Source organism: Aplidium turbinatum, chromosome 8 (assembly GCF_918807975.1).
Source record: "Aplidium turbinatum chromosome 8, kaAplTurb1.1, whole genome shotgun sequence".
Lineage (NCBI taxonomy): Eukaryota > Metazoa > Chordata > Ascidiacea > Aplousobranchia > Polyclinidae > Aplidium > Aplidium turbinatum.
Window position 1 is genome coordinate 15,072,476 of NC_137479.1, and position 71,854 is coordinate 15,144,329.

The 71,854-nt window shown below is 37.0% G+C and overlaps 5 protein-coding genes and 1 pseudogene across 5 annotated transcripts; 4 read left to right on the forward strand and 2 right to left on the reverse strand.

Moving 5' to 3' along the window:
- Positions 1–12,642: 12,642 nt before the first annotated feature.
- On the forward strand, positions 12,643–13,837 carry LOC145775745 (tRNA N(3)-cytidine methyltransferase METTL2-like). Its single transcript, XM_082587106.1, has one exon. The coding sequence runs from the start codon at positions 12,650–12,652 to the stop codon at positions 13,655–13,657; it is 1,008 nt and encodes a 335-aa protein (XP_082443232.1). The 5' UTR covers positions 12,643–12,649; the 3' UTR covers positions 13,658–13,837.
- An 11,555-nt stretch (positions 13,838–25,392) lies between these two features.
- On the forward strand, positions 25,393–33,834 carry LOC145775099 (fructose-1,6-bisphosphatase 1-like). Its single transcript, XM_082586298.1, has 7 exons — positions 25,393–25,599; positions 25,922–26,084; positions 26,459–26,551; positions 26,803–26,943; positions 28,560–28,697; positions 29,293–29,412; positions 30,965–33,834. The coding sequence occupies exons 1-7, from the start codon at positions 25,433–25,435 to the stop codon at positions 31,169–31,171; spliced, it is 1,029 nt and encodes a 342-aa protein (XP_082442424.1). The 5' UTR covers positions 25,393–25,432; the 3' UTR covers positions 31,172–33,834.
- Positions 33,835–36,667: 2,833 nt separating this feature from the next.
- Positions 36,668–38,947, forward strand: LOC145775167 (uncharacterized; annotated as a pseudogene).
- Positions 38,948–38,951: 4 nt separating this feature from the next.
- LOC145775166 (shieldin complex subunit 2-like) lies at positions 38,952–40,797 on the forward strand. The gene has a single exon (XM_082586402.1). It carries the CDS (start codon positions 39,022–39,024, stop codon positions 40,408–40,410), a length of 1,389 nt encoding a protein of 462 aa, XP_082442528.1. The 5' UTR covers positions 38,952–39,021; the 3' UTR covers positions 40,411–40,797.
- Positions 40,798–41,122: 325 nt separating this feature from the next.
- LOC145775415 (ADP-ribosylation factor-related protein 1-like) lies at positions 41,123–45,342 on the reverse strand. Its single transcript, XM_082586707.1, has 5 exons — positions 45,133–45,342; positions 44,302–44,389; positions 43,533–43,697; positions 43,183–43,354; positions 41,123–41,986 (listed from the first exon to the last, which is right to left on the reverse strand). Exons 1-5 carry the CDS (start codon positions 45,223–45,225, stop codon positions 41,899–41,901), a joined length of 606 nt encoding a protein of 201 aa, XP_082442833.1. The 5' UTR covers positions 45,226–45,342; the 3' UTR covers positions 41,123–41,898.
- An 11,081-nt stretch (positions 45,343–56,423) lies between these two features.
- Positions 56,424–60,408, reverse strand: LOC145775666 (elongin-B-like). Its single transcript, XM_082586999.1, has 4 exons — positions 60,303–60,408; positions 59,418–59,567; positions 57,736–57,835; positions 56,424–57,204 (listed from the first exon to the last, which is right to left on the reverse strand). Exons 1-4 carry the CDS (start codon positions 60,303–60,305, stop codon positions 57,104–57,106), a joined length of 354 nt encoding a protein of 117 aa, XP_082443125.1. The 5' UTR covers positions 60,306–60,408; the 3' UTR covers positions 56,424–57,103.
- Positions 60,409–71,854: the final 11,446 nt, after the last annotated feature.

Genomic DNA, 71,854 nt, shown 5'->3' on the forward strand with positions numbered 1-71,854 from the left:
TACAATGTGACTTTTGCCCACGTCTTTTCCATCATAGACTGGGCCTCCAAAGCCACATACGACATCACCATCCAAAACCAAATTCAATTTGAAGACAAAACCAATGCTCGGACACGAGCTGGAGCCGACGACGACGACGACGACGCATAAGCTTTGAACCGTTAACGCAATCCCGTCCTCGAGACTGCCTTGCGGAGTAAAGTTTTCGCTTGCCGGTGTTAAAGTGCTGTTGTCTGCAAATTATATCATTTATTCGGTGCCGTTAAATGAAAAACTTTTCTTGAAAAATGAAAGAGCATATTTCAAGAATTAAAGTAGAGTCGCTTAATCTTGTGGTTATGCTTGATCTTAGCTGCTTAGAGGTCCAATCAATTCTGTCTGCTTAATTTTTGGCTATTTGAAATGAAAAAAATGACATAAATACTGCAACCAGGGCCGTTGACAGGATTTCTCGGGCCCGGTACCAATTTACTTTCGGGCCTCCTTCATCGACAATGTTATGAATATAAAGGTTGTGTACAAACTTTTATTGATGTCGTTTAAGCATGGTCATTTAACAAATCTTGCGCAATCATAAATTTCTTGAATCGCAAAACTTACTATCTCTATCTAGCGGTTGCTTTTTCGAATTTTTATTTGTCACATGGCGCTAGAATATTACTTCCCGATTCCATTGATGTTTCACTGGTCATTCTAGGCTCACAAAAAGAGAATTTACAGCAAAGTTAGTGCAGACAGTCAGAAAGTTTTCAATTTGATTTGGGAAAGGTGTTTGGTCCGAGGTCAAACATTTACTGATTGCTGCAATCTGAAAAGCGGTTTTAGTCTAATTATTAATGCAGAAATAGGGATAGCAATCTTCTTACCTGAGCCATTTCAGTTTTTGAGTTTCAACAAATATTAGCCTGTTTATTTTGAAATTCGTGTTTCGGGTAATATTCGTGCTTAGGGAAATCACTATAGCCTACTAAACTAAATTCTTATTTTACTGTTTGGTGGCTGAAGTGGCTAATTTACCACCAGAAAACTAAAGTGGGCCCGGTACCCAAGATGGGGCCGGTACTTTTACGTCTGACTGCTGAAATGGCTGTTTTATCCTCTGATGGCAATTCCTTTAGATCTGATTATATTAAGATCTTGATAATGTTTGAAGTCGCGGGGAATTTTTTAAATCCGGGCACCTTAAATATTCCAGGCCCGGGTCTAAAAGTACCACCTAGACCCCCCCGTCAACAAAAGCCAAGGCCTGACTGCAACAAAAGCCAAGGCCTATGAGAAGGGAGTAGCCTACGGTATACCCCTGAGGGCTCAGGCCTGTAATTGTTGGGGGGCCCGAAATTGTGATTTTATAGTTTACGCGCAAAAATGTTTGGTTGAAACCATCCTAAGCGAATACATTCAAGCATAAAAGTTGTGATTCTTTAGTCCTTGGGGGCCCGTAATGTAGCAAAATTAAGGGCCCGGAAAGGTAATTTAGTGCATTGCGTGCAAATTAAGGGCCCAAAGTGGTGACTTAATGCTTTAGGTGCAACAATGTTTTGCTAAAAGCACCCTAAAATAAACCATAAAAGTAGGTTATTTTCCTGTCCGGGAGGGGGCATAGTGTAGCAAAAGCAGGGTTGAGGAAAACCTGGACTCTTTTTAAAAAGCCCAACCAACTAGGTTTTTTTTTAAAAGCCCGGATGTTTTTGGGCTTTTTTATGCTTTTGTGGCGCCCGAGAGCTCTGACGTAACGCACGTCACATACTGACGTCATATGGAATTCTAGCACCTTCGTTTCGAATCAACAAATACCGCATACGTTCGGAATGCAATCCTGTAATCAATCTTTGTACCATGCCTGAATCATTGTTTCATCGATAAGTGGATCCACCGTTATATAATGTTAAATAATCGCATGTAGAATTGGCAATGCCTGTAGATTGCGTCTTTCCAATTAAGCTAGAGTGCTTCTTAAGTAACGGCAACCATGATCTTTACTATTCAACTAGACCTTTACTATTCAACTAGACCTTTACTGTTCAACTAGACTGTACTTCACTATTCAACTTTACTAGACTTTACTCTACTATACTATTCGAGACGATTCAAGAAGGTTCGCTTTTATTTTCTGGTTGCAACCAAGTTGGCTATTTGATTTCTGCAAGTTGAAGTTCTATTCTTTGAAAGTTCGGTGTTCTTAGTTCGCTATGTTTAAATCTCTGTTCTCCTGAAAATAGTGGATCGATTAATAAACGACTGAGCCTTGGAGAATTCAATCTCGTAGTCAAGCATTAGTTGTCAAGCCAGTTAGTAAATAGACAGTGAAGACCATCGTGTCCTGGTCATTCCTTGCCAGCTACAATCTTGTTCTGCCCAGGAATGTCGCCGTCAGCACGGACGGCAGCATATGAGCGCGCGTATTAACCGACGCGTCCGCTACATATTTATGGTGACCCCGACGTGATCTTCCCGACGTGATCTTTGTTAAACTGTGAATTAATTTAACTGTGAACTGACTGACTGTGAATTGATCATTGGTTGCACTGGATTATTCTGGAGTACATCACGGATTACAACAAGCCTGCCTTTTATCGGACGCTCCTTCAACGACGATGCCGTGGAACTCAAGTTAAGTGACACTAATTAATGATGGTTGAATATGCTTTTTACATTATCGTAGTAGCCATAAGCTTTTTAATCTCCCTCGCCGTTGTCGTCCTTGGTCGTTGCCTCACTCGTGGCTCGCGATCGGGGCGTCTTGACAGCAGCGATGACAATGTGTTTCGCCCCCGTCTGGACTGTGGTGCCTGTAGGTATTTTAGGCTTTGTTACACGTTCGCTGTTTAGTTCTCCGTCCTGGGTACGACGTAAAACTGCATCCCTCCATCCCATCTTTCATCAGCTAGGTGCCGTTCTTGCATACAGTTACGGTATCGCATTAATTACAGCAGTCTCCGTCCTGGGTACGACGTAAAACTGCATCCATCTATCCATCCATCCCGTCTTTCCGTAGTTAGCGTAGCCACCGTTTTTGCATACAGTTATCAAATCATTACAGTAGCTCTTAACCACCTCTTAGTCCTGGGTAAGACTTGAAACTGCATACATTTCCTCAGTTAATCACTCTCTCGTTTAGTAGTTCCCTGCTCTGTAGTTGTCTTTGGGAGCTGCGCTTCTCCCATCTAAGCGTGCGACGCAGCACATTTCCTGTATATGCTACTTGTTATAATCCTTGTCTGTTCACCGTTGTTTTGTTCACGTAGCGCCTCGTTGTTCACCCTTGTAGTCACTGTTGTTAGGTACTTGCTTGTTAAGGTGATATCATAAATGTAAGCCGACATGTTGCTTGCGGCTAGCTTGCCCTCGCTTTCTGCTCTATAGGCATTGTCCTGCTCTTGTTGCCCAGCTGTCATAGATATAAGCCGACATGTTGCTTGCAACTAGCTTGCCCGTCGCTTTCTGCCTCATTGGCCTTGTTTCGTCACAGCTACTCGCATTCATCTGTCCACTGCTTCCTGCCCTGTTGGACCGGTTCTCCGCGCAGTCGCTTCACATAGCTATCATGCTTTCAATGTAGCTATCGTTTGGTCCCTGTACCTGCAGCACTGCATACACACGTTAAATGCTTCCACAGTGCTCACCTGCTGCAATCGTTGTGTTTAGATCGTACCCTTGTTGTAAGTTAGTTGTAGTTGTAACCTTGTTGTAGTCGTAACCTTGTAGTTGTAAATGTAACCTTGTTGTAGTCGTAACCTCATTGTCTATAATTGTAACCTTGTCGTAATTGTAGGCGTCGTAACAGTAACCTGTATGTAATTGTAATTCATGATTGTTATCGCCCTCACTAACCGCATTTTTGTTGCACAGAATAGTCTTGTCACTGGCCGGATGTCCACCGCACGAGACCTCTGCTTCAACCAATCAAGAGCCGACCAGCCGCTCCCTGGAATCAGAGGAACTGTTAGCGCTCGCGCCGTGCGGAGGGGATCCGACCCCGTTCTTGTTTTCAGTGTACACAGTGTTATCGCTTTAATTTAGACGTCACCTTGTTATATACACACTATGGCTTGTACTTGCACGTTTCTTCCGCCTCACATGTTTTGCTTCACGCACCTTCATCAGAAGCCAAACGGTTCACCCCGTTTGCCTTCTTGCGGGGGTGTATGTGGCGCCCGAGAGCTCTGACGTAACGCACGTCACATACTGACGTCATATGGAATTCTAGCACCTTCGTTTCGAATCAACAAATACCGCATACGTTCGGAATGCAATCCTGTAATCAATCTTTGTACCATGCCTGAATCATTGTTTCATCGATAAGTGGATCCACCGTTATATAATGTTAAATAATCGCATGTAGAATTGGCAATGCCTGTAGATTGCGTCTTTCCAATTAAGCTAGAGTGCTTCTTAAGTAACGGCAACCATGATCTTTACTATTCAACTAGACCTTTACTATTCAACTAGACCTTTACTGTTCAACTAGACTGTACTTCACTATTCAACTTTACTAGACTTTACTCTACTATACTATTCGAGACGATTCAAGAAGGTTCGCTTTTATTTTCTGGTTGCAACCAAGTTAGCTATTTGATTTCTGCAAGTTGAAGTTCTATTCTTTGAAAGTTCGGTGTTCTTAGTTCGCTATGTTTAAATCTCTGTTCTCCTGAAAATAGTGGATCGATTAATAAACGACTGAGCCTTGGAGAATTCAATCTCGTAGTCAAGCATTAGTTGTCAAGCCAGTTAGTAAATAGACAGTGAAGACCATCGTGTCCTGGTCATTCCTTGCCAGCTACAATCTTGTTCTGCCCAGGAATGTCGCCGTCAGCACGGACGGCAGCATATGAGCGCGCGTATTAACCGACGCGTCCGCTACACTTTTTAAAAACTGTTTGAAAAGGTAGTTTCACGCTTATTTCACTTCAAAGTGAATTTTGGAGTTGGAGCAGGAGTCAATACTTTCGGAGCAGGAGCGAAACCGGAGTAAAAAAAAGGACTTCGTTCACCTCTGCTAGGCCTGTGGTGAATGCAAAAGTTAATTAGGAAAGATTATTAGTGAGATGATTCGATATGATATGTTTAGTCAGATATGTTTGAGTCTTGGTAGAGAGCTTGACTTGTTGTATCAGATACACATAACACTCAGTAACGTGTTGTAACGGGTTGAAAATTTTTTATTAAGCACACAAAAAAAAACAAGAAAAACTACTAATCCAATAAAATAGGCTAAAGTCGAAGCAGCTGTTGAAAATTTCGTTTGGAGGTGTCTGGCAACACTGTTGTGGTGCAAGCGCAAAGCTTGCAAACGTGGCTTACTGGCTACTAACTGCAGTCTGCCACTTGCCAGCCTGATTCCAATGGAATCATTCATTCCATTTGAATAAGCTTAACTGAAGATGATTTAGCTGCTATCTGATCGAAATCGATTTTTAGTTGTTTATGATTGAACTGGTAACCTAACTAACCACTCGGCAGCAGTGGCCGAGTGGTTAGCGCGTTGGGCTCGCAGTCGAGAGCCTGCATGTTCGACTCCAGCCACCCGCACTCGCTGTTGTTTCTCTGGGCAAGAAACTTTACGACAATTGCCTCTATCCAGTGATCGATTTCGAGTAATGGGTAGTACAAAATTTAAGTCATAAGTAGAGTAGATAACTGGATACAGACATTGCAGTCGGCTGCAGCGTGGGTCAGGTCAGGCGCGAATCTAAGAGTTTTTTTCGGGGTGGGCCAGAAAATTTGAAAATCAATTAAAAAGAAAGAAAAAGCTAAACAGATATAAACAATGATACTACGACATGTACGATATACTAGAAAATAGACATTAAAACAACCATTTTCATCAATTGTGATGCCGAGGGACTAATATCAGCTGTTTAGAAGCATATCAAACCATTTGATGCGAAAACATACAATTTTTCACAAAATTTCGGGGGGGCCCGGGCCCCCCCCCCATAAATCCGCACCTAGGTCAGGTGTACGTCGGAAGGCGTACACCGATGCATAGCGCTCAAGTTTGCTTTCCCTCAATGCAGGATAAATATATGAAAAACAAACAACTGACTCGTGTGAAAATAAATTTGTTTGTATTACTGCCAGCCTGGTAGTGTTCAACTTTTGATATTAGTTGTTTATTGGCCGCTACGAAAAAGATGTACTATAAATCAAAACACAATGTACAGTAAAACTGTTGAAAGGATTACAATAAAAAAACGAAAGAAAATGATGATAGCATCACAGCAGCGGGAGGCTGCGAATTGATCGTTCAAGGTCTTCAAGTGACCAAGTCAAGCAGCCACCCTTAACTTGAGCATCAATGATCATTATAATTGGATAATTGAGACAAAGAAACAATAATAAATAAATATGTAACTGTGAAGCTGTCCAAGATGCTAAGAAATCAAAAAAACAAAGCAGTTTAGGTAGGCCAACCTAGCCTATGTTACAATTGCAAGTCTGATTAGTAGGTTACCAGTAATTTAGCATTTGCCTAATATGAGTCAATAATTTTCTTTGGAGCTACTATAGAATCGGCCGCCTTGGTCAGTGACGTCACAACAAAGTGTGACATCATGCAAAAAACAGCAACTACTTTTGGGAAGGGTGCAAAAACACAGAATAAAAGTGAAAGCGGAATGGATAGGCTATTGATTTTTCAATATTTGTGGTGCACAGTGCCTCCACCAAACGTACCGTAGCTTCCTCATTTTTGCTTAGATTTTAACAATTTTACCATCGTTGGAAAGCACGATGCTTCATCTACCCGAATGAATTAATTGCCAGTCCAAAACACCAAACCAACACAAATTAAAAGACGATTTAAACGTAACCGCTTGACGAAGCTTTTTTCCAATGCATTCTTAAAGGCGATTCGATCATTGTTCATTATAAGCCGCCTCCCGTTTGCTGTGATCGGAGAATAGTGCCTCCACCAAATATGCTGTAGCTTTCTCGTTTCTGCTCGGATTTTAACAATTTTACTATCGTTGGATAGCATGATGCCTCATCTACCCGAATGGATTAATTGCCAATCTAAAGTATGCATTATATTTATGTAGCACTAACTTAAACTTTACTATTTTGTACCAATTCTCAGCAATTCAATTTTTACAATAAAAATACCAAATCAACACAAATTAAAAGAGTATGTCTTGCTTTATTTACCTAACAACTTTCACGTAAATATGTTATCTGCAAGACAAGCAATCGTTGTTCAAACGTAACCGGCTAACCGCTCGACAAAGCTTTTTACCAAAACAATGCAAATACAAAGCGATCAATTTCGAGTGTTCATTATATGCCGCCCACAGTTTGATGTGATCAGTGAATACTGCCTCCACCAAATGTTCTGTAACTTTCTCATTTCTGCTCGGATTTGAGCAATTTTATCATCGTTGGAAAGCACGATACTGTATCTACCCGAATCAATTGGTTGCAGGTTCAAAGTATGCATTATATTGATCTAGCGCTAACTTAAACTTTACTAATTTGTACCAATTCTCAGCAATTCAATTTTTACAATAAAAATACCAAACCAATACAAATTAAAAGAGTATGTCTTGGTTTGTTTACCTAAAAACTTTCACGTTTATATGTTATCTACAAAACGAGAAATCGTTGTTCAAACGTAACCGCTCGACGAAGCTTTTTTCCAATGCATTCTTAAAGGCAATTCAATCATTGTTTAATGTTCATTATAAGCCGCCCCCCAGTTTGCTGTGATCAGTGAATAGTGCCTCCACCAAATATGCTGTAGCTTTCTCATTTCTGCTCGGATTTTAACAATTTTACTATCGTTGGAAAGCATGATGCCTCATCTACCCGAATGGATTAATTGCCAGTCTAAAGCATGCATTATATTTATGTAGCACTAACTTAAACTTTACTATTTTGTACCAATTCTCAGCAATTCAATTTTTAAAATAAAAATACCAAAAAGAGTAAGTCTTGGTTTATTCATCTGTTAACTTTCACATTTATATCTAATCCACAAAACGAGCAATCGTTGTTCAAACGTAACCGCTCGACGAAGCTTTTTACCAAAACAATGCAAACACAAAGCGATCAATTTCGAGTGTTCATTATAAGTCGCCCCTGTTTGCTGTGATCGATGAATAGTGCCTCCACCAAATGTGCTGTAGCTTTCGCATTTCTGCTCAGATTGTAATAATTTTACTATCGTTGGATCTCATGATGCTTCATCTAACGGAATGTATTAATTGCCAGTCCAAAGTATGCATTATATTGATCTAGCGCTAACTTAAACTTTACTATTTTGTACCAATTCTCAGCAATTCAATTTTTAAAATAAAAATACCAAATCAACACAAATTAAAAGAGTATGTCTTGGTTTATTTACCTAACAACTTTCACGTTTATATGTTATCTACAAGACGAGAAATTGTTGTTCAAACGTAACCGCTTGATGAAGCTTTTTTCCAATGCATTTTTAAAGGCGATTCGATCATTGTTAATTATAAGTCTCCACCAGTTTGCTGTGATCAGTGAATAGTGCCTCCACCAAATATGCTGCAGCTTTCTCATTTCTGCTCGGATTTTAACAATTTTACTATCGTTGGATAGCATGATGCCTCATCTACCCGAATGGATTAATTGCCAGTCTAAAGTATGCATTATATTTATGTAGCGCTAACTTAAACTTTACTACAGTAGAATTCGCCTATAGTGACTTTGGCTATAGTGACACTTCGCCTATAGTGACACCTGTTGCAAAGTCTCGTTTTCAAACCATATGTTTTGCATAGAAATGACTTCGCCTATAGTGACTTCGTGTATAAGAACACTTTGCTTACAGTGACACCACATTTCTGCCCCTTGGGCTCAAAAATTTCCGTATAAGGACACTTTACGGTGTATTTCCAGTTTAAGTTGGAATCATATTTTGTCGTTATCAGCATTTGCCAGTTCCCAGCCAGCAAATCCATCTTTTTACATTGATTTAACGTATGCAGAGGTTGAACCATAAAGGATTGATTTGCTGACTGGGTTTGAATTAAACCAACATGGGATGCGCATGTGCAGATACTGCACAAGTGACGTTATCAACGACGTCATCATTCGTCTATAGCAGGGGTCTTTTTTGAGCCGCGGGCCAATTTGATAAAATAAAATATATTGGCGGGCCGTAACTGCGGGACAGCTTTTCTGAAACGCGAATATCTTACCCTTAAATTGCACGGCGTTTTACACTCCTATTCATGCTTATATAATATGTTCATTGATATGATAAAAGGAATTTATTACTTTGAAACCGATTCTTAAAAGAACAAATGTGTGTAACAATTTAATGTGAATGTTGATGTTGTTTGCATTTTTTTGCCAAATTGCCAAAGTCAGTTTTGATATTGGAACAAGAAATTTGTAAAACATCATTAACATGTTCATTAGATAAACGTGATCAAAGTTTGTTTTTTGCAAAGTTCATCTTGGAAAATAATTGTTCACAAAGATAAGTGTTCCCAAACATGGATGCAATTTTTTCGCATTCTCTCGTAATTTCGGAAATAGGCTAGGGTTGCAGATACATGTTCTTTGTAAAACACTTTTGGAGAAGTAACGTGAAACTTCGATTTTAGCATGCGAAAAACAACTTAATTATTTATCGTCGCGAGCCGAATTGCGTGCTTTTGCTTGGAACTGCTCGCGCAACAAAGCGCCTGGCGGGCCGGACCTGGTCCGCAGGCCGTAGGTTGCCGATCCCTGGTCTATAGTGACACTTCGCTTATAGTGACACTTTTTCCGCGATCCCTTCAGGTGTCACTATAGGCGAATTCTACTGTATTTTGTTCCAATTCTCAGCAATTTATTTTTTACAATAAAAATACCAAATCAACACAAAGTAAAAGAGTATATATGTCTTGCTTTGTTTACCTAACAACTTTCACGTTTATATGTTATCTACAAAACGAGCAATCGTTGTTCAAACGTAACCGGCTAACCGCTTGACAAAGCTTTTTACCAAAACAATGCAAACACAAAGTGATCAATTTCGAGTGTTCATTATAAGCCGCCCCCCGTTTGCTGTGATCAGTGAATACTGCCTCCACCAAATGTGCTGTAGTTTTCTCATTTCTGCTCGGATTTGAGCAATTTTACCATCGTTGGAAAGCACGATACTGCATCTACCCGAATCAATTGGTTGCAGGTTCAAAGTATGCATTATATTGATCTAACGCTAACTCAAACTTTACTATTTTGTACCAATTCTCAGCAATTCAGTTTTTACAATAAAAATGCCAAACAAACACAAATTAAAAGAGTATATATGTCTTGGTTTATTTATATTTTTTGTAGGCTACATTTTTGTAAAAGTTGTAAAGGAGGATTTGCGAATTTCAACTGATATATTAGGGAACGTTCAAATATTACGTAACGCCTTTTTTCCGAATTTTTGACCCCCCTCCCCCATGTAACGCCAACATAACGCTTTTTTCAATCCCCCCCTCCCCCATGTAACGCTTTTCACTACAAATTCAGCACAAAAAACTACTATTCCGTACTCCAAAGCGTTACGTAACGTTTTGCTTGAACCCCCTCCCCCCCGATGTGACGCTATAACGTAACGCTTTGCATAAACCCCCCCTCTCCCTCGAAGGCGTTACGTTATATTTAAACGTTCCCTTATTCCAAATTTTTGTCCCAGAGTATTTTATAGAGCGTTGTAGTTTAGTGGTTGTGTATCGTTAGTAATCTAGGTTGGATGCAACCTAGTTCGTACCCTGAACAGTTTGTACCCTCAGTTTGTACCCTGAAAAGATCGAGAGAAAAAATTAAAAAAAGCCGAAGTCGCTGATTGCAGTTTCCGCAAATATGACTGATTTTATTAATTGCTAGATTTTATTTTGTTTAATTGATTTTATTAATTCCCCAAATATGACTGATTTTATTAATTGTTAGAAGGCAGTGGCTATTTGACTCGGTACACGACAACTGGGCGAGACTAGGTGGGCGACGAGACAAGTGGGCGACGGACCAAGTGGGCGACGGACCAAGTGGGCGACGAGCCAAGTGGGCGGCGGACCAAGTGGGCGACGAGCCAAGTGGGCGACGAGCCAAGTGGGCGACGAGCCAAGTGGGCGACGGTAGCAAAAGTTTAGCCGTTCGGAAAAAATATGACTTTTAATTTTTACTTTAAAAATACAATGATTAATTTGTGGAAGGGAGGCAATGAGAGTTCTCACGCTGAGTTTCACGAAGCATTGGAAGCAACATTTTCATTATTTTTTGTAGTCTTGTAATAGCGCTTGCTGTTTGATGTTAATTTGCATTGTGACATCATCTTGACACATTATTTTGCAATTTGCGGCGTCAGGGTTTATCGTGAAGCTTAAGAGAAACCTCTCAGAAAAGAGACAAACAAATGGCCAAAGAGTGGTTTAAGTCAGTTATGAACGCTCCCCAACCGTTATCGAAGCTTGTCGGTATAAAATATGACTTTTAATGTTTACTTCAAAATACAATGGTTGATTTGTGGAAGGGAGGCAATGAGAGTTCTTACGCTGAGTTTCACGAAGCATTGGAAGCAACATTTTCATTATTTTTTTGTAGTCTAGTAATAGCGCTTGCTGTTTGATGTTAATTTGAATTGTGACATCATCTTGACACATATTAAGTTTTCCGACCCGTGCCCACTGCCCAGAGCATTGAGACGCAAGAAGCCACACGACCTCATTCGGTGGAAGTTAATCAGTTATGCAGGGTATTGCAGCTACATGGCGCTTTGACTCTCCAAGCGCACGTCGTTGCACTCGTTGGTCTGATGAAAGCCTTTGCTGAAATTTTAAAAAGCCTTACAAATCGTAGCCATAGCTCTTAAATGGCGAAGAATTCAGACCGGACACGTTTGTCCGCCGTCAGCAAAAATGAATTTCGAGGCCTAGGTTATTTCTTTTTTGTTTGGTGTTTTTTGTGATTAGTGTTAAGAATGATTTTTCCATTACAGCAACTAATCCATAAACTTTCTTGGACTGGTTTGTTTAATAACTTTGTTGGTAACAAACTTTTTGTAGCTAATATATATCGGTATCGGCCTAAAAATTTCATAAATATCGGTATCGGCCTGAAAAAGTAATATCGGTCGAGCTCTAATTTTAGGATTAGGGTTAACTAACTAACCGTAACCTAACTCTAACCCAAATGTCCTGTCGACCAAATGTCTTGTTTACCAAATGTCTTCGACCAAATGTCTGTCGATCAAATGTCTTGTCGACCAGATGTCTGTCGGCCAATTGTCTGTCGACCAAACGTCTTGTCGACCAATCGACCGGCCACCGATCAAACTCATACCCTTGGGGATACCAGGCCGAGAAACATTGTACGCCCCACTGTCTCAGTTGAATAAAACTATTGAATTTAGAAGTTATATAGGATTTTTTTTCTTCTCTTGTCTTTTGCTTTGAAAGAGAAAAAAAATACGTTATGACCGGTCAAAAAGTGTTCAGATTAAAAGACCAGAGCCGGTCAAATAGCCACTGCCTTGTTAGAATGTTAAAGATCAAGGCTATACTTGCAACATTTATCTGATTGTTACAACTCTTGTTAGAGAAGTTAAAAATCCTGATAAATAGCTAAACTTTTTAGCGTTCATTCTCTTACTTTGGGTTATTTTTTGTATGCAGTGCAGATTTATATTATAAAAATATTGGCAATGAATAGAGAAAATGATCAAAGGCCTATGTTTGGCAATCGTTTGCTGACAGATCAAGGTGAAGTATTTAAACACAATGCATGGGACAATGTGGAGTGGACAGAAGAACAAGAAAGTGAAGCAAAAGCAATTACTGCACAGCAAGCAAAGAAAAGCTTATCTGAGAATGAACAAAGTATATTTTTAAATCAGGCTTCATCATTTTGGAACAAGTTTTATGACAAGCATGACAATAAATTTTTTAAAGATCGCCATTGGCTTTTTACAGAATTTCCAGAATTGTTGCACACTCCTCCAATTGAAGATAGTGTTGCTGAGCTTTCAACGACAATGAATATGTCTAGTATAAAGTCAACAGATGCTGATGCAATGACTAACAACAATTCAACTGCTAACTCATCACTGTTTCCAGGCAGTCACGCTAAAGTTCGTGTCTTAGAAGTTGGCTGTGGAGTAGGAAACACAATATTTCCTGTTTTGCAAGTTAATACTGACAAGCAATTTTATATGTATGGTTGTGACTATTCAAAATCGGCAGTAGACATAATTAAATCTCACAAAAATTATGATGCAGAACGGTGTCATGTTTTTGTGCATGACATTTCTGTTGATAAGGAAGAAATGCCTTTCCAAGAAGAGTCTGTAGACATTATAGTGATGATTTTTGTTATGTCGGCATTAGAGTTCAGTAAAATGCAAAATGCAGTTACTCGAATTGTTAAATATTTAAAGCCTGGTGGCACGATTTTGTTTAGAGATTATGGACGTTATGACATGGCACAGCTGCGTTTCAAAGAAGGGAGGTGTTTGGCTGAAAATTTTTATGCACGTGGAGATGGGACATTAGTTTATTTTTTTACTCAATCTGAAGTGAGAAATCTTTTCACTTCTGCTGGTTTAGTGGAGATGCAAAATTTGGTTGATCGGCGACTACAAGTTAATAGAGCTCGTCAAATTAAAATGTATAGGGTATGGGTTCAAGCTAAGTTCAAAAAACCTGTAGAATGACCACACTTTCGATATTCGATACTGTTTGCCGAAAAAACTTTTTAAACCACTTTACTGAGTATTTATTATAATTGCTCATGATCATGATCGATTTTTTTTTGCTCTTTTGTCTGTTTCAGTGCAGCAGTAATATTAAACATTGTCAGTGATTGTCATTTAATTTTACAGCAAAATAAAAGAACGCTTTAAAAAATGGAACAATAATTTGTTTTAGTTTGGTAGTCTTTGAAGATGGTGCAGGGCAAGGTGTTACTTTGCATTTGTCACATTGATATTCGATTTATTTTCTGTGATCATGTTTCATGCATGTAATAGCTTACATCTTTTGTAGTTTGAATTTGATTTTTAAGGTGGGTTTAGTTTCAAAAAATGTCCGATCAGCGAAACTCAACCTTGCAACACCCGGCCGCAGACATCTTTTATTGCACACTAACACACTTTCAAAAACAACGCAAAACAAAAATACAGTACAACAGAAAGGAATAAAAACAAGTAAGAATGGCCAATGACAATTTTCTCAGGTAACTTATTCCATTCATTAACGATCCGATTTTGAAAAAAATTTCCTCGCTTTGTTGTTTTAAAGGTACTGATTTTTAATTTAAATTTGTGACCTCGAGTGTTGTAGACACCTTCATTAGGGTGTGGCTGTTGCCTACCAAAATTAAATACTTTACTAAATCAGCTCTTCTTTTGGCATACTCTGTGGATACGTGGTACAAACTCACCTGCAAAAGTTCAGCTGATTTCGACAACATTTAGGTGTAGCGCCTGGGATTTAAAGATTGCACAAGCACGTGGCACCGAAAATAGTCAAAAATCGCTTATTTTTTATACATTTTTCAATAACACAAGCATATTTTCAACTATAAAATGTATTATTAGACCATGTCAAGGAAAGTATTGTTATTACTATAATTTTCACTTTAGATGCACTTATGCAGTCTTCGAAATTAGCATATTTTTACTTCGGCAAAAACGTTGAAGAGGCCAAACGGCAAAAGTTGAAATTGCCTCGGCAATTGCTGTGAACATTTATTATGAAAATATTGTACCAAAACATGTAAAACGAAAAAGCAAAAAAATATACTTGAGTAGTCTATCACGACCGGGGGGGGGGAGTAAGTGAATTTTGGGTTGATTCAACGGTTCGAGTCAGCACAAATCGATTTAATTTTCCCAGCGAGTTATATTGCGTAACAACAATGCCCAAAAAAAAGACATCTAGCAACGTTAAATTATCATAAAATAACGTTAATTGCTCTACCAGGTACCGGTAACAAATTAATAGCTCTCTGCGAGAATATTGCTTCGATCTGGGTTTTTTTTTTTCGCTCACTTATTGGTCATTGACCGATTTTTTAGCAAAATGTCCGAAAAAAATATAGTCAATTCGGTCAAAATGTCCGAAAAAATATATAGTCAATTGACTATATATGACCAAAAATGACTAAAAATGACCGAAATAAATAAAATTGACCGAATTTTTTCAAGTCATTTCGGACAAATGACCGAAAAGTCTCAGCGAAAAAAAAACCCAGGCTTCGATTATTTACATATTATAAGCTAACATAATTTCGGCACAATTGGGACACTGCGAGCAACACAAAGTCTGTTTGATAAAGAACTAGTTAGAATCGGTACCATCAGATGCTGTATCAGCTGGACGAGATAACGGAAAGCGAGGCGCAATAAGGAGTAGGTGCTTACAATAATTTGACGTCTACTGGCGTTAAATCAATGCAAATAGGGTGATATTTCTATAAAAGATTCAATTCTCCCAGCTGGGCATCTAAGCACCGGCTAAGTAGAAAGTAACCCAAATAAAACATCCAGCAATCGTAAGATTGAATCAACATCCTAGTCTGGTGTGGTCTAAGAAAATTATTTTTTTTGTAATCTTGTGGTCCTTAGAAGCGCTCGTGTGGCTTCGGCATTTTTGTTACCTTGACAATTGCCGACTGCCGATGCTAATTTCGAAGACTGCTTATGTAACCACACAGCTCATTTTTCTTGTTACAAAGGCTATCAACATTTGCATATAAGATCTTGATTTTGTTGTTTAATGATTTTTGTTTACCTTCACAACTTTCATTCCTCTTATCTTCCATGACAATTTCTTTTCTTCGGTAGTGCATGCATCTCTGTTTATCTGTCTTGCATCAGTTTCTTTCACATCAATCTGTCGTTGGGTGTACGGTCTGCTCTGAATTGAAAGTTTTTTGACATCTTGATTGAGTATGCATTTCTTAACAGCTTTTGTCTGTCCTCAAGTTAATCCAAAGAAACAAGCAACGGTCTACTGGAAGTATTGGAGTCAAGCTTTTTGGTTCCCAATCTTCGATTGTTTGACATTGGTATTTTACAGCCTAAAACTGCTCTGATTGCCTCAGACAACTTTTCCCCTCTTCATCATGTCGCTGAGTTTCTGTTTCAAAAGCTTCTTCTTCCATCCCAAAGACAATAACATTACGCTGACGTTTTTGCTGTTCTTTAGCTTCAAAAACATCACATTTGATTTTAGTTACCTCTTCTTTTAAGGTCGATACATGCTTATCAACATTGTCAACAGTCCTTTTATCAGCAGCATCAGTTAATGACCTCAGCCAAGTTCAGCTATAAATTTACAGGCCAGAAAACGAAATCCAAGATGGCAGAAAAACAGGCTCAACTTCCACTGTGCGGTAAGGGAGCGTTCAAATATTATGTAACGCTGTTTTTTCGAATTTTTGACCCCCCTCCCCCATGTGATGCCAACGTAACGTTTTTGTCAACCCCCCCTCCCCCACGTGACGCTTTTCCATTACAAAGCCCGTTTTGCCAGTTTATATCAAAATTATGACGTGGAAACACGTGCTGATAAAATATCTTGGTTTGTATGCACCTAAAGCTTACGTTTGAGACATAAAATTTTAGCTATATTCTTTTTTTGGAATTAAAACGTTATGTACCCACTGAAAACGTTTAGTAGCCCACCGTCCAAAATGTTTCGATCCAGACCTTTCATTGTTTGGTTATGTATTGAAAGAAACATCACAAAAGCGCAAAAGAAACTGCAAGGAAAGCTGAGCAGTGAGCATCTTCGAATGGGGTCATCCAGGGATCATCAATGCTTCAAAAATGTTTCTATATATTGGAGCAGTACTCTCGCTTGTGTGGTTCGAACTTGATGCATAATTGTCTTCTTCAGACTTGCACATATGAATGTCTTCTATCTGTTGAGAGAACCCAGTTCAACTCAATAGAACCACCCTGCCACAGCTAACACATTCTCTACTCTCTATATGTCTCTACTTAGTAATTAAAACGGATATAGTTCAGGCTTTAAGTGATGATAAGTGATACTTTTATTTGCAATTTACTTAAAATAATACTTTCTAAACCGGTCAAAATTTGCAGTCATAAAAAGGGCCAAATAAGGCCAGATTTTCTGGCCAGATAAGGCCAGGTAGATAAGGCCAGATTTTCTGGCCAACCAGATAATCCAGAAAAAAATGGAGATTTTTTCTGGGTGGACAAGAATGCCCCGCCAAACACACATGGCCATAAAACCATAACAAAATTAAAAGAGCACTTCATCATCACCAGAGATTATGACACTATCACGTTACACACAGGACACAATGAAAGATCCAGCTTTGGATTAACAATGCGAGTCTCACTTTTTACCTTAAGAATTTATAATAAGATAACCTATCAAATAGCAAGTATAATGTGTACTGCAATATAAGCGTTGCACAAAGTATCAGCATCATTTACTAAATAACACAAGTTTACCATTTACATAAATGTTATTTTGCCGGAGCTGAGGAGTGACTGAAAAGTGTTGCGCCTAACCAACAAAACAAGTAGTTGGGCACACCAAATCAACTACTTGTAATCTGCTAAGTACTATGGTCAGTTAGCAATTCGTTCCTGAAAACTTTTAATTCCATTGTTTCAGACTTTTTAAAATAACCACCTGAGAGCTTAGTGGAATAGAAAAAGATAAAGATAATGTTTGGTTGTTTAGTGATTTGTCTAGAATAGAAAAAATGGTATAATATACTGGGGTCAGAAGAAGAAGAAGAAGAAGTTCTTTTATTTTGCATCATCAGCACATGCGAAAAAACAAAACAATACAAGATTACAATGTGAGCTAGGTTGTTTGCTGATGACGATGGGAGTGACAGAAGGACCGAACTGGTCATCGAGTCTGCCACACCCGAGTGGTGTCATGGCTTATTTAAAATGGAACGGTGTCGAAGTTGAACGCAAATATTGATTGATTGATATATTGATTGATTTGATTGATAGATATATATTATATACAACATAAAAAAACAATACACATACGAAATTTAGCAGTGCGATATACAAAAAAAACAAAAAAAAAACAGAACTACTAGAAATGATGCAAAAATACAAAATGGCATATACAATATACATACAACACAGCATACTGGTAAGACAAAAGCAAATATACAGTAATTAGCGAGATACGGTGAGAATAAGTAGAAGCAGTTTGATGGTACTATAGGCTATCAGTTACTTATACTCAGACATTAAGTGCAGTTTTAATTTTTTAGAAAACATACTAATTGTTTGAAATTTTCTTAGCTGTTCCGGTAATTTGTTCCAAGTGTTTGTTCCAAGAAATTTAATTGGTCAGATTTATCCATTTCAAAGGAATTTTGCAATCTGAAAGCAACCAAGATATGGTTAAAACTTGACAGTTCAGTTTCAACTTCCTTTTCTGCAGTCAGATGGTGAATATTTAATAATAGTGTGTATTACTTCCACATGCCAATCTGTAACAAATCAACCCGATAAGTGCTAATACTAACATTTTTATGCACATCATTTTAAAGGTGATTATTTTGAAATATCTGGAAACAAAACAGAGGACTGGAAGCATAAAAATAAAATTCTTAAATGGTAACGATGATACTATACACTTAAACAGTGATAAAAAAAGACGGTAGCATTGCAACTCGAAAATTTAAGAAATTTTTTTTTAATTTATTTTTTTTTTGTAAAAATTGATCAAAAGTACCTTAATTTGCTTGTTAGGACTTATATTTAGTAAAATCAGTATTGGAAACATTATCACAAACAAGCTTTATATTTAATCACTGGGAACTAGTAACATATTTCAGAAATCACAAAACAAAATTTCGAAAATTTGACAATAAAATTTTTGCTACTTGGAAGAAAAAAATTTTTTTTCAGCATTGCACTTAAACTACAAGTAGGCAGTTAATGCACAAACAATGAATGCCAAATTAATATTTAGCCACCCTTTTACTTAATACAGCAGAATATTTGACATTATCATTCTTAGCCTTTGTATAGTTGTTTAAAAATATATTACTGAGCACGCTCACACATTGCAGCAATACATCACGAAGCAGTTTGCTGCAATGGATACATTTTTCACCAACATCAAAGACATCAGTACAATCCCAAAATTTTTTGTTGATTTCAAGAAACACTCTTTTTTGTTTGTTTAATTTCAAAAACTTGCCTTCATATTCAGTTGAAATGCACAAGTTAAAAATAGCATAAGCACCTTGAAAAACATGTAGCAATACACTGGATGGAAAAGTTAAACCACCTCTGTCAAGCTGCTCAAAATATTTACGTACCTCATCATCAAATTCACAATTTAACTGCCTCTCATGAACCAGCTGCTTACGGCAATAAAAACAGTCTATTTTTCGACATACTTTCTTTGCAGCACATACTTCATCACATGGAAAGAGTTCAATGAAAGCCCTCTCTGTTTCACAAACTTCTTGGTCAAAATGTGGAACATCAGCAAATTCGGATAAATATTCCTTTACAGAAACTGCTTCTGCTTCACCTCCGGGGTATATCTGTAACAAGCTTTTAATCTTGAGTTTTTTCTCATTTTCCATTACTTCTTGAATAGAAACCAGACGGTTTCCACCAGACATTTGCCGATACTGTCCAAATCTACTTTCAAGATTGTCGGTTTGAAATTTGCCAGTTAAAATATAATCAAACTTGTGAACTCTCAAGAGATGCTTTACCAGATTAACTATAGCCTGGAAAGTATGGCGAAAAGCAACATACGTATCTGAAGACAAAAAACCTTCATCTGATTTTTTGTTTTTCTCTGACCAAAGGTCCAACCAGTTAGCCAACAAAAGTAAATAGCCCAAACGTGCATCATCAGGTGTTTGCATTGGAAATGCATCCGCTTCTCAAGTATTTCTTCCCCAGTATGGGTGATAGACATTTACAAGACATCCACCACTTACAAACAATGGATATAAACACAGCTGTGCCTTTCAAGTTTGTAAGATCTTCTTTGTGAAGTGGACCCACTGGACCATATACATTGAGCGCAGCAACATTCGTTTGAGCAAAAATTTTAAGGGCTAGCTTTACATTTTGTCTTTCTAAGGAATGTGGATGCAATGCCTTCCAGCATAGCATTGGAGCTCGCTTCAAAGTATTCTGTTTCTCTAGCAAGTACAGGTGCTCTAAATCTGCAAACGATGCATGCAATAATGTCTCAGTTGGTTTACCTGAGGGCAACATCTCTGGAAAGGAGAAGATTTGCAGTAGATGAACTGAGTCAAATAACAGATGTATCCTGCGAGTCAAGTCAAATGGATTACAAATGTATGTCGGTAAATTTGCTGGTTTGTTAACATTTGCGAGCAAACAAAACAGCCTTTTATTTATTCTGTTTTCATCTGTATGTAATGATGCTGATGATTTGAAATCCTGCATTTGCGACACTGTGTAAAACTGATTTCAAGTGCTGAAGCAGTTTCTCTACAGCCATTTTCTTTGCTGGTACCAAACAAACAACATCCTTGTTATTAGAAAATATTGAGGAAATCATAAAGCAATGTATTGTAGTTGCTATCATCATCAGCTCCTGTTAGAATAGAATTTTTATATGTTAAACTGGGTTTTACATGGATTTCGTCCAGCAGTAAATTGACAACTAATTCCTTTTCTGCCAAGTATCTAACTTTGTTACTTAAGTAAGTAGTCATCGATTCAGAGTCACTATTTAGGTTACTGGAAAGCTGTCTTAACATGTGAATACTTGGCAATATAAGAAGACTATCGTGAACATACTTGTACGCAGCCGTTGACTTTAACTTTAAAGCATATGCACCCACAATTGTGCTAGATGAATAGCAGCATTGTGTAGGAGTTTCTATAGACAATCAAAGCTGTTCAGCTAAAAATGCTCTCATGTCCCTATTGCTCTCACACTGTATTTGATTAATAATCTTCTTGGCAAATTCTACCAATGTTTTATCTTTAACCAAGGAGTCACGTTCTGCAGCATTACTATTGTTTATACGACAAATAAGGTTCTCTAATTGGCTCCAGTTTTGTAAAGTTGAATCTTCGAGATTCAACCATGACAAATCTTTACAAGAGATTTTTACCCTATCCACCCAAACATCAATTTTTGGTGAATTGTAAACACAAACACAAGATTCAATTGTTGGACACAAACTAGAATGTTCAGACGGAACAGATATTTGGTAGATCATCACATAACCTGGCTCTTGTGAATGCCAAATTGACGGAAAGATACACTGTTCAAGGACATTGTTACAAAAGTTATCAAAGGAGTGTATTTTATCTTGCTTCAACCACTCTTCCTGTAAGCTATTTTGTTAATCCTCATATGTTTTGCGTCGTTTTGATGGGCTTGGCCTGCTTTTCTCTTCGGTGTTATAAGATAGATATGAAGGGAGGTTAGGGAAAATGCATGGCACTGCATCATTTTAAGCTTAAAATGCTTACGTGGCATTCTTATGTCAGGCTCCTCATTCATTTCTTTTAACACATCCTCTTTAATGACATCACCGTCTTGAAAGTGCTTTAAACACACCACTGAATTTTTGGTAACAACAAGACCCTCTCTTGGAATTTTTTGCGTCCATTTTTCTCAAGTTTTTCTCCTTTGGAAAGCTAGAGGATTTTACAGTCCCTTCAGTGACTACACTGCTGTTGTAATTGGATTTACAGCCTGGAACACAACACTTATTCACCATTATTAAATATTGCTCTGATTAACTGAAATATAGATGATAATTATATAGCTATATATGACATACGTATTGCAATTAAAATATTGATTTGTTTCGATAGGCTATACAAAAGACAAACAATCCAACTTGCTCACTACTTAAAGGAAAATTCAAAAGAAAAATTGATGCTCTTAGCAAAACCCAAAATAGGAGTGAAGTGAAATTGCTAACTACATCTATTCCCTGCAATTGAGCTCAACTGAGCTATTCCCTTCTCATGGAGGCTTTACCACTAGTCTCAAATCGGTTGGATTTCATGGGCTAGGGGGGGACTTTTCAGTTGATCTTCATAGCCTAGCCATATAACTATAGCCTACTATGGTCACAAATACTAAAAAACGTTTTTGTTGGGAATTGATTAATACTGAAACAACAAGCAACCATAGCATGTTTAAAACTTAAGTCAAACTTCAGGATTTTGGCGAAGTTAAAATACCAGCCTAGCAATTCTTACTGCCTCTACCCTTGTATCGTAGTTCAAAATAAATTTATTTTAAACAAAAACTAGGCTACTGCGAACACAATTTGATAAGCTTCCCACCTTTCATACAATTAACTCCGTGTTTCTGAACGTGCATACTAAACTACCGTATCTTTGTTTCAAAACACGCACTGCGGTGTTTATCAAGTTGGTAAATTCCGTACTTTGGTACGCGCCATCGTTCAAATCTGAGCCTGTTGTTGTGACGTCACAGCGCGTTCAGTTTTTCGTTTTCTGGCTTGTAAAGTTAGAGAGGGCTTTGCCTCAGCTCTTTCAAATCACTTTTAAGTGTTTCAATCTTCTGGCCCTGTTAAATATGGACATTTCTTAGTTGCATTATAATTGACATGATTTTTTTAGATCCTCTTTGGCATCCTGGACAAATCCATTGGATGGCACCACACTTAGCTTCATTGTCATTTTTTGAGAGAACCAATAGAGTTTCTTTTGGCATTTTTACACAATGGGAATGATGCCATTAATCACAAAGATCACATTGGACGCCACTTTTTTCCACTGTTTTAAAGCACAATGGACATTTTTCATTTTCTTTCTTGGAATTTGTTGCCATTTGCGGTCACAGCACTCAATATGCTTATTAAGTACGACTCTTGATGTAGTTTCTTGAAAAAAAATGCGTTGAATAGTGCGACGTCCACCATGGAAAAAAACAATTTTTCATACCTCTTTGTGTGCTTTCTCACAAACCAGCATGTTGCCACAAGCTGATCTAGATGATCAACTCATCCCATGCCTTGATTGTAAGAAATCACGCAAATTGGTTTTACGATGGGATTTTTATTTATCGTATCTTCTCAAGTATAGATCAACATTTTGCCAGTGATTCACCTCAATAAGTGGGTCTGCTACTATTCAGCGAGTCCTATTCAGCGAGTGCCCTATTCGGCGAGAGCCCTTTTCGGCGAGTTCCCTATTCAGCGATTTTTTGAATTTTTTTTTTTAAATTATTGAGTACCGTAGCCTAATTATCATTGCTGCTTTTACATTGTTTTAACGTTGCTAAACGTTGAAATAAGACCTCAATCTCTAACCCCAACCCTTACCTCTAACCCTAAAACGGCAATGATAATTAGGCTACGGTACCCAATAATTTTTAAAAAAATTCAAAAAATCGCCAAATAGGGAACTCGCCGAAACGAGCCATTCTGTCAATAAGCAGGGGTCAACCAAAACATGGGACAATTTTTGTCTCCATTTCGATTCCTTTGCATGATTTCTTGTCACTCACTTTCGGTTGGGGTTGACAATTGCCTAAATAATCAAACAAAATTATGATTTGTTTGATCAAACAAAATTAAAATTATGATTTGCTCACGCAAAATAGTGCTACGCAAATTTACACTGTTGCCTGCAGAAACAAGTCAGCAAAGCAACGCTTTTTTGCATTAATTGAATGCCTGCAGACGTAAAAGACAAAACGTATACATTGGCATAATGTGAAAAATAGGCTATGATTCACAAAAACATTGGCATAATGTGAAAAATAGGCTATGATTCACAAAATAAACGTTTGATATCTTTCAAACAGCTGAAAGGCGCCGCCTTAAAAGATCAAAGCCATTGAATTCAAACGAAACTACACCAACAACATGGGAGATGAGTAGTTTTTCTGACGATTTTGTCAGGGCAACAAAATCCATAAAGTTACTAGTTATATATATACGTGAGAATTAAATTGAAAACTGATATAAGACTAAGATGTTTAAATGGTTGTGGTCGCAAACATAAGTATGTTTGCGACCACAACCGTTTTCAACATTTACTGTATTTAGGCTACAGCATTTGGTTTTCGTGCTGAAAATGACACACAATTTGAAAATGATTAAAAAGCTATAACAATATCAAATGTGTTTTGTGTATTAAAATGAGTGAACATTGGAAAGCAATACATTCGTAGGGGTGAGTTAAAAATCTCAAAAATTCAGTTACTTCCACACACTTTATTTTCTAAATTTTATTGTAGCCTAAGACTACCTTTGGTGCGATAATAGTCAGAAGCAAACTAACTGTGTATGTTGTTTTACGTCACTTTCTCACTATGAAGTAAAGTAAAGCAATATAAGCAAAGAAAACACCTATTCTCACTAACAGCTAACTAGGTGTGTCAATTAATGTGCTCCGAATGTTTTAGGTATACATGTTGTTAAATTTGTTATTTTTGTTAAAATACACAAAAAACACCAATCAACCATTGTCTAATGTCTGAAGGAAATAATTGTTCTGAAGTTGCAACAGAAAAAAATAATTCCTAATCAAACTAGACGTATTTTGCGTCAGTTGAAGCAGTTAATCTTGTGTTAATGTTAATAATTATAAAAAATTATCAATTGTATGAGTTCATTTTTGTATCATTTTGGTGCAATCACCATGTTTCTTACATGAGGGTGACATGTAATGAGACAGATTTCACAATCGTGACTTGCCAGGGCAAGCAGAATAAGATGGTATGCACTAAGAAGTGAGGGAGGAAGTTTTCTTCAAAACACTAGTAGGGACAAAACCGAATTTGGATGATGATGACTACAATATTTTTCAGCATTTTTTTGTCTTCATTTCAAGGAATGTAGTTTGATTGTTTATGTTGTATTAGGCTTGAATTTTAACTACTACATAGCAAAAGTATGTCGTTTAAACTTGTGCTATTTTGTGTAAATGCTCGGAGAAAAGACTTTGCAGTAAGGAACAGCAACACAATTATTGTAAATCATCCTATTTAGCAATGCATTGTTCCTTCTATCCTAACAACAATAGCAAACAAATCTGCCTTTGATATTACAATTATGCATTGATATTTGATAACTGTTTTAAATGGAAACTAAAGTTTTTATCTTAATAATAACTTGTGTAGGTTCTCATGCCATTGTCGCATTAAGTCAAATGGAACATTTATTGTTTCCACTTATCACCATATTTTGCGATTGTCTTTCTCTTTCAATAGGTACTGCAATATATTTTTTAGAATACATGTTTTGTTGACAGTGGTCTTCAGAGAAGTTGACACTTTCAGCGTTGTTTTCTTTTTTTACCAGCTCTGGAATGACAGGCAATATGTTTTCAAATTTTGCTTGTAATAAATGTGCTTTGTTTGTTAAATGTTGTTGCCACAATTTTTACATCTTTCTTAAGGCATAGCCTAATAGTGTGTTGTTTATTTTAGCGTTTTAATTATATTGAATTGTGTAAGTGTAAAAAAAGAACAACATGTCAAAAGATTCTCTTGACACTGACATGGTCACACTGACTAGGTTCATTACTGAAAGGGGCAGACAAACTGGAGGCACTGGTGAACTGACACAATTGCTTAACTCGATATGCACTGCTGTGAAAGCTATTGCCACAAATGTGAGAAGGGCTGGCATTATTAACCTGTAAGTGTGGTTATTGCTTTAAGTATCATAATTGTCAAAGTGCTATTTTTCCTAAGGTAGTTTTTTTCTATTTGGATCAGATTCAATAGATTACATAATTGGAGATTCAATGTTTTTCCAAATGGCAATGTAACATGCAAATAACCTTATGATATTTCATTTATGTTAAATCATTCAGTTTTAACATAATTCTTAATTGTTAAACTTACCTTAATTTAACTTAACTTACCTTACCTACTTCTACAGTACATTCAACAGTGTTGAATAGCATGTTGCTGCTACATGTGCCATGTCAATGAACAGTTTTTTTATTTTTACTCAGGTATGGAATTGCTGGGTCAACTAATACAACTGGTGATGAACAAAAGAAATTGGATGTACTTTCAAATGTCCTTTTCATAAACATGATCAAACATTCATTCACGACATGCCTAATGGTTTCTGAAGAGAACGAAAATATCATAGAAGTTGATACGGAAATGAGTGTAAGTAAACAATCAAACCAATGTGTACTTGTATTTTGTATACGTAGTCTTTTCTTTATTTCCACACCACTTTGCCGTATTGGTGTCCCCACATTCTCAATAGTGATCATTACTTGGTTTTCAGCTTTGCTTAACTTACCAGAAAATACAAACACGATGTTGAAATAAGAACTTGTTCAAAAACAAGTGTTATGTTTGGTTAAACCAGTTCTTTTTCTTATTAAACAAGCCACCTGGTCCTGGAGAACAATATCATTTGTTCTGCTACAGTTGTAATACCGGTACTGTGTTTGTCATAAGTAATCAAAAATCCTGTTAAATTATATGCTGATAGTACTGTGCACACTGTTTTTTTATGTTGTTTCTTTTTTCAGGGAAAGTACATAGTAACTTTTGATCCACTAGATGGCTCTTCTAACATTGATTGCCTTGTTTCGATTGGAACAATATTTGGAGTTTATAAGAAGGTTAGCCCAGCGTGTCTCTGAAAGCATTGCTTCTCCATAATTGGTGTTTTTATGTTAAGTCCTCACATCCTGTTTAATTATCAAATTTTGTTTAACACTTGAGAAATAAATCATCCAATAATGATCAGTGACTAACTTCACCGTATCATATAATTGTAAACGTATTTAAAGTGTTGTTGTGTAAAAACTGAACTTATCATATGAAGGGATGATTGTTTTTGGTCAAGTTCTTCACTGTAAACTGTTTTCAGACATCTGATGGACCAGCAACAACTGCAGACGCCTTGCAAAAAAGTCGCGAAATGGTGGCAGCTGGATATGCATTATACGGAAGTGCCACAGTGATTGTGCTTGCAACACAATTGTCTGTAGATATGTTCATGCTGGATCCAGTAAGACCGGCATTTCACTTGTAAATACGATAGTTTGTAGTTTGCAGTATCTTTAATGGTTTAATGTCAAAATTAAGAAGTCTCGCCAGCTTGAATGTCTAGACTCTAGAGCAGTGGTTCCCAACCTTTTTGACCTTGCGGCACCCTATCAAAGAGGTAAATAGTTTGCAGCACCCTGGCAAAACTGAATCAGTTTTATGAGGTTTCTGTATTTCAAATAACTGTATGAAATAACACAGAATGAGTTGTACAGTATAGCGCGCGTAAATAAATGTGTTTATTCAAAAGTCAGTGTGAAATTTGGGCTTGACTTCTTGCACAAAGTCCCTTAATATCTGGGGGCACATTCGATAAAGCAACCCACATTTCTTCCTCGGTTATAAGCAGTCGTTCTCGTTTTTATGTTTGTTAATACGGAAAATCCACTCTCACATAGGTAGGTTATGTCATGGAAAGCTGCAGCAAAAGCACAATAGCTTTCTTTCTAACGCAAGGATGTTCATTTTGAATGTTTATCTAGAACTCGTCGAGAGGCATCTGCTCTTGCTTTTCAAGGCTGAAAAAAGAGAGCATTTCATCCTTCAACTCATATAGCCTACTCGTGACAATGCTTTTCCACGCGACAACCATCTTACTTCGGAATGCAACAGAAGATTAGCATAGTTTGCTCCCATTTCCTTAAGTGGTCTATGTTTGATGTAGTTGACCATTTTGACAAGTTTGTTTAACATGTCTTTTAGGTCTAAACCTAATGTTTTTCCGACAAGAACTTGATGATGAAGAAAACAGTGTGTTGATATAATATCACTATTTTGTCTTTTTGCTAACGATACAAATCCTTTAATTGACCCAACCATCGAAGGAGCTCCATCTGTGCAAATTCCTACACGCTGTTTCCAAGATAACCCCGCTTTTTTCAGATACTTATTCAAATATCTTGACCATTGGTAGTTTGTGCGCCGTGAAACGCAAAATTTAATCATGAAACCTGGCAATAAAAATCTCTTTCACGCTGTTTTCCTTGAGCGAGAAAACGAAGGCTTACCGCGAATTATCTACTTACCGCCAGCGACTTCCCCACTAAGTGACTCTCCAGAAACAAGCCGGGAATAACTGCAGAACGCGAAACTTAGTATCAGTGGCGTAGCTAGGGAATGTGCCGCCCGGGGCGGATTCAGATTTTGCCGCCCCTTCAAGAAAAAGCATGTGAAAATGAAATGTGTTTTTTCAGATTATAATCAAAATCAAAAATCGTAGTCTGAAAGTGCCGCCCCAAGACGTGCCGCCGGGCGGTCCGCCCCGCTAGCTACGCCACTGCTTAGTATGCACTGAAACTTAAATGTAAATAAATTCCGCACTTAACAAGTCAAAGTTAAAATAAAGATTGGGCCACAGTATTGCAATATCTCAATATCTCGCGGCACCCTTGAGCATTGCAATTGGCACCCCAGGGTGCCGCGGCACCCCGGTGGGGAACCACTGCTCTAGAGTCTAGACTAGACATTCATTATTATATGCATACGGCATCTGCAGACATTCTGACACAGCGAAAGAAGCTTATTTTACAGAATAGAACGTTCTGATAACACAATCTTACATAGCTTTTGTGTTTGTAGACTGTTGGAGAATTCATCTTAACTGAGCGAAACCTGAAAATAAAACCCAAAGGTAAAATCTTTAGCATCAACGAAGGCTATTCAAAGTTTTGGGATCCTGCTATGAGAGAATACATTGAAAGAAAAAAATTTCCACAGGTATTTTGTGAAGTTTGGAAGAGAGTTCGCTTTGTTGTACCACAGTCATACAAAGTAACTTCAAAGGGTTTAGCATATTTTATTTTTATTACACAAAAAATATATTATATATACAACAATTAAAATAAACTTTCAAACGTTTTCATCACGTACTTGTGTCCTCATCAAGAGTTACTTTGTATCTGAAAAACAGTGAGAATTAGAAGATAAATTTGACTTTTGTAACACGGTATTTTGTAAACTAAAAAAATTGCACGAACGTTTTCAATATAAAGTTTTACTATAAAAAGGTTTATTCTTAGGCTAAATGATTATAAAGATCGCTGTCTACACTGTGGCGCATTTTCTCCTGGAGACTTTCAATAGAAATATTCAATTGCTGTTTTTTACTAATATAATTTCCATTAAAAGGAATTTTAATTGTTTTTATTATCTTTGCCCTGGAGCAGTGACTAACCGACGTTCTTTTGAGGCGCTGTTTCGTCGCTCAAGCCACGCAACCTGCAAATAAATGTTATATTGTTACTTGGTTTCTGTGTTATTGGACTTTTGTCTCGCCATTGAAGCAAAGCTAATTGATCTTGCTTGATTTTAGGACGGCAGTTCTCCATACAATGCTCGGTACATTGGTTCGATGGTTGCAGACGTACATAGAACATTGGTTTATGGCGGAATTTTTGCCTATCCTGCCCACAGCAAGAGTCCCGAAGGAAAGGTGTGCAAAGCAAATATATTAGTTTTTTGTCTATTTATTTGAACTCTGGCCAATATTAGTTGCCCCAACGGTCTTAACAATAAAGTTAATCCAATTTTTAGTTCTATCTAAGATCAGAGATTTTATAGCGTGATAATGATGTGATTCAAATTATTACTTGGCTTGATTTCTTAACTTAAAATAAGTCTACCGGACGCCAAGTTTATTAACAGCACGTTTGCATTTTGTTTCAGATAGTTTCGTGAATTTTTTTTGATGAAATTGTGTTGTTCCTAGCTGTGGCGTTGCGGTTCGTACTTCACTCTAAAGTGATGAAACCATAAACTGACGATTTCCGTCTTGTCACTTATAGTGTGTACTTTTGTTACTTAAATTTTCTTCAAAACGCTTTCAAACGATCATTTGAAACTTTCGATATCCATTGAGCTTTTCGTTCTCTTCCGCTTTTCTTAAAAACTCTTTCTTACACACGTTTTGTTTGAACCAATAATGAATGATTAGTTGATTACCCATCCAAATCAATTTTTGAAATGAGATAGAAACAGTTTATATCATCAGTCTTCGAAATTAGCATCGGCAATTGCCGAGGTGTTCGCCGACGCAGATGCATGAATGGCGCATTAGCGTCGGCAATAAAAATGCCGAAGCCACACGAGCGCTTGTAAGGACCACAGGATTCCAAAAAAACAAAATTTTCTTAGACCACACCAGACTAGGATGTTGATTCAATCTTACTATTGCTGGATGTTTTATTTGGGTTATTTCCTACTTCGCCGGCGCTTAGACACGTGCCAATCTGGGAGAATTGAATCTTTTATAGAAATATCACCCTATTTGCATTACTTTAACGCCAGTAGACGTCAAATTATTGTAAGCATCTACTTCTTATTGCGCCTCGTTTTCCGTTATCTTGTCCAGCTGATACAGCATCTGATGGTACCGATTCTGACTCGTTCTTTATCAAACAGACTTTGTGTTGCTCGCAGTGTCCCATTTGTGCCGAAAATATGTTAGCTTATACGTAAATCGAGGCAATCTTCTCGCAGGGAGCTATTAATTTGTTACCGGTACCTGGTTGAGCAATTAACGTTATTTTATGATAATTTAACGTCGCTAGATGTCTTTTTTATTGGGCATTGTTGTTACGCAATATAACTCGCCGGGAAAATTAAATCGATTTGTGCTGACTCGAACGTTGAATCAACCCAAAATTAACTTATTCCCCCCCCCCCCCCCCCCCCGGAGTTATTTAACGTGAATTACCGTAACATCGTGCGTATCGCGTTGCTCGCTACTTTTGGTATTATTACATCACAACAAATCAAACAATGCGGTCGTGATAGACAACTCTAGCATATTTTTTGCTTTTCGTTGTACATGTTTTGGTACAATATTTTCGTAATAAATGTTCACAGCAATTGCCGAGGCAATTTCAACTTTTGCCGTTTGGCCTCGGCAACGTTTTTGCCGAAGTAAAAATATGCTAATTTCGAAGACTATATCATGATATTTTATGGCATTACACAACTGTATTTTATCACTCCACTTTCAGATTCGATTGCTTTACGAAGCTGGTCCCATGGCGTTTATCATGGACAAAGCTGGAGGGAAGGCCACCACCGGAACTGCTGATATTTTAGATGTTGTCCCAAAAAAAATTCATCAAAGAGTTCCAGTGATCCTTGGCTCACCGCAAGACGTGGACGAATTTTTGGAAATTGTCAAGAAACACCAAGACATGGTGCTGGGAAAAAAGTAAATTGGTACGGTTGTTGCTTGTACCTCTATGCGAAGAATATTCGACGTGCTTGGAGATTATTTACGTATGTCTAGAATTGTGTATATACTGATTGCGTATTCGAGCTTTTTTGCGCGCAGTAGTGCTTTTTAAGCGATGCAAAAAGCGACTGCGGTACACGTCCATGTCAAGGAAGCAATTATTGAACATGCAGTTGTAAAACTATGCCAGTTTGTAATCAGATGAAAAAAACACTGTAATTTTAACTTGGTGAGCATTCGAACTCCCAAAGCGAAGTCGCCTCAATGAATTGTTGGTAACGTAAGCATTTTTATAAAGACGAGATAGTGGCACAAACAAAGCAAAAACACGAGAAGCACAACACGTGACAATTCAATCAAAATGGTTAAAAGATAAGAGGCTCCGCCAGAATAATTGCCTGTTGAGCCCTTGGTTGAAAGAGTTGATTGAATCTTGGTATCGAACTCGGACAAACACTTACGAACTATTTCGAAAGACGCCAATGAAGGTTTATTATTTGAACACGAAATTGGCAATTTCTAATATGATCTTTAATCGCACTGTTTTTATTAAAATTAGCTGAATTCAAATGCTCTCCCACTCTCGTCGCCAAATGTCGCGTGGTCATATCAATGTATGTGGAACTCGCATCATGCGAGCAAGTGAACTTATACACGACGTTTGAACATAGGCAGAAAGGAGTTTTAGACTTAAGTGAAAATAGTAACTAGTTTTAAACAATGAAAACTATTAATATCCGTGGTACTACAAAAAGTGCTCAATGCCAAGCAAAAAGCAAAGCAGAGCGAATTAAATCAATATTAATATAGTTATTACTATCTAAACCCTTGACAGCCTGTTTCACCTAAAGGAGGATCATCAGAAGGTCCTTATTCAAATAGAATATATAACAGACACAGAATAACAGAATATAATTCTATTTGAATAAGGACCTTCTGATGATCCTCCTTTAGGTGAAACAGGCTGTCAAGGGTTTAGATAGTAGTAACTAGTTTTAAATGTTTTATAGACGGGAAAAATCTTAACGATAAATTTCACAGCAATAAATCTGGATAAACTTGTGGCAAAACGTTTGGATTCCTTACCAATAAACGAGATTGTTAGAGAGTTCTTCAAATCAGGCTCCTCAACCGGAGACGTAGTGGAAACCGAATTCAAAAATCCTCTAAGAACTTTATTAAAAAACCAAGTCGGATAATGATTAGCACCAAAGTATGATCGTAATTTATTGATTTCATTATTAAAACAGTCATTGTTCGAGCAAATGTCTCAAGCTCGCGAGATATGGTACTTGATCAAAGCAGATTTGTAGTTTGATGGACTAACAGCGCTGAAATTCAGAAAAAGATTAGTAGGCCTATTTGTCGGTTTACGCCAGACCCAAGTATCAAATCCATTACCATTTATCTTTATTTCTACAGCCAAAAAAGGTATAGTCTCAGTGTTTTTTTCTACCGTGAAATTTATGTTGCGCATTGCTTCAAGAAACTGCGAACAAGAATTATCGTTATCAAATATTGCAAAAATGTCAATATAACGTAAATAAAGCTTGGAAAAGAAATAGTAAGTTCTGAAGTAGTTTCAGAAAAAGTCTTGTTTTCAAGATGTGCTAAGAAAAAATTGGCAAGAGTGAGACCTAGACGCGAGAACCCATAGCCACTCCATCAATTTGCTTGTACAATTTATCTTTGTTGAGAAACATGCCCTCTGTGGCTAAATCCATCAATTTGACAAAATACTTTTTATCAAATTGATGCATTTAGCATTGATGTATTCACGTGATATAAAATTTTAATCCACGACACATTGTAATAAAGCTCGAAAAGTTTGACTTTAACATGCCCTAGTTGCGTCAGTCTGGCCAATCTTCTATATTATGTGATACAGCTACACTTCTAACAAGTAAGCATTACCTGCAAAAGAAAGCGCAAGCAGACTGAAAACGTATAGATTCTTTATGCTTGTAATTGTGCTTGCGTAGGCTAAAAGAATTTCATCATTGTAATGAAGTACCGTAGCTGTTATTGAGATGAAGCTTCGATTTTAATTTGTGCATAGCAATTCATTGCTGCCATTAGCTTTCGTTTGGTTTTCATCAAAATAATATCGTGCCCGTACTCTATTTTCAGCAGCAGATTGTTGTCATTTCATTTCCGTTTCTTATGAAAGATTCACTTATCAATTTTTGATAATGAGCAATCTTAGCTCGTGCGAGTTTTGATGCAATAGACTCTTTTATTGTTTCTTGGGTAAGATGCCTTGATGAGAAGGAAGCTATTGTAGCCTCACGCTTTGCATTGCAGCTACTCACTCGTTTTTGGCAAAGTTCATGTGCTATTTTGCTGCTGTTGATGTATTTCATATGATAATGATTTGTCATTCCATTCATTTATTTTAAGGGGCTGTTCAAGTACACATATCGCCTCTCCTATGGTCATATTGCTTTATATAGCCCAGGTGGGCAAGGTTCATGTTTGGCGTCGTACAGAGATGAGGTGAAGAAAAGCGAGAAAATAGCCACACATAATATTTGAACACACTTTTAAACAGTTTGCAATTTTGAATGCATTTCGTTAGACATTGCCTTAGATGCGCGCTTGACATGTATCATTGCGTAATAAATTCATTAAAAGTATGCTTTACACTTTAGTCTTTAATGCAACCCCATTGTTAGCTAAGTTGGAAAAAGACGATCAGTAGGCTAAGCTATATTAGTTTGAGAAGCACTCTTTCGAATATATATCGAGTGTCGCAAGAAAATTGCAGTTATGCTGTTGGCTATGTTGAAATTGTTAGTGATGCAGCATGCAGTCATTTCTTCACGTCAAACGATGAACGATAATCAGAAAAGAAGGTAATTGAACTTATGAATACCTTTCTTGAACTTATGGAATAACCTACACGTCAACAAAAATGAAACACACAATTGGTGCAAAAGAAAAGGTCTACAAAGAAACCTACAGTAGGCTTGTGAATGTGAACTCCGTCCCCTTGTGACATCACTATAATTGGATCAATAAGATGTTATTGATTCAATTGTGATATCTCAAAAGTGGAAAGGTTGAATTTCACCACACCCGTTTCTGGCTAAGCCCATCGATAATGATTCCTATAGCCTTTGCGTTACCGGTATCGCCTTTGCAGAGACAACTCCACAAAGCGGCTCGCACAAAACACCGAAGTCAACGATCGTCATGTTTTCTATACCAGTATGTACCTGTTAAAAAAAAACTTGTTTTGCTTAACTTTGACTCAGAATGCTCCTGTAGTAAACCTGGCACTGCACTTTTTTATATTTAGTTTAGTTGACTTTATCGTTTTTCATGAATTCTTCAGAACAAGATGGCCGTTAAGAGAATAACTTGGTCCCCATACTAATGAGAAGTCCGGAATCGTAAACAAAACATTTTTTAAAAACAATAAGATCCCAACTAATATGCGACGTTTTGTTCTAATTCCTTAAAAGATTCGGACCTTTGCAATGATACCAGCCTATAAAAGTATCAACTGTGGACCCCTTGTTAACGTTACCGTGAGTTTTTTTGTGGGAAAATCTTGACTTAGATAGGCTAACAGCATGGTTTTTTTTTTTGGTGCCTCTATGGTGTAGGTTCCATATGAATAAAACTAGTATGTCGTGTTTTATGCTACGGCAAATTGAAATGAATGTGGAACTATTGCCGAAATAAACCATTAACTCAATTGATTGATTCCATCGTTTGTTAAATTTCAAAAACAATTTAAATGTCCTCGCAGTTATAGTCAACTTTCACTTTCTCAAGAAATATTTTTGGTTATGACAAACCATGGCAAGTCCCCAGACAACGAAACGACCATACGGTCTTCTAGTCAATTGCCACCCTACAGAAATGATAATTTTAAATTTTGTCACTTCCCAGTCACTTCACAGAAACGCACAGAAAAATACAATGTTCCCGCGTTTTAAAATAGTCCTGAGCCACTATATAGGCTACACAGCTCTTTCTATCAGACTGCACATCGCACAGGAGGCTACAACGATTGAGGTTCGAGATCCAGTTTAAGGTATTGTTTCTTGTCCTGGTGGAATGGATGAGCTGGTAGAAAAGGTGATGATGTCCTGTTGGTGTTGATGAAACTTTCATCCCCTTTATGATGCTCGCTTTGATGAAATCATTTTTGTTTGTTTACTGTCTATAGGCTATACAGGGTGGGCCAAAAGTAGGCTTACAGTTATTAAACTTTTTGTATGCTATAAATTGACCTGCGGTACACTTCATGATATTAAACAGTTTCTGTGTAAGATATTCAATTCAATTTATTTTTTGCTGCTGGCGCAAACATGTACAAACGGCAAAGTAAACATACGAATTTGACACCAACAAAAGGGAAAGATGGCAAAACCCAAACGTTTAAAATATATAACGAGCATTCTTGAAATTTAACATGAAAACAATAAATTTATTTTTAGACCCAAACCCTACTTTTTATAACTCTAAGCCTACTTTTGGCCCACCCTGCATAAATTTGAAGTTTGAAGGTAGGCTTACTGATTTAAAGAGAGATTATAATAAATTTCGTGCAAACTGTCCAAGATTTTGTTTTTTGGTTCATGAAACTTTCCCCACAAAATTATTAACAGTTTGGATATGCTTGATTAATCATCACTACCGTTGACAATGATCTGGAAACGAAGTTTTAGAATCCTTAAGAGACAGAGAAAACTGTTACTTCGTCTGTTGTGAGAATAGTACGGCGCAAGTGTAAACAGTAAAATAGCACCATTAGGGCTACCATATGTCTTCTTTTTTCAAGAAAAATGAATAGTCCTCCGAGGACACTCAGAAATGCTCAAATGTCCTCTTTTTTGGTATCTTGAGTTTTCTTGCTTAAATTTTCAGCAGGATTTTATTGTGGTGCCAATTTTCGAGGATGGTTTGTATGTGCTTTCCAAAACAATTTTGTGCACCAATGTAGCCTACTATTCAAAGATAATTCAAAAAATTGGCGTAGCCTATCTTGTAGATCCGTTTTTGTAAACAATTAGACGTCTACTGTATATCATACCGTATATTGTAACATATCAAACACCAGTTGTATACCAATTTTAAAAAAGGTAATTGCTATATTTACACTAAATAGTGTAATAATGGCCTCAATAGTGTTGCCAGATAAGGAATTCTTCCCTAATTTGAAAAAAGTTTAAAGCTGTTGAAAACAAAAACTTGTATTTTGGAATTTTTTTTAGTCCTTGGCAAAGATCAACACCCTAACGTTATTCCTAACTCTAAACCTTCCTAACTCTGGCAACACCTGATTGTAACCATGGCAACAAGTGTGTAAAAATAGCCACTTTGTTCAAAAAATATCATTGGCATTGCAGAACTTGTGATTCAGGAACTTTTGAAATACTGGGCAAAAGAAATAACTCTACAACTGAAAATCTGAAAAAACAGCTAGGTTTAAATTATTATGTTCACTTTTTTTAGATTAGTTGACATTAGCAGAAAATAAATTACCTGACTTTTTTGTTGGTAAGACATTCGTTGTAAAGAGAGAACTTAAATTATAATAATTGTTAACACTCACAAATCAAGGAAAAATAAATGGCAACTAACTACAGAAAAACTACTGCTGGTGGAGGAAAACGAAAAGGAGGCGCACGCCCTGAACTAACGGAAGAACAAAAGCAAGAAATTCGTGAAGCGTTTGACTTGTTTGATGCTGATGGCTCAGGTACCATAGATATTAAAGAACTGAAAGTTGCCATGCGGGCTCTTGGCTTTGAACCAAAGAAAGAAGAAATTAAAAAAATGATAGCTGATATTGACAAAGATGGTAGTGGTACAATAGATTTTAATGATTTTCTAACAATGATGACTCAAAAAATGAGTGAAAAAGACTCCAAAGAAGAAATTTTAAAAGCGTTTAGATTATTTGATGATGATGATACTGGTAAAATATCATTTAAGAACTTGAAGCGTGTTGCTAAAGAACTTGGAGAAAATTTAACAGATGAAGAGCTTCAAGAAATGATAGATGAAGCTGACAGGGATGGTGATGGAGAAATTAATGAACCAGAATTTCTGAGAATTATGAAGAAAACAAGTTTGTACTGATAATTTTGTTATGGACTTATATTCCTGCAAAGAGCATTAAAAAAAACTCAAGTCCTGTATTGCTACTTGGTTTAGCAAGTAAATTCGAAACAATTTTTCATTTGGAAACACTTTTTGGTGCACATTTCAATAATTTATTTCTGTATGATATTTAACTACAGATATACCAACACAAGTATTGTGCCAATTGCAACAGTTTTTAGAATAAGACTACGATAGCTCAGTTAGTTAGCACATGACTTCGTGAACGAAGAAGCTTCAAGATCAAGCGACGCTGGTTCAACTCTCAGGGTGTGCGCTTGAGTAGCATATACTATTATACTAAGGACTCCTCTCCATTCAGCGGCACCTAATGAATGGAATAATTCCTTGCCAACTACACTTCAACAATCGGAAACTTTACTCTATCAATCTCAGTGAACAGGCCTGCGTCAGTAGTTCAAAACCTCTACAAGTATGTGAAACTTCCAGGATTAAGCTCTCAAAGAAGCTTTCCCAGTTTGAAGATAAAGGTTCAATTAATCAAATGATACAAATTTCAACATATGATGCTTTGTTTTATGTAAGAAAATTATTTCATTTGAAAACTTTGGATGCTTGCATTTTGTTCAACTGCATCTGTTGTTTTTAAAAATCTATGGTAGTGTAGGGATCTGTGTTTCTTTGTGGCTGTACCAATGTTCCATACAGAAAGCATTGCACATAAATTTTATTTGAGTATATGGTTGTCCTTAGTTTTATTGCTTTTTCAGTATGAAATATGCCCAGGAGTTTTTGAAGCACAGTTCTGAAAGTACAAATTTCTTCATAAATCTGTTTGCATTTGTTTCATGTTTAAGTTTTTTTGTCACATTCAATTTTCTCTACAACTTCCAAACCAGCAGTCATCACAAACTGTTTGTAGAAATAAAATTAATCTTTTAGCAGCAAGTGTAACTAACTAAATGTTTGACAAACAAAGACGGAAACTGCTTTAAAACTGACATTTATCAGAACGTATTCCAGTACAATATTAAAGGTTTTTTCATCTGTTTGTTTTTGCTTTTTCATGTTTTTGAACTACATTTCTCACTGTGTAATGTGTATTAAAGTGTCATACACAATAACGATATGCAATGCATATCACATCCTTGATAATAACTATTTTTGTAAGCCATTCACTAAACCATCAACATTCACTAAACCAAGGAATGAATTGTAGGTAATAATATACTCAGCTAGGTGCTCTGTACGACCTCACTGTCTGCTTTGGATTTTCAGCACAATAAAAATACACACCAGGGATATTCATTATCACGGGATTGGAAACTCTATTCATTGCTATACATCAGTAGGGTCATTGCATTACTATGACTACAGAAGGATTGGAAGATAAAATAGGCTACTGTTTGTATCAATCATAAAATAGCCTATATATATAAAATTCGATTTCACAATATTAATATAAAATGCACGTATTATTATTGTTTTGTGTCACAAAACTTTTTACATTTTATTGGTTTTATTATTGCATGTTTTTAGGTGATGCCTTGTATATCATTTGTAACATGGACATGAAGTTCTATCTACTTCAGCTTTCTACTGATAAAATACGGAGAAATTAATGAAAGTTGCATGTTTGAAAGTCGGTTTCAATTTACGTCATGTTTTTTTCAGATAGGATCAGCTCTGCAGAAATAGAAGTTAGTAATTTAAGGCCATTTTTTAATTGCATAATAATGAAATGTTGCAATGGAATCTGATATTATATTAACATCACAGCCTTCATGTATTATAAAAGACGACTCCCCTAAGGTTTCAGCTGAAACAACCGATTTTCATCTATTTGTAGATGAAGAAGAAAGTGATTGGGAGTCCGAATCAGATGAAAACTTTTACATACCAAGCAGTATGGATGAAAGCAAATCATGTTACAACAAAGATGTTAATAATGACATTGTCATATCTGAAATATCAGCAAATGAGTTGTCATGTGTAAGTAAATATTTTTCTGAAGAGGCTCCTTTAGTTTCATTTAAAAGTGGGAAGTCTGTGATTTCTTCTTTTGAAGGCAGTTGTGGCAAACGAACGTGGAATGAAGAAGGCGAAGCTAGCAAAATGACTTCATCTCTAACAAAATGTAAAACGGATTTCAGTCAAAATATAGATGTGGAAACATTCCAAAAGATGTCACAGACACATGCAGTGACCGCAAGTGAAATTGCACAACAAAGTTTCGGTTTAATGGACTCAGAAACCATGTTAGATATTATTAGCAGTATTAAGACTAACAAGACACGCAAATTAGGAAATTTGAAACTACAAGATCAACAGCTCAGTATGTGCAATATCATTGCAAGTGTGGTAATTAGTTATCCAATCCGCGAAGTGTGGTGCAAGTCCGTCAAACGTTGGAAGCCGATGGCAGTGATAATGTTGGCAGACTACAGCAACACATATATAAAACTTACCTTATGGAATAATCTATGTCATCATGCTTTATCATTGCGCAGTGGCCAAGTCATATACATAAACTCATTAGAAAAAAGGTTCGTACGCAACGAAAGTTATTTTGTATTGAAACCTACGAGCAAAATTATTTCCATTTGTTCTGCACCTAATTTGACACACTCAAGTTTTCATTGTTGCCTTGGTGGCGATTTGCAAAAAGAAGTGATAGATGTAGTCAAACTAAATTGGAAGTGGTTTGTTGATACACATAAAACTTTGTCTTGCGTCCCACTCAAAAACATTCATTCTTTAACCAACAATGTTGTCAAGTTTAAAGACATTGTAAACATGGAATGTGGAGAAGTAATTCATACCAGAGTAAAAATTGCAGCAACAAGCAACCGAGAGAGAAGCTCAAGTGTTATTTGCGTGCATAACCTTGCAAATCCTCGAACTTGTTGTAATTTATATTTGAACGGAAGTGCTAGTCAGTGGACATTTCGCTTTAAGCGTTTCGCCAATCACACATGGGAATTTCGAAATCTTGCATGCTGTTTATCATGGTATAGTAACAGAGTGGAACTTCATACAACGCTATTTTCTACCGCTGAGTGCATGTTTTCTGACGGAAATGAGGGTAACTCTTCACCGCTGACCTTGACCAAAACAAATATCCTCACAGTAGACTAGTTATCCCATGTAGCCGCATTGTAATCCACGTACAAACACGGAACCTGAGACACTCTAAAATTCACTGTGATTTTTTTATTGTTATATCATCCTCACTTAATTTTCTAAAATGTTACACTGTGGTTCTGTCGCAAATTTAAAGTACACTTGTGTCAACAATGTTCTCGTCGTACTGCAGTAGGCTGTTGTACAAATGTATAGTTTGATTTTATAACTTTGAGATCATCCTGCCTCATATTATAAAAATTACAGTTGATGTTAGTACGTGCCCCAATTAAAAATGTGGTTTTACAGTACGGTATGTCAAAAGCGGTTTGGATAATGTTATCTTTTGAAATTTTACTCGTGAACGAACAATCGATTAATAAATTTGTCATAGGTATGCTGCCTCGTGACGTTATTTTATTTCCGAGTATTTTTTACCTTGTAGAAGTAATATAAGGGGATGTGGAGATTTAGTAAAGTCATTAAGGCCCTATCGAACGAAAATAGAAGACGCCATGCTCGAGTTTCAAGAATGAGTTATTATTGCAAAAGATCGATATGGAATTGAAAATTGAATCCCGCATTTTTCTGCTGTTTAACATCAGGTCCCTTGATGTGTTTGCTCATAATATTTTAAGCCGACTTTCTTTGAAATGTAAAAACGGCTACCGGTACCGATATTGCTGCGGTTCTGGTATTTTAGAAACAGCTTTCAGACAGCTTATATATACATTTATGTATTTGAAACAAAACATGAATAGAAAAATTTACTGTACGCAAACAAAAAACTTAACATTAATAGGCGTAACTACGGTGGCTCCAGAAATGAAATGGATTTAACAGTTTGCTGAGCCACGCAACACGTTCTAGATCCATCTTGAGTAAGCAGCATATTGAATTGACGTGAAACTGAGAAGCTTTGTCACTTTTGACTAAGCTTGTTTTCGTAAGTTCATTTCATTGGTCACAACCGAGGGAACACGTTCAGTCCGTTGGATGGGAATCGAAAAGCAGTTATCATTGCAATCATACCGGCGACCAATAAGCTTGCTTAAACGCGAAACCTCAATAGATACGTTTACAAGCAGTAGCATAAGCACACCCACTGGCAGCGACTTAGATTTAAATGCATATTTTGTACACAACACCCTGGGCGATTTGACACTGACCCTCTTTCGGTTATTGACCTGCTCACAAAGCAACCAGTAGGCCGAGCACAAGAGTTTCTACCCTGTTCTTCCAAACTAGCTGATTGATTCGTTGTTCGGCTTCAAAAGAACTGTAATAAAACTCAACAAAAAATGGTACATCAATGATCAGGAGGTACTATGTCCGACACAGTATTTCTGGAGCGAATACTGATACATTTGAATCCTTAACTTTTATGTAAAGGAATTCACTTTTCTATCAAATTTATCTTCGATTCAGCTCAAAAAGTGCAGGTCTGCTCATGCAATAGCACTTGAAGTAAATTTGGAATATGCTTTGTTCGCATCAAAGCTTTCACGTTATAGCTTTTTGGCGCGGCGGTCTGTAAGGATTTCGTTGAACACACTTTACCATCCATTCAATTCCTTCGTTCACTCCTTGCCTAAGAAATAAAGTTTATTACGCACTAGCCACTGTAGGCCTATAGAAGCAATAAGACAGTGCATGCAATGTAACGATCACAGACATGACTTTCTGCAAGCACCGCGCAAACAGACTCTTTGATGCAGCTACCAAGAATTACGGTTAAAAAAACTACAGTATAGTCGACTTCGCTATCTTAATTGTTCCACATCAGGGCCAAGCTAAATTAGCCTGATTCAGTAGTAAAACCCATCAAAAGAGGAGCAGTTGCACAGATAAATGCTTTTGGGACCGGTGAAACGAGGACTAATTAAGTGGTTTGACTGCATTACCCTGATTTTACTTCTTCAATGTTAAATGCTGGCTAGAACAAAACGTCAGTAAATGTGTATGAGCTTGTCTGCGTCACCTAGCAGAGTGTTAAACACAGCCACTAGACGGTACATTGCGTTCACTAGGTCAGTGACCTACGTACAATCGTACATGGGCATTAATAGAAACTGTACAATTAGTACATTCAATACGATAAACTTCAAAACACACTGCACTTAAAGCAGCACAACTTTCAATTTAATTTTTCTTGTGTGACAGTGACACTGACACATCTCAATTTTCATATATCTAAAGGGCGTTTGACATGACGCACTTGGGAAGGAGTGGAGTTGTCAGAACTGTCTTAATGCGTGAAATAGATTGGCGACATATATACATCATATGGTGAAGTGCAAAAGAGCAGCAAGACAATGGCATCTTTAATATTTATTTTAGCGTTGTAATGCTTTGCATGAGTGGTTTCGATCATCGAATGACAATTCAATCACCAATAAGAAGATTTGCGTATAAGGTTATCGGGAACAATTATTTTCCCTGGTAAAATCCCTCTGTCCTTCGGTAAATTATCGCTCGACAAAGTGCCGAGTGGTGCAAGCTACAATTACGGCAAAGTGCACGCGTTTTCGAAACTCATTTTCTCCGAGATTAGAGTGACTGACACATTTGATTAAATTTTTAGCACGGTACCGAAACTGTGAGGAACTTTACACATAAGACGGAAGTTAAACTATGGATTTGTAACAGAAAAGAAACAGGAACTTTATTCACAAATTACGTAATCTCTGCGTTTAAATGTTTTTAGATGATGGAAAATACTTCAGCATCACTTTGAAAACGATTAACTTTCTATAATACAGTACTACAGTAGGTAGCAAAACTTACCCAGTAAGAGCTGAAACAGGACGAATCATGCAGTCGCGACTTCCAATCTTGGTTGAAGAGTCGTGAAATACTCGTTTTATGTCCAAAACTGACAAACATCCATCAACATCTTGTTTATTAGCGAGAATAAGCAGTGGAACAGTGTTTAGATGGTCACTGGCCAACATTTTGTCTGGAAGAAAAAGGTGTATTGCAAACTAATAAAACAAACTCAGAAAAACTGTTAGGAGGCTAATGAAAAACAATCAAGGAAAGAAACATACTTGAGTTAAATTGTAATGCTGTGTTTGACAGCTTATATCATACTGTATTTTGTTCATAAAACAAACACATGCTAGTATCTGCAATACCATAAGCTTCTTTTGATTGTTGAAGTCGCTCTTTGTCAACAGAATCAATCACATATATTATACCATGTGATTCTGCATAGTATTTATCCCACAAACTTTGCAATTCTTCTTGTCCTCCCAAGTCCCAAAACATTAACCTCGCACCTCCCACATCGATTTTGCCAACTGTAATAAATTTAAAGTATTTTGTAAATCAATAAGTAAGCAAGAAAAAACGCAGTGAGCAACACGTTATGTTGTGGACTTTGATTTTGCTGACTTACTTTAATACTTTAATATCAACAGTATATTTTAGCTTGCTTAGTTCAAGCTGCTAAAAAGAGACTGTTTAGGGTTATTTTCATTGCATTTACTTGTTGTATGTTGTAATTTTTACTTGTTGTAATTGTTGGTTTAACATCAATCAATAATTATAATGCGAAGAAAGCAGCTTAAATAGAAAGGTTTGACCCTTTAAGTATGGGTTTGAAGCGTGGCCTACAAAAATCTATTTTCGTAGGCCACGGTTTGAAGCCTTTTAAAAAAGAAATTGGGCTGTAATTATGTAGAATGTAAGCATGCTGGATTGGCCTCTGAAGTTATGGTTATAAAATAATTTAAGCCTGAAATTTGGGCAGAAATTCTAATACTTTAATACTGATACATAACCTTTAACACTCAAATGATTTTGCAACCATAGCTTCAATGACTATACTTATGTTCTATGTAACTGCATTTGTAAAACAATCAGGAAAATAATCTCAGCCATAAAGTGAATCCATATACTTACTGTTTAGCCCAACAGTAGTTGTAATTTTATCTAAACTCATTCCTTTAAGATTTTTTGTAAATTTCGTCTTTGTTTGCTCAAGAAATGTCTAAAAAATACATGTTACTGGAGTAGAGTTGATAAGTAGACTAAATGAGTGTTTTTAAATCACTGTGCCATGGCACACTAGTGTGCTATGAAACATTGTCTAGTACGATAAGCCACGGAAGATCGTCTCACTTTCACCTAAATTGGTCTAAAAATAAATCATTATATATATATATAAAAATAAGGAAATAAATAAATTAGTAAGTAACCAACTGATTACTTTGAGACAAGAGAATTAAACGTGCAACAGGAGTTCTGTACCCAAAATGGGGATACCTCAAGATCATTTGAAACAATAAACATTGTCTAGAAAACGAGAAACACTAAGTGAAGGAAATTTAAAACTATTTTGTTTTAGAGGGCATCAAACACATTATCTGAAACATGTCTTATGTTTTTGAAGACACACCTCTGTGAGTTGCGGGCTGGAGAAATGTGCATCAACAACAGCAGCATACTAGTTCCAGATATTACACTAAATAAAACACAGATACTACTATTTTACATACACAGAAAATCAATAAACACACTAAATAAAACAAAAAATAATAAACCATAATTAAGCTTTTCTGAGTTACATTTGGTGTTTTCATGTTTTTAATACAAAAGTGTTCTGTGGATCAAAAAACATCGAAAAACACTAGACTATAGTGAATTTTTATGATTTCTTAATGAAAACAAGTACGGTACCCAGAATCCACAACAATCAAACATTTAAACTTGAGCACTAGTTAGTTTACTTACAGTTTTACCAGCATTGTCCAATCCAAGTATTAAAATACAAAATTCATCCTTTTGAAACGTATATCTCCACCAACCCGATAACAAAGAATACATGTTCACGATATCTTGGTAATTCTTACCAATGCAATACTATTTCAATTTATTACCCAAGCCACAAAACTATTTTATCAGTAGGTCTATGCCAGTAGGTACTAACATCTATAGGCCTTATTCCTTTGTATAAGACAGATTGTTCAACTTTTAGGGCAGGTGGTCAAAAACCAGGTCAATGTAGCTTCATCTAGTCCTGTTATACTGTACCATGCATTTTCAGATAGATCATTCAAAGAGTAACACAGCCCTCAAAATTAGATTCCATCTACGACGACAAAAACATTGTCGTCGCCAAATCAACAAACCTTGGATTGCGGCGGCAATTGCCGTATGCTTTAATCAAACAAAGTTTATGCGCTTCTTCTCCATCGTGTGTCACATGGCGGTAGCCCAGAGCATCACGCAAGCTGTTTTATGCGCTGACAATGCTCTTGTAAACTGTAAAAAATTTGCAAGCTTATAAATACTGGCTTAATTGTTACGCAAAAGTTATTCTATCATCGAATGCTTATTGTTTACCGGTGTCGTTGCAAATATAAAAAGTAGTACAAAATTGGATAAATGGTTCTTCGGCAGTAAAGTAATGCTTCCAATCATATGGCATCGTGCGTTTATGAACGGGCAGTTTTGCGTCTTCAAGTATTCCAGTGACGACGCAACAACCTCATCCTCCAATACAGCATCTGATGATTCCGATTCTGACAGCTAGTTCTTCAACAGACTTTGTGTTGCTCGCAGTGTCCAATTGTGCCAAAATTATGTTAGCTTATACTTAAATGGAGGCCATCTTCTCGCAGGGAGCTATTGATTTGTTACCAGTACCTAGTTGAGCAATTAACGTTATTTTATGATAATTCAACGTCGCTAGATGTCAAATTAATGTAAAACAAACGTAAATTTTTTATTAGGCATTGTTGTTACGCAATATAACCCGCCGGAAAACTTAAATCGATTTGTGCTGACTCGAACGTTGAATCAACCCAAAATTAAGTTACTTTCTCCCACCATGAGTTATTTAACGTGAATTACCGTAATAGCTGGGGTATCGCGTTGCTCGCTTTATCGCTACTTTCGGTATTATTACATCACAACAAATCAAACAGTGCGGTCGTGATAGACTACTCAAGTACCGTATATTTTTCTCTTCTCGTTTTACATGTTTTGGTACAATTTTTTTAGGCAGTGGCTATTTGACCGGCGCCGGTCTTTGAATCTGAAACACTATTTGACCGTCATTACGTCATTGTCCAGTCACTTTTTTTCTTTTTCTCTTTCAAAGCAAAAGATGAGAAGCGCGCATATGAGTTCTGAATCCAACCATTTTGTTCAACTCGTTATGTGGCGCGTGTGGTACGTCGCCGCTTCCTATTCTAGAGGGACTGAGTTCGATACTACCCAATAGCGTTCTTTTTTTTTAACTAAATTTTGACCCAAAGTGCATTTTGTTGAGAGCAAAAATGTATTGCTTCGTTCGGCAAACACGGTCACATCAATCAATCATTTTATTTTTCGTCATTAACGCGTCCGGGACAAAAAAGATACTAACTACAAAAATCGATACATATAGCCTAGACCTCCCAGCACGTTAATGAACGGGAAGACGTGGCAAAACCTTGAAAAGTTTAAAACGTGCCTGAATTGAAAAATTATGTAGGCTATATACCGTATCAGTAGTTAGCACGGCCACAATCGGAAAATTACCCAGAGAAATTCTCAAATTCCAGCAAATTAAAAAAACTCTAACTTTATTACTCACATTTGAAAAGACATAAAAAATAATTAAAAACTGACTAAAAAATGCACTTCGTGTCAAAATTTAGTTAAAAAAAAATAAATAAAAAAAAAAGAACGCTTCTGGGTAGTATCGAACTCAGTCCCTCTAGAGTCGGAGGCGGCGACGTATCGCATGCGCCACGTGACGAGTTGAGTGAGATGGTTGGATTTAGAACTTATATGCGCTTCTCGTCTTTTGCTTTGAAAGAGAAAAAGAAAAAAGTGACTGTATAGTGACGTCATGACCGGTCAAATAGTGTTTCAGATTCAAAGACCGGCGCCGGTCAAATAGCCACTGCCATTTTTTTATAATAAACGTTCACAGCAATTGCCTAGGCAATTTCAACTTTTGCTGTTTGGCCACGTCAACGTTTTTGACGAAGTAAAAATATGCTAATTTTTGAAGACTGCGTGAGTGTTCACAGCAAGTAAAATAGTCCGAGGTGAGGTCTTGGTGCGATGTTTCTGCTGATTAAACTCCCTTACGCTGCGAGTAAATAACACAGAAAGAAATTTTGAACAATTTTTGTCCTAATTAATTGCTCATTTTGCGATGGCATTTTTTTGCTGTAGCAGAATGGCCACTATGACGCTTGCAGCAGCATTTACCACAGCAATTGCCGCATGCCGCCGCTAATTTTGAGGACTGGTAACATGGTTAGCAGCAGTGGATAAAGATCTATATTTACAGACTTTAATCATAGATCATAATAATCATCAGAGTCCACTTAACACATTTTTACCAGCAATCCAACATTTGGAAAACGTTGCTTTTAACATGTTTCCAGAACAATACAACGACCGTAATTGTCATTACATGTCTTCATAAATATTTCATTGGATTTAAATAAAGGCTGTGCATTGCCAGATAAGGCATTCTGCCCTAATTTGAGAAAAGTTTAAAGCTGTTGAAAACAAAAACTTGTATTTTCGAATTTTTTCTTAGTCCTGGGCAAAGATCAAAACCCTAACCTTATTCTTAACTCTCACCTTTACCCTTCCGAACTTTAATCCTAACTCTGGCAACAATTGATTGTAACCAACAATTGGGTAAAAATAACCATTTCCTAAAAAAAGGCTGTGGCTTTAGGCTATTTGCACTATATAGTGTAAAAATAGCCTCAATAGCGTTGTCAGATAAAAAATTCTGCCCTAATTTGAGAAAATTTTAAAGCTGTTGAAAACAAAAACTTGTATTTTGGAATTTTTTTTAGTCCTGGGCAAAGATCAAAACTCTAACCTTATTCCTAACTCTAACCCTTCCTTACTTTAATCCTAACTCTGGCAACACCTGATTTTAATCAAGGCAACAAGTGTGGAAAAATAGTCACTTCCAAAAAAAAATGTCAGATTTCTCATATTTGCAGGAAAACTTCCAAACTAAAAATTCTGACGCGTTAATGACGAAAAATAAAATGATTGATTGATAATTGATTTCATGCTGACTTCTGAGCAAGGCGATGAGTGAGTCCAGGGTTGCCAGATTGATAAAACAAAAAAGGCCAAATGCATCCCCAAAAAAGGCCAAATTATAGAAAAAAAGGCCAAACCTGAGGTTTTGTTCTCTTTGTTGAAATCAGTGGTGTTTTTGCACTTACTTTCAACAACAAATTAGATAATATTTACCCAGTTTCTATTGTTCTACATGTTATCTGTTAAAGAAGAATCGCTTAGTAAAATTCCTGAAAAAATGCAATCCATAAAATACAAACAGATAGGTATGGAAACAATTACAATACAACTGAAATATGCATACAACATTAGGCTAAGCGTCATCCTGTAGACTAAAAAGCCATTAACGTCCACCAGTGAGACCCAGGTGACTAGTGAGAAGGAGTTAATATTGGCATATCACTTAATGCAATATGAAATAGTATATATATACAATATTTATACCCAATACAATTACTTGTAGGCTACATTAAACACCCAACACTGCAAAATCAGAGAAATCAATTGCATTTATGTCCAACATCCTTCCACAATGAACACTCCTTATTCTAGGAAAGCTAGCGCCTCTGCCATTTCGTTACTGCTAGTTTCACCATAAACAATATCAGATGTGAAACGCCTTATTATTATGGCACTGCCATCAAAGTTTGTGCAACATTTTCCATTCAGCAGCATGTCCGTTTGTATTCGCAAAATCGTTTCCAAAAGCTCAGTCTGCATTTTGTTTCGTTTTTTTTTTTTCACTGCAGTAAGTAATGAAAAAATCCTCTCTACTACTGCATTACTGACAGGGATGCAGAGACATATTAAAGCATAGCTAGCAAGGTCTTTGAAATGGGCATGATGTAAAACGCTACACCAAAACTTTTCACTGTTGCTAGAGATAACCAAAAAAACTATGAAAACCAAAAGAAAAAAAAGCCAAACAAATGCCAATCGGGAAACTAAAAAAGGCCAAAAAAAGGCCAAGCGGCCAAACAAAAATTGTCCAGCCAAACACTTTTCAAAAAGGCCAAATTTCTGACATTTGGCAGTAAAAAGGCCAATCTGGCAACTCTGTGAGTGACTGTAAGACAAGGACGTCATGTCAGAATTGCCAGATAGCCAATTTCAATTCAATTCAATTTATTTTTCTTTGTCAGAATGCAAAAGAAATGATCTTGTGAAAAAGAAATACAGTAACAAAACTAACAAAAGGAAAAGGTGGCAAAACCTTAATGGTTTAAGACGTGCATGAATGGATCTAATATTGCGGTATGCATCAATAAATATAGTTAAGCACGGCCACCAAACCTGATACTTTAAAATAAGTTGATGAATTAGTTAGTCGCCTCCTCGTTCCTGGAACAACTGGAGCGCCAATTCTTAAAGCAATGAGAACACGACTGAATCCAACATCACAAAAACAAACTAATATACACAAGAAAAGTAATTTGCGTTCTTCTGGTGACTATTTACTAGGTTACCTCCTGATGTTAAAGATGATAACTAGCTTTTGTATTTCCGACGTTTCGTCAATCAGCACGACTGACTTTATCAGCAAGACTGACTTTATCAAACGTCGGAAATACAAAAGCTAGTTATCATCTTTAACATCAGGAGGTAACCTAGTAAATAGTCACCAGAAGAACGCAAATTACTTTTCTTATAAAATGCCTGGTGAACAGTCTCTCTCTGTTTTTAATATACACAGTTACACACACATATTGAAATTACGTAACGGACTATCAAAACAAGGACTATTTACAGATTTCATACAGAAATAAAGTGTTCGCAGCAACGATATTAAGTAGCCTATAGATTGCAGAACAAATACATAATATGGCAGCTCATTATCAAGATAAAATAGTTAAAAAAGCTTTGTTTTTTTAAATTAATTTCCTGCGCATGTAAGAGCATAAGAAGCATGATGATATAGCAGCGTGTTTTTGGTATTTCTAATAAGAGTTGAATCATCTTTTATAGCGTCAATGAGGGATGGAGTGTTTTTGGTATCGCTAATGAGAGGTGGAGATTCTTTGGTAGTAGTGCAATTAAGCCAAAATAGAAAAAAAAAAACTTACCCAAAAAAAGCCAAATCTACTACAAACTCTAATCAGCCTATGTTTTTCCTTAAAAGAACAAAAAAATGCAATAAATGGTCATGCTGGTAGTGTAGCCTACATTGGGGCGTAGTCATTTCCTAAAATACATTACAAAGTTAGTTATGCCATGTCAGACTGTCATAACTAGGGGCCGCTATGTTCTAGACAATTGTTCACCTAATCAAACGTCATATAAAAACCGTTCAGGTCTACTGAATCTTAGCGTATTACGTCATGGAATTTTTCCTAAAAATGAGCCAAAATTGCACCATCGTTCGTAAGACTTGTGTCAAACCTGTTTAAACATGAAACATGGCATCACCACCTTTGAACACCTGTTTGAATTGCGTGACAATGACCTTCACTATTACGCAGAGATGTACGTATGCGCCGCAAAATTCTACGCCGCATACATGCGGCGTAGACTTTTTGTTTGCGCTAACGCTTGCGGCCACATTTTTTTGGATAGTTTGCGCTTGAGGATGCGCCGTAAAGTTTTCGCGGTTTTTTAGCGCATAGCGTCAACGCATACTTTTTAATGTCTTAGTTGTTGTTTGCAATTTTTTTTGTCAAACTGCGAAATGTTGACGTCTTGCAATTGCCCATTGTTCCAGTGTTGTGTCACAGTGTCATCTATTGTTCAGTCAGCTGGAGTTTGTTTGTATATCGCACTACTGCCTTTGACGCTAGAGTCCCACGTGGAGACTGAAGTCTTGTAGAAAAAAAAGAAAGAATTAGTTAAAACAACTTAGGCCTACTGCGAAATTACTTAGTAAATTACGGGTCAGAACAGGAATGTAATGTAACCAAGCAAGTAGGTAGGTAATGTCGCTCCATGTAAAATGTAAACAATGACTTGGCTTCGCAGTGTGAAGTTTTTTTAGTCAAGCAGTGTTGAAGGCGTTTGTAAGCAATTGTGACCACTTTAATTTATATTAGTTAAGTCTTGCATTTTGGGGCAAATCAGAAACTTCTCAGGCAATGAGCAGTGCAGCCTATGTATCTAAACAAACTCAACTATTTGGTCTCCGACAGTCCGACCGTGATTGCTTGCATGATGTTGTACTCTGTATGTTATATGTAGTACGGTACATTACTTTGCCTTTGCCGGTTATTCTTGTTGTAGGCTATGTAGCGTAGTAATGTGTAGGCCTACATAGGCTACAGTAGGCTATCAAGCTAAGGTAATTTTTACTTGACAATTTATACATTCTGATGCGTAAGTATGTAATTATATATGTTTTGTAACTTGATGAGCAGTTTAAGCAAAACATGCATCCAGGGGCCAATTGTGAGAGGCTTTTGAGTAGCCTACTGCTAATAACACTAGTAATGCTAACTATCCCTGAATGCTAATAACAAAGAGTTGTGCAGTTCAGAATCTAAACTTGCTTGTGTCTGGCAGTTTTGTCTTCCATTAACCCACTTTTTAAAAATCTTATCAAAAAAAAGCATAAAGCTTACTGAGAGAATTATGGCATTAAAAGCAACATTAATCTTATTCAAACGGAATCATTTTAAAAATAGTGTTGTGTTGAAAATGAATTCTTAGTTCCGCCCGTGAACTCACACCCATAGATGAGAAGTATAAAATAAATGATAACTTTAATGTACAAACGATACCACCCAGTATATCGTGGACGCGTGAAAATAGCAAGACGGTTCGACCCTCGTGTCGTTATCTTCTATCGTTGATCACGGTCTTTCTGTAACGAAAAGACCTTGGCTAACATAAAATAATTACGCTTAAAATGACGTTATAAACACGTTCAAATCAAAACAATCCACGATATATAAGAATCAAAGGAATCTACAAAACGGCAAACAAATCTACAAATCGATGTTACGTCGGAAGAGCCGAATTATTAAACATTTTGTCGAAATGTGCTCTGTTGATCAATAACTAAAAAACAATAATGAAATAGCAACATAAACTCACCGAAATTTTGTCGGGCGATCCTTATAACTACTAAATCGATTCTCAACAGAATTGGTACGTTCATGTACTGTAGTTAACTAATGTAACATTAAAATTATGAATTTCTCTAAGAACAGACTTCATATATAGTACGAAAAGAGAAGAGAAATGATTCCAATGATAGCGTCATACTCAAAAAGATACAAGCTGCCTTTGCCGGCGCAAACTTCTAACTACGTTGGTTTAACGTCAAAATACACAGAGTAGACAAAATGTAAGATTTTGCTGACGCTCAGATAAACCGCTAAACGAAGCAGCATTTACAATAACAACACATTGGGCATTACGTAGCGGGTTTAGCATCAAAACAAACCAGTCAGTTGAGGTCAGTTGCCTAAAAAACGCTGTTTATGGCACAAATTATCAACAGGGGTTATATCAATCAGTGGGGACATTCTCTTTAAATGCTTGAAACAAAGGAAATAATTTGTTTTTCTTGTTATGACCCGAAGTGACTTAGACATCGACTTCCGATTTCGAAACTAAAAAACAATGATGTAATAAGGGTGCGAACAGTGAACGTAACAAATAGTGTTTTTTATAATGGATTTTTAGGGAGCGACAGTTAGTATATTACTAGGAGCGACAGTTAGTATATAATACTAGAATTTTCTTGATAGGCATATGGTACAGTTTCTTACACTACACTATTGTATTCAGGGAATAAATTACGGTAATACTAATCTCCAAGTGAAATGGAGCATGATAATACAAATCCATGGCCCTACATGGAAAAGTATTTTAAGCTCTCTTCTTCGAAAAGCAAAAACTTATATTTTCAATGCCAGATGTGCCTTCCGGCCAAAAAGATAATTTCTTGTAACGAGAAATCGCGAAGTGGCTTGAAAAGTGTGTTGTTTCGAGTGGTTTATACCGTGCGAATGTTTGGCACCTAGCAAACAAAATGAGTTTGCGCTAGAGTATGCGCTAACGCTGACGCCGCCAACTTTTTTACAAGTTGCGTTGACACATGCGGCGTATAGTTTTTCGAACGTTTGCGTTGACGGCGTCAATATTTTTTGTATGCGCGTACATCACTGCTATTACGTCACAGTACTGCGTACGTGAGTTTGAGATATTGCCATGTATTCTGATCATTCGTAAAATTGTTGCTTGAAGTTAGTCGCAAATTTAACTGTTTCGCTTAGTGCGGCTAGCTGGATAAAATTTCCGTCTTTTATCCAAGTAATCTGTTTTGTAGTGACAAGTTTTAGTGGTGTATCGCGTTGCATTCCATTTTCGACAGCCAGGTAGCTAATTTTACAGAAATACAAATTTGAATAGACGTTTCAAAGGAGTGTTTCTCTTTCGGTCATTACATACAGACGAACGGATTCGGGAATCTTATGTTACAATTTTCCCACGAAGAGATTATGGTTTACCGCTGTGACCAAAAGTTATCTATAAACTAGCTTATAAGAAACACACTCAGTCGCGACAAGACACTAAAAGACAAAAATAACAGTTAAACAGTATTCAAAAGCGACTGGGTCTGCAGCGAATATACAGACACAGCAGTCATCGAGTCAAACAATTTAAATGGGATCATCGTCTTTTTGCAGCAGCCACAAAAGTCCTTCGTTTACTGAACCTTTGTCAACTTGGTCAGTTTGATACATATTCTTTGATGATCAAGAAAATGAAGTATCTCAGCTCGTTAGCGCGTCACTTCTGGAACGAAGAAGCTTCAAGATCAAGCGGCGCTGGTTCGACTCTCAGGGTGTGCGCTTGAGCAACGCACGTTCAGGACTGCTCTCCATTCAGCGGCATCTAATGGATGGAATAGTTCTCCGGCAACAAGACTTCAACAATCGGAAACTTCACTCTGTCAATCTCGGTGACCGGGCCTGCGTCAGTGATTCAAAGCCTCTACAAGTATGCGAAACTGCCAGGATTAAGCTTTGCAAGAAGCTTTCCCAGTCCGAGGATAAAGATTCAATCAATCAAATCTTCATCATTTGATTTTTGTGCTGTTTGCTTCCAGCTTAACTGAAGATGATCTAGCTTTTAGCTGATCGAAATCGATATTTAGCTATAGGCTATATGATTGAACTGACTCGTGTGAGAATAAATTTCTTTGCATCATATTCTTTGATGTAAACAAAGATAGCATCCTTGGCAGTGGCGTTGCCAAGGGGGGTTTTAGCGGTTGCAACCCTCCTTTGACACGCGTGTGACGTCACGATATTGAGAATGATGCTTTCAGTCTCTTTATGTCTCTAAAACAAAGTTTGCCTAATTTTAAACAAAACTGCAAAGAGCGAGTTTTGCCATTACCAAACAATCAAACATTTCAGCCAGGAATTAGCAACAAGAAAACATAAAGACTTGTAGCCTAGCTTTATTTCCAAAAAATGCCCAAGAAAACATGATCTTATCCTTTTGCTATGCCACCGAAGGGCACCATTTTACAGGAATATTCATACCCACATTTTTGTTGAAAATACTCTCAGAATGCACCAAATTCAAAGTAATTTTTTTAAATTTTTTGGCGAAGGCCCCTCAGATCACCACCGCTGGGTGTCGCCATAAGCGAAACATGCCGTCAAACCTCCCCCCCCCCTTTCAAAATCCCTGGCTACGCTACTGATCCTGTGACTATGAAGTGATTACATCATTGCTTTGAGGAATGCAAATGCTTTTAATTCTCAGCAATAAATGAGTTCAACATTTGCAACCGCATTCTATCTCTCCCCTTTGTTTTGGTCGAAGTGACGGTGGAAACAATCCCTGCTACAACTGCAATTAGTTTCACGTATAGGCTTCCAAACGAGCCAAACTCAAGGTGGTGGGTAAAAAAAAATATTTTTCGTAAAAGCGTGAGGAAAATACAATAAACTCTTTTGTAATTTTTCGTGTTTTGGTTGCATTTTCAAAGAGTTATTGGTTTTGAATCTTTATCCTCGGACTGACAAAGCCTTGATTGGTTATTCCTGGTAGTTTCGCATACTTGTTGAGGCTTTTGACACGGGGCCAGTTACCGAGATTGGCAGAGTGAAGTATTCCGATTGTTGGAGTGTTGTTGCTGAGGAATTATTCCATTCACTAGCAGGGCCGGATTTAGCTGATGGGGGGCCCGGGGCACTTTTAGATCGGGGGGCCCCGTGCAAAAAAATTTTTCGCGCCTACGGCGCGTAAAAACCATCTCTACGTCTACAGTAGCATCAGTCCAGTACTGCACAGCATTTTGCAGAAACTTTAAAGGTCAAAAGGAATAAAATAACACAAAATCACATTTTTTCCACATAGGGGGGCCCTTCAAAAGTCGGGGGGCCCGGGGCAACTGCCCCCCCCTAAATCCGGGCCTGTTCACTAGGTGCCGCTGAATGGAGAGCAGTCCTGCAATGCGTTGCTCAAGCGCACACCCCGAGAGTCGAACTTGCGCCGCGGGATTATAAGCCGGGCGCGTAACCACTGAGCTAACGGGGCGGACTATATTTCCTTGTGATTTAGTCATTTTTTGATTTCTCAATCTTTCTGATTTCATAACTTTCCTTTTTCATGAATTTGTTGATCAGATTTCCTCAAATGAAGAAGTTTCCTCACAAGTGGACTCGCAGAAGTTAAAAAGCTGCATCCAGACTCAACACAGAGACATAGTTTTATTTCTGAAAAATGCCAAAGACAGCATGATCTTATCCTTTTGCTATGCCACTGGACAGCACCATTTTACAGTAATATTCATACGTACCCAAATTTTTGAACATGCTCTCAGAATGCCCCAATCTCGAAGTAATTTTTCAAAAATTTCTGGGGGAGGCCAGACCTCCCGCCGCTGAGTGTCGCTTTCAGCGATCACGCCGTCAGGCTTCGCCTGTCGACCGTCAAACCACACCCCTCTCAACTTTGTAAACTTGCAACAGGCCTACTAGTCTGTGGAAACAAACCATACCTACACAAAAAGCTGAAGATACGTACAAAACATTTTGTTTATTCAGTATACTTAAAACACTATCCTCACAGAATAAAAAGTCACGTCCAGGCGGTTGCACAGTTGTGCAATTGTGCATGTCTCATTCAATGTCGATCCACTCAAATAATAATAGTTGACAAACTACGCGCCATTGAAAAACTACAAGTTAATGAAATGTTCCTGCAAATTCCTTCATTGGTGTCAGAAGCCATAAGCCGAGTGGTAAGGCAACCAAATACTATTGCGAAATATATTCCACGAAGAGACTATGTACGCCTAAGCGTAAAAATGGTACAACTTGTACAAGGTACGATCTGGGCACGGGCTCTGAACCATGCTGGCGTATGCGCCTCATTTGATTTGGGAGCTTGATAAGTGTGCTGAGACCAGTGATGTTTTATCTTACAAAACGGTAACAAGGAAGATAAATTTCAAAACTAAGTGTGTCCACTAAATCAGGGCAACGAGTGGATCAAATGTTTGTTGAAAAGTCGGTTGGTTAGTGCCGGATCAACATCCGACGCCACGATTTCAAAGCAATGCTGCACACAGGTCAATGAGTGTGAATGCTAATGTTGCACTAACATTTCGAGCAACGATGCAGCTCCAGTAGGAAACAAGAACACTTTTACGCTTAAAATAAACTTTAAATTTGGTTTGAAATGTAACAATATTCCATTACTTCTGATCGCCCGTCGCTGTGCCATCGTGTGGCTTCATGACATCTGGTAGTTCTGGTGGCGACGAGTAATCGTCTATTTGAATTGGTTCAACCGCATCTGCAACAATTGTTCTCACTTTGGACAATGATAAATTACATTAAATACATAGTACTCATTAATAGTATACATATTTTTCACCTCGCATTACATCAATTCAGCTCAGTAGCCTGTAAATCGGAAGGGTAAATGGGTTAAATACTTTACAGCGTGAAGACACGCAGGAGGTTAGTCTTATTAATAGAAATCCTGCATAGCAATCTGCAATTTTAGCTGCAAACTGTGTCAAAACTAAAGTCTGTTGAAATGTCTTGAGTTAGTATTTCAAGCGGTGATGGTCAGGTGGTCAGAACATCCATTTTATTTTGAAAAATAAAATAAAAAAAAACATTCACGCGAACTGAAGGCTGTGGGACACAAAAATATTTTAAAATTGTGAAATTTCCTCTTCATACAAAACCCCTTTCTTTGTCTCGAAATATGTTTTGCAGTGCAGAACTTTGTTTAAACAATTTAGCATTTTCATCTTGTATCAGTGGCTAATGCAAGCATTTAAAACGAAAATAAGTGAACAAGGGACCGTTAACTTACCGCCTTCCTTTAAAGATAATTTGAGCAAACCAGGGGACTGTGCTTTTGCAGTGGCTTGGGTAAAACCACTGTCGCCCAATGTTTTATTGTCATCAAGTACCTGAAAATACAATACAAACAAGTACATTGCATGATTCTCCAAAATGAGAATTATCAGATATCAGACTATTGAGTGAATAAAAAAATAGCAGTAACTTCAAGTAGGCTACATATATCTCCACACAAAGTGAAAATTACACGACTTAAATTGACTCTTTTTTATTTCTTTAAAGGTAATTTCTAAAATACATTATTAACTACGAACAGTGGCCAATGTTTCGATCTTACAGATCTGATTGAATCTTTATCCTCGGACTGGGAAAGTTTATTACAGAGCTTAATTTTGGCAGTTTCGCATACTTGTAGAGGATTTGAATCACTGACGCAGGCCCGGTCACCGAGATTGACAGAATGAAGTTTCCGATTGTTAAAGTCTTGTTGCCGGGAAATTATTCCACCCATTAGATGCCGCTTTTTTTGAAAATATCGGGGCGGACGTGAATCTCTTCAGCGTAGTGAAATGAAAGTAATGAGTTCACTTTCATCATTTCACTACGCCGAAGAGATAATAATATGTAATAACAATATTTATATAGCGCCACATCCACAGTCAAACTATGCTCCTGGGCGCTGTACATGACAATGGTGATAATTAATACGGTACTTTCAGTCATAATATTCAGTGAAATAGAACGTTTTCAAGCTAGTTTTAAATTCATTTAAATTTTCAGCTTCTTTTACACAAATAGCAGCAACTGACAGCAACAACTGGGAAGTTGCGATTTCCATATTGTGTCTTACATGAAGGGTTGCACAATGCACAAGAGCAATTGATGCTGAGAACGCAAAGTTCTGGCAGGTTTATAATGAACAAGCAAAGTGTCCAGATAGTTCGGAGCAAAACCATGGAAAACTTTATAAATTAATAGACATATTTTGAAGCGAATACAATACAATACTGGAAGCCAATGCAGGGATTTTAGTATAGGAGTGATATGCTCATGTTTACGTGTTAAAGTAATTAGCCGAGCGGCAGCATTCTGAACTCTTGGAAGACGTAAAATAGTACAATGTGGAATGTTATTTAACAATGAATTTGAATAATCAAGCCTGGATGTTACAAGTGCATGAGTTAAAGTTTTACAAGCATCAACATTTATGAACTGTCTGATGGAACCAATATTTCTAAGATGAAAAAAGCAAGATTTAACAGTGGAACTGACAAAATTTTCTAAACACAAATTTTGATTTAATGTTACACCAAGCAATTTAATTGAGTTAGAAGAAGGAAGATTGATATTACTCAGGGTAGATCCGTCAGATCGAAACATTGGCCACTTTCCGTAATTAATAATGTCTTTTTAAACATTATCTTTAAAGAGATAAAAAAAAGTATCAAAAGTCTTGTAATTTTCACTTTGTGTGGAGCTACAAGTACTTGAGAAGTTACTGATAGTTTTTTATTCACTTGCTGATTTATGCATATCAGTTTGTATCCTCTGTGGATCCTTCTCTTGCATCATGGGATAATCCTATAGATGTTCTCTGATGCACCACTTCATTTTCTTTATATTGAGTGAACTAGGAAAAAAATATTTTGTTATGATGACGATGCCTAGAGACTTTGTTATCGTGGTACGTACTGCATCATTGCTTCCATTGTATAGTACTTGATCATCCGGTGATACTTTTAGTATTCCTTGAATTGTCTTTTTGAGATCAAGAACAGTGTTAGTTTCTTTTGCATCAGCAAAGATGGTTGTCTTTTTACGGCGAATAGTTAAGAAAATCTCCTGTAATAAATATAAACACATATTAACCAACTGATGTACTTGTAGCGAACAAAAGTGTTCGTACTAATAAAAATGCATAATTATGACCTACTGACTTACAAGAAAATATGTAGAAATATAACGGAACAGTGAGCTTGCATGTTTTCTATAATTATGTAATGAAGACTGAAGTTCACTTTGTTGCATGAAATAAATGTTTTGTGTTAAAAACATTTTAATTCGAGCACATGTGCACTTAACCGGATCAAAATTTCAACTAATTTAAACCAGTAGTTTTTGTACAATCGACAAAAGTTTTAGGTGTGGACAAGTCCTATCCACATTTTAGTCCAAATAGGGTTAACCTTAAACAGTAGTGAAAGTTTTATACAGCACAATAAAACCATGAATTATGAATATTCTCATGCTATCAGTATTCTTCAAAGTTTGTTGTAAAAAGGTCAACTCATCAACTGCACTGAAAGAGTTTGTAAAAAAACAGTAACATGTAGATCTTTATTAATGAGGTTTTTTGTACGGTATGTTTTTAAAAATAAATGTCTATGAAGTAATACAGACTAGTAGCTTAAATCAGTAACTTCCACTGCAATTAAGCAGCATAGCAGAACAGTCTGCAGTCATATTTGAAAGCTTGCACTTTGGTATGGCCTGCGTATGCAACTATACAATATACATGACACAATGCTATTACCATACAAAAATTGCACAATTATAATTCTGATCAGTGACACTTACCATTTCATCCAAATAATACTCTTCTAGTTAAATTTCAAGAAAATATTTACATAAACAACCAAGCTAAGAATGAGGTACTTTAAAGTATTGACCTAAACTAACCTTAACAGAAATTTATACATTATATAAGGTTTTATTTCACTAAAGTAGACAGTCATTTATACTTTCAACTTGTAAACATTGTATGTCTGTGGTAGGCTACTCATAAAACACTATGGCATCAAAGCAGGGTTGAAAATATCAATTGTAAATTGCTACTGTATGATATTAGATCGGAATGGCCCGTTTCGGTGAGTCCGATTCGGTAAGTCCGATCTCTTAATGGGGGATTTTTTCAATTTTTTTTTTTAAATTATTGGGTACCGTAGCCGAATTATCATTGCCGTTTTAGGGTTAGGGGTTAGAGGTTAGGAACTCACCGAATTGGACTCACCGAATAGTAGCAGACCCGTATTAGATTGTAGTGATGCACAAGAGGCAACAATCAACATCTTGGCCAGAAGCCGGATGCTCCAGCTAGAGAATTGAAACTCAAGTTGTTGATGATGTGGTCTGATGACAACAGGTTATTTCCCATTGGTGCATAATGGACAGGAAAAGTCCGACGCCCAAGCAAAGACAGTTGCTGCGCAGTCGGCCAGTCGCACCCATGCCTGTCTTTGTAGTGTCAGGCCACTGAGGCATGTGTCGGCATCGGGGATGAACAAATGGAGTCTGGTGATACTTCTGACCAAGAGACAAAGTGGCTTCTTTGTGACGAAGCTCGACCAGATAGATGCCAGCAAGAATGGGGTGATTGTCTAATGGTGTGGGTCTGTGGGACGCATGCAACCGGTCCAGGGTTGTCGATATTTTACCCGACCCAAAAAAACCCGGGTGGGTTTTTTTAAAAAAACCCACTTAAAAAACCCCCCCCAAAAAAAAACCCAGAGCATCATATTTGTCCAGTTTTTATTAGAAAATTAAAAACATGAACAAAAACACTACAAGGCACTCAAAACAAACTTTAAATTAGGACTTAAGGATATGATTGTGAAGTAAATTTCCAAGAATAAACTGAAAACGCAATGGATATTGTACAGTACACAAAAATCAAGTAATGCCACTTTGTGTATACTACACTGAAGCTCATTTATGCAAGAAGGCCTTATAGTTAAACTGGTGAAAGTACTACTCTACTGCAGTCTGTATATATGATGTGAAATGCAATTTAGGAGGCTATTTAACAATTACAGATTCTGGATTCTAACGCATGGCTGTTTCAGAGCATTTGCCTAAATGGTCATTGGCCACGCAATCGCTCAATTGCTCATCCATTGCTATATATATAATATATATATAAATGATAAAAAATATTTAAACATGATGGCATAAATGCTCCTTGCCTTCAAATCTAAAGCAAGTGATGCAATAATGTGATTTCCACCACGGTAGCATCAACTTGGTGTAGAAATCAGTGGATAATGCGACATCCAACTTGATCTTGAAATTAATGGATGATGCAACATTCAAGCAACAACCCTAGTGCATTATTTTATTGAGTTATGCAAGCATGTACTGTGAGTGAAAGGCACTTCATTCGTAAAAAGTAGTTTTGAGGTGAAATAAGCATAAATCTACCTTTTTTGCGTCTTTTTTAAAAAAACCCAAAAAAACCAGGGCGGGTTGGGCTTTTTAAAAAAACGCAGGTTTTTTTCAACCCTGAACCGGTCACTGTCAATTTTGTGGCTGAGGCCAAAGGCTGCTATACGCAAAGTGTCAGGCCTTGCTCCCCAGCCGGAGATAAATGAAAGACAGTTTTATGACAGTGTTACCAGATGAATAATAATCTTTGCTATTCAACACTTAATTGCCAAAAATTCATTTATTGCATTATTATTACACTACACTGTTTTTATTACACTAAACTCTTGGAAAAAAGGCCAACCTCTTTCCAAATTTTTTTTTTCTGCCAGTGTCAACTGATATCATACAAAAAATATTAACAAAACAATTTAAACGAATGTTTTTTTAGATTTCAAAATTTCCTGAATCACAATTTTTTCTAAGTTGGGATACAACTTTTTGTCAGGCAACACTTCATTGCTTACTTCACATTGCAGATATTAATGACCTGTCTTACCATGATGCAGCAGTAATATATAGTGAATTGTAGGCTACTAGCTTTAGGAACACAGTTCCCTGGTCATACGCTATTACGAATGGTGTTGAAGTCAGTGAGTCGTTCTTTAATGTGATACTTTTGTTTGGCTTGAGGCTACTGTCTGTTGAGTTTCTGTGCTGTTAGGTGTTATTGCTGTGAAACAGAGTTGCCAGATTGGGCTACTTATCGCGAATTGGGCTACTTTTAATTCGCTTCGCGACTTGAATTTGAAGGTTTGCGATTTTTTGAAATTTGCGACTTTTTGGGCTACTTTTTACTTCCCAATGCCTAACAAAGATGAAAGTGGAATCACAGAATAATCGACTTGCATCACATCTCTCACTTTGGAGCGTTTTTACGTTTTTTCTCTTCTCTCTTATTTTGGTAAAAATGGCGTGATGACCCCTTCCACGTGACCACGTGTACTTTTCCTAGCCAATGAGCGAGTAGCGTCTTGCTGAGTTTTACCCAGTTGGCCTTGGCCGAGTCGAACTCGAGTATTGGCTATTGTCGCCTCACTATCAGCATCTAGATCTATGCGTTTGTTGTTATAAAGCAGAAGTTTCCCAGGGGGTTTTGTAAGTAGTTGCTATTGATAGATTAGACTTAGAGTGTGAATTTTGTGATAGACTTATTTTTTGTGGTTAAGATTTGGGTTTAAGTTTGAATTAGTAAACTTTAAACAAGATATGTACGGTATTGTTTAATTAGACAAAGACTAGAGGTGTAGTGGGTAGTAATGTAGCAAATCTTATTAGCCCAATGGAGGCTAGCTGTGACAGTCTGTAATTTTGTGACCAGTTTTCCTCTGGTTAGCGCTACCAACTAAACTCTTTTCGTTAATCTTTGTTGTGCTACCATCATTGCTCACTTTCTTCTGTGTTTTAAACCTTACAATATATATCCATTTTCAACTTACCATGAACAAAACTGTCTAGATCACATATACTGGTATTCATAGAGATATTTGATAGTAATGAATATTTCAATGAGCACAATTATGCAGCACTACCTAGATATGAATGCATAAATAACTCTTAACTCCGTGAGGTTTGTCATTGCCATGTGGGTATTGTAAGATTTATGTTGACATTTTTGTGTTGTATACATCACTTAGTGGTATTGTAAAACAATCAATAGACTTTTTTTTTAGTACTCGTATAGGTTTCATTAAAACAATTAACGGTATTGGTGTTCATTTCTTGGTCTGTTGGTGTAAGCATTATTTTGCATATATTTCTGCTCTTGTATTATATATAGTTCTTGTGATCTTTCCGATTACTGACTGTCAATACTGCAGCCTATCATTTTTTTTCTGTTTAGGTAATTTAAGGTTGTAAAGTTTAATTGTACAGTAGGAACTGATATACAATGCAATATCTTACAATTGGGACATGTTGGAAAATTATGCAACATACAAAATACAGTTTTCCTTGAAAGAAAAACATCGCGCAGAAATTGGGCTACTTTCAAATCCATTTTGCTACTTTTTTGCTACTTTTTGTAAAAAAAATCTGGCAAGCCTGCTGTGAAAGTTTGTTGAATCAGTTGATTAATAGATTGGGTGACATGGTTCTTCCTTTTCGGCATGGTTGTTAGTTTTTTGACTTTGTTGACTTATGAAAATGACCTGTTTGAAGCGCAATTGTACCGCGTCGTTTTCTTGTACAATGATTGTAAATTTAAAGTCGGCAAGGCACTGTTGTTGATGATCAAAGACTGAACTTTTATCTGAGCTAAGGTGCTCTTTCAAGCAGGAGTGGAGTGAACGGATTGTGCTGCGTATGTAGCTGTTCCTACATTTCTTGCATATGATCTGGTAAACACAGTTCTTGGTGGTACACATGTTGTCGTTCCATAGTGGGCAGTTTTGTAGCCGGCAAGGTTCAGATTTCTGTTGTAAAGTTCCACAGCAAACTCGCGGCATCAGGCTAAAACAGGTCATTAATATCTACCGTACATTGTGAAGAAAGCAACAATCATGCTGCTAAAAATGAAACTCAATCTATTGCACGTGGTTGCAACCTAGTTCATACCCTGAACAGTTCGTTCCCTCAGCTCCTACCCTGAAAAGATCAAGGGAAAAAATTAAAAAAAAGCCGAAGTCGCTGATCGCAGTTTCCACAAACATTTTAAAATTTTCCTCCTGAAAAGATCGAGAGAAAAAATAGCACAAAGCCAAAGTCGTTGATCGCAGTTTCCGCAAACAAACAAACTGAAAAGATCGAGAGAAAAAAAATAGAACAAAGCCGAAGTCGCTGATCGGAGTTTCCGTTTTTCCGCAAACATTTTAAAATTTCCGGTAGTGATCCTAAGAGTTAGCCGAAGTTGCTGATCGCAGTTTCAGCAAATACATTTTAAAAGGGTTAGGGTTAGGAAAAGATCAAGAGGAAAAAATTAAAAATAGCCGAAGTCGCTGATCGGAGTTTCCGCCAACAAACAAACTGAAAAGATCGAGAGAAAAAATAGAATAAAGCCGAAGTCGCTGATCACAGTTTCCGCTTTTCCACAAACATTTCAAAATGTCTGGTAATGATCCTAAGAGTTTGCCGAAGTCGCTGATTGCAGTTTCCGCAAACGTTTTAAAAGGGGTTAGGGTTAGGAAACAATCAAGAAAAAAAATTAAAAACAGCCGAAGTCGCTGATCGGAGTTTTTGCAACAACCAAACTGAAAAGATCAAGAAAAAAAATAGAACCGTTTTTCTGCAGTTTCCATAAACACTAAAATTTCCAATGATGATCCTATGATTCTAAGAGTTTGCCGAAGTCGCTGATCACAGTTTCCACAAACATTTTAAAAGGATTAGGGTTGATCGGAGTTTCTGCAAACATTTTAAAATTTCCGGTAATGATCCTAAAAGTTTTTGTTTGTTTGCGGAAACTGCAATCAGCGACTTTGACTTTTTTTAATTTTTTCTCTTGATCTTTTCAGGGTACAAACTGTTCAGGGTACGAACTAGGTTGCATCCATTGCACAACACTTCATTATTTTAAACTAATTCTGATGTCGACACCAACGCAGCAAAGGTGGTTGTTTTTGAGATTGTGCGGAATGTGCGCACAACTACATGCATGCTCAATAAGAGCGCTATAGATATTTTTTTTTTGCATGGAGCACTACATAAAGAAAACAATTCACACTGGACCTGAAAACCACACTGGACCTGAAAAACATTGCTACAAGAGGACACAGCCTTAAGCTGGAAAAGCCAAGGTCCAAGATCATAAAATTTGGTAACTTTTTTACTTGCCGTGTGATCAATGGGTGGAACAGTCTCCCTCAACATGTGGTTGCTTCGTCAAGCTTCATTAAATAAATTTTTCCAAAACCGGGATATTGTGTACACCCCACAATGTTTCTAATTTTTATGTTGTGTTTTGTGTAAGCTTACCACAGTCAGTTTTGTTTCCAAAATTTTTAACGTTACTTTCTATTTATACTGTTGTTGCCAATATCTAATACTGTAGTGTACTATTTATTGTTGTGATTGTGTAGCCTACTGTTAATACTGTACCAACACTAGTGTTCAATTACACTGTTAGCTTTCCAGTAGTCACTGCCTAATTGATGCATACCAATATTGCTTTAGTACAATAACAAAAATTTTGGTATTGTTTTTGTGTGTCTTTTTACCTAGTCACATTGATGTTACATAGCTGTTTACTTTTGTGTGTGTATCACTGTTGATACACACGTGTTGATACCCCAGTGTAGTCCGGGAACATCGTGAATCTGAGGTGGTAAAAGGATAGACCCTCGGCCCCAGAGGCTCACACGACGACGACGACGACTGTTGATACCTCTGTTAATCTTAATATTGTTATTATCTTTATTAGTTGTTTACTGTACGTGATTGAAAGATGGATAAGCACTCAGCTTACAACATCTCATATATTATTATTATTATAAACGTTGCCATAGATGTAAACATTTCCTTTTAATTAATCTGTCATATACTGTGCTACCTACCGTAACTCAGTGCTACGTGGCTATAACTACAAAAATAATTTTCTAGATTAGCCTAAAATGTCAACCAGAAACAATAGAATTAGGCATATTGCGGCATACGATGGTACGGAATTCAATTTTCTCAAGATTTGGCAAACTTGGTTTAGCCTGTAACATCCATGGTAACGCAATGAACAATCAGGGTATGAGATGAAAGTTATTGTTTTCCAATCCATTATAGAAATCTTCAATTCTATCTCTAAATTATTTTCATTCAAAAATTTTGTGATTTCTTCACTAACAATATGCTAATGTCACAATATGCTATTCTATTGTTCTTGGTTGACATTTGAATCTAGAATACAACGAAATGGAAACAGTACTGCTCTGCTTCATCAACTCTTTTAACCGCTTTTAGTTCGAATGCTTAATCACGTTGATCTGTCACAAAAGTTTCTTTTTTTGTCTGAAGCACACCACCAGACCATCACAATTAGCACTGACTTTAGAGCTCTCTGCCACATAACCAATGTGATTGTTTCTAGACTTTTGTTCAAATGTTCACACAAATCCGATAGGCGATAGTCTGCCTCGATATCTCAGTTGGTTAGCACATGACTTCAGAAACAAAGAAGTTTCAAAATCAAGCGGGTTTGACTTTCGAGGTGTGCACTTGAGCAACGCATTTCAAGGACTGCTCTCAATTCAGCGGCACTTAATGGATGGAATAATTCTCCAGCAACAGCTTCAACAATCAGAAACTCCACTCTGTCAATCTCGGTGACCGGGCCTGCGTCAGTGATTCAAAGCCTCTGCAAGAATACGAAACTGCCAAAATTAAGCTCTGCAAAAAGCTTTCCCAGTCCGAGGATAAAGATTCAATCAAATGGATTGTTCAACTCAACTTATATACAAATGGTGTATATCTTGATGAGGTGTTAGAGTGTGGATGATGGAAGGCTGTCTTCCATCCCATACCGCAACGGCAAGGCACAGCCGAAATCCTGAACATGGGCACAAACTGCTAGGCGTCAGCACATCAGCGGAGAAAGCTAAAAGAGTCTGAATCCGAAAGAAAGACCACCATAAGCAGGGTTACCAGATACTCAAGCTATAGTAAAGCCAAATTCATTATAAAATAAGGCCAAAAAAAGGACAAACTTTTTATTTACATCTATTAAGGCTAAATAAACGCTAACAACTTAATTAAAATATTTTTGTTGTAAATGTCAATTTAACGATCAAGCATAACAGAAAATAATTTAACACTGTCAAAGCATAATGACCGGTTTGTTTGTTTAATAAACAATTACTGTAGTAGCAGAAAAACTAGAAACCATTATCACTTTAATTCATCATCAGTATGCCTTACTTACTGTATACTTACTTATTTTCAATACTTGGAGAATAGGCTATACCTTAAATTTTCAAAAAAATGATTAAAATATAACTGTTTCTGATAAAATTGGTTCTTTCTATTATTATTATCCTATAATCAGCAGGTCTATGAAGTTTTTAGATGGTTTACAAAATCAGTTGCTTACATAGTCCTGCGTTGTTAGTACTACAGTATGTACTGACTGCTGACTAAGCTAAGAGACTTCACTAATTAGGCTACTTGGCAATAGTCCCGAAACCCGGTTCAACTCAATAGAACCACCCTGTCCACAGCTAACAGATTTTCTACTCTCTATGTCTCTACTTAGTAATTAAAACAGATATAGTTCAGGCTTTAAGTGATGATAAGTGATACTTTTATTTGCAATTTACTTAAAATAATACTTTCTAAACCGGTCAAAATTTGCAGCCATAAAAAGGGCCAAATAAGGCCAGATTTTCTGGTCTTATTTGCATCAATTTTTCTAAGCCAACTGCAATTTAAAAAGGCCAGATTTTTGGAATTTTGCTTAAAAAAAGGCTATCTGGCAACCCTGACCATTAGTCCATAACAACCATGCAAAGGAAACCAAAAATACGGAAAAGGAAAATAGCAGCAAAAGAAAAAAATCACAGAAAAAACAAAAGGGAATTTATTTTTTATAGTGAAAAACCAACATGTAATAAAAAAAAAAACAATACAAAGCACATTTTGAATCAGCCTTACCTTAAAATGAAACTGAGGCAAAACTAGTTCTTGAGTAGCCTATAATATTTAATGAATGATCCTTTCGGAATAAGAATAAGATGATCTTTCCGAGGATAAAGATTCAATCAATCAATCAATTTTTTCTGAATCCGCACGGTCACACTGAGCCGGTTTCCTACAATTTTCAACTCCCTGAGTCTTTTATGACGTCACAGCCTAGCTTTTAAATACGAAACCCTCAAAGTAAAAACTTCGGGAGACTTGTCACTGTTTGAATTTCTTTGGGTTAAATCGCTCTTTTTACCAATGAAAAGATATTTTGAGACCGGTACCAATGAGATCCTTGAGCCCCAAATCAAGACATTTGTAAGAAAAACGCAATGTAGCCTATTCAAACTTCAAAGAATACGCTAGGGTTTCTTCATGTTTTCGGGCCCTTTGAAAAGGTTCTCTAAAATTATCCCGGGTCCGGGTCCAAAAGTATCCCTGGACCTCCCTATCAACGCTATACTGCTTGTTGCACTTGCATGTTTTGATTGTAGGCCTATTTTACAAGCGAAGAAATAGGCCCACAGTAAAGTTTTGTTTTCTTTTTTTCTTTTCTAGGTTTGGTGGTTGTGCATTTTAAGATAGGAACAAGTGTTTTCCTGTTTATCGATGCATGTTTTAAACCTTGTAGTTTTGTTAACTTTCCCTTTATTTAGAGTTTAACTCGTGTGTTTACTTTATCGTTCTCTACATATTGGTGCCAGCATAGGTGCCAGCAATGCAAAATAAAATTGAATTTGAATAATTAGCCTAATGGCCATCTTTTTGTAAAATGTTTGAAAGAATTTTTTTTTTAAATTTTGCCTTGGTTGAAATATTGTGGGAATTTTGTCCTTCGAATGGAGAAATCCACTCTTGACGCTTGATTCAAAGGGTTTGACATGGGTTTAATTGAAGGCTTTTTAAATAACTAACAAAAACACGGTCGAGATAAAGCAAATGAAGTCCATTTCCACTTGAAATGTTGTTTGTAATATTTTTCGTGTCTGATAGGCTTCTTTTCATTGTTGTCACATGATGTGATGTTCGCTACGTTCCAACTATTTTGTGAAACTTTGATTCTGTAGTGCTCACTGTATTTTGGTCCACGCTTTTACAATGGCTCACTCATTATCGTCGCTGCAAATGATGTACTGGTAGGCTACTCGCGGACGACCCTGCCATTCCACACTGCACAAGCCCTGGAAAAACCTAGAAGACACTCTGAGCCAGGACATAAAACCATTGCAGTTTATTTCCAGAAACAGCGACAGTAACTGAAAGAAGCCAAAACTGGTGCAAATAGCTTTCCTTCCATCGCTAATCAGGAAACTGATCGTGAGCTTAATGTTAAGAAAGAACAATGGAAATCTTTCTCCTTCATGTCCAAGCCAATGTAACCTCCCTCGGGGTACCTAACATTAGACAGGTAGCCTAACAGGTTGGTTTTGCATTTTTATTCTCGGACTGACAAAGTCGATCGTTATTCCTGGTAATTTCGCATAGGTTACTTGTAGAGGCTTTTGACGCAGGCCGGTTAGGCTACCGATCAAGATTGGTAGAGTGGAGTTTCCGAATGTTGAAGTGTTCTTGGCGGAAATTATTCCACCCATTAGGTGCCGCTGAATGGTGAGCAGTGTTCAAGCGCACTCCCCGATAGTCGAGCCACCGCAGCTTGATCTTGAAGCTTCTTCGTTCACGAAGTTACGTTCTAATCAACTGAGCTATCAGGGCGGTCACGTACCGCCACCACTTGCAGTGTCGCTATTATATAAATAAAGAGAAATTCTAAGGAAAGCGTTTATGTGGGTACCGTAGCCACTTTAACAAAGAAAAATTCTGCCACTGCAATTGACTAGAATGCACCGCCAACCAATCATAAGCGGTAGGCACTTTAACATGCAGATATTCAATCCAGCACAAACCAATCAGAAGCTACGCTTTTCATGACGTTATCAAAGATTGCGTTTGGGAAGAATAAAGGAAAAACGCAAATTCTAGCTAAATTAAATCATCGCTATGCCATCGGTTGGCTTGGCGCATTGGGTTAGGGCAGAAGTAGTTATTACAATGACGTGGGTTTGATTCCCACCTCTGCTATAGCTCTTTTTTCTTCTGTAATTACCAAACAAAGTTCAAAGTAATTATTAATGCTCTGGCTGAATGCTGGAATGGTCACAATAGCAGATAACGTAGCATCTCATTGGTTCGTGGTTGGATTGGATACGCGCGTGGATTATTAGAAATCTGCTTGTTAAAGTGCCTACCATCATAAGCTACGTTTTCTATAACGTGAAAAAGAGCGAAAAGAAGATGATATCAAGTGATGGATTTTCTGTCAGCTGGTTGGCTTAGGGGTTAGGGTTAGAGCTAGAAAGTAGTTATTTCATTGACACGGGTTCGATTCCTACCTCTGCTATTGCCCTTTTTTCTTCTGTAATTACCAAATAAAGTTCAAAACAAGCATTAACTCTCTGGCTGAGTGCTAGAAAGGTCACAATTGGACAGTAGCCTCTTATAACATGTTCTGATTGGTTGGCGGTTGCATTGTGGTCATTCGCAGTAGCAGAATTTCTACTTGTTAAAGTGGCTACCATTTAAGTGCATGGGCTACTCAGAGACCCCGAATGTTGAGTTGGCGTTGCTTGATACCATCGTTTCTTTTTGAAAGTTATGATCGTCAATGCAACTGATGATACAACAAAAATTAAACTGAAACTGAGTGTTCAAACTTTTTTCAAAAAAAACAAACAATGAAAATATTCGTTTTTAGCAAACAATCTGCTAAAACTAAAATGGCAGGAAAAAACTTCACTTTTGTTGGTCTGAAATAGGCTTTTTGTTCTGAAACTATCAAAACATCGATATAAAGTTAACTTGTATCAATCGACTGGACCAGGCCCGTAATTATACATTTTAGCTTGGGGGGGGGGGGGGGGGGGGGGGCTCAAAAGCTGTTGCGAAGTAAAAGGCTATGCACATAACATTTATAGTTGCAATGAGTCTAATTTGCGGTTTTTCGGGCAAAGGCACGTCATATGTTATAAAGTCACAAGGTGCTAGATAGCAGTAATTTCGAATGATTGGGGTAATTCCAGCCAAAATGATTGCAGAATAGAATAGATGCAATATTTTTAACACACAACTTTGTCAGGAATGACCCTCGTGACTTTGTCTGGTACAGGTCTCCACCAAACCAATTTATCCCCTTTGGGGTGTAATAGGGGAGAGTGGGGCTAGTCGGAAAGATTTTTTTTTAAATTGAAATTTAAAACAATTGGTGCATAACCTGACAACGTGAAGTGGCTTAAATTATCATCTATGGTGTCCTCTATCATACAACCAAA

Excerpts from the sequence above, each read along its gene's own strand:
- LOC145775099 (XM_082586298.1), top strand. The coding sequence starts at position 25,433 with ATGTCAAAAGATTCTCTTGACACTGACATGGTCACACTGACTAGGTTC. Across the intron at positions 26,552-26,802 it reads TATTTGGAGTTTATAAGAAG|ACATCTGATGGACCAGCAAC; the intron begins GTTAGCCCAGCG and ends AACTGTTTTCAG. Across the intron at positions 26,944-28,559 it reads ATATGTTCATGCTGGATCCA|ACTGTTGGAGAATTCATCTT; the intron begins GTAAGACCGGCA and ends TTGTGTTTGTAG.
- LOC145775666 (XM_082586999.1), bottom strand. Across the intron at positions 57,836-59,417 it reads ACAATGGAAGCAATGATGCA|GTACTTGATGACAATAAAAC; the intron begins GTACGTACCACG and ends TTGTATTTTCAG. Across the intron at positions 57,205-57,735 it reads ATTATCTTTAAAGGAAGGCG|ATGCGGTTGAACCAATTCAA; the intron begins GTAAGTTAACGG and ends CAATTGTTGCAG.
- LOC145775415 (XM_082586707.1), bottom strand. The coding sequence starts at position 45,225 with ATGTATTCTTTGTTATCGGGTTGGTGGAGATATACGTTTCAAAAGGAT. Across the intron at positions 43,698-44,301 it reads AACTACTGTTGGGCTAAACA|TTGGCAAAATCGATGTGGGA; the intron begins GTAAGTATATGG and ends AATTTATTACAG. Across the intron at positions 41,987-43,182 it reads CCTGTTTCAGCTCTTACTGG|GCAAGGAGTGAACGAAGGAA; the intron begins GTAAGTTTTGCT and ends TTTATTTCTTAG.
- LOC145775166 (XM_082586402.1), top strand. The coding sequence starts at position 39,022 with ATGGAATCTGATATTATATTAACATCACAGCCTTCATGTATTATAAAA.
- LOC145775745 (XM_082587106.1), top strand. The coding sequence starts at position 12,650 with ATGAATAGAGAAAATGATCAAAGGCCTATGTTTGGCAATCGTTTGCTG.